We start from the raw sequence: 72089 nt of genomic DNA on the forward strand, positions 1-72089 counted from the left end.
TCTATGTGGATCACTCTGAAAGTTTCCGGTCTAAAGAAAAATATTTAACTTCTATTTAAATTTTTTATTACGTTTTTTCAAAACACTCTCCACGATTGTCTGTACATAAGTGCATTCAATGAAACTATTTACTGAAACAGTTTTTCGAGCTTTCTTTTGGTATTTCGTGTATTTCTCCCATAAATGCAGATACGGCTTTTTCGGGCGACTGAAATTTGCTTCCACTCATCTTTTTCTTAACTTTTAGAAACAAAAAAAAGGCATATGGAGTAGCAATATCAAAAACGTGTTTAGACTTTCGGCCCTTAAATTTATCAATCCTTAATGGCATCAATCTATCTTTACCGGTGTCGATAAGTGTATGAAACACCCAGCACGCACAAACCTTCCTAAGACGTAAGGTATTTGTGCAAAATCTTTTCAACTGTACCCAATTCAATATCTAGGCTGCGCTGTAGCTCAATTTTTCTGCTTTCGCTACTGTTTCCTCCGTAACAACAGTTGCGGGGCGACCGCTTCTTCGTCACTCAGGCTGTTACGGCCTGTTATAAATTCTACATACCACCAGTTTACAATTGTTTCGGAAGTGCTTTTCTCGTGAAAAGCATTGCACAATCTCTGTAAACATTCCTGTCGTGACGAACCGCTTTTAAAGTCGTAGTAGATTATAGCACAGAAATGTTGACGCTGAAGCTCCATAGGTGACGATTGACTTCTTAATTTTATAATTTCCGAAAATGGAATGATGGAGCAGTGTGTCATGGCATATATTATGACTAGACTGCAGATGTTTATGCAAATTCAACATTTTAGACATTAATTTATGAATATGAAAATATGATAAAAATTTATTTCCTGTACTAGATGTCTTGTTATGTTGATAATAATATTTATATAAATATCATCTGGTTTTATTAGAGTTTTTATTTTACTGCAGTTGGCATGTTAACATTTACTATAAATGCATAAACTCCGGAATCTACTTATGACTCAGACTCTCCCTGTATTTCAACAAGGAGAGTATCCCAGGTGACTCAGAGATGGGCATTATCTAGACAAAAGATTATTTAAATAACTGTTCGAATAAAAGATACTTTATCTTTATTAGTTATTCGAAGCTGGAATAAAAAAGTATCTTTACACGACGAGAATTATCCCACGAATAAAAGATACTTTTGTTATTCGAAGCGTTTTATTCGTAGCGTCGAATAAAATTTTCATCTTTTATCTGTATCTTTTATTCGAAGGCTCGGCGACCGACCATCGGCATACAATATAAGCAGACGCAGATGAGATAAGGAATCACGCACGAATGAAAATTTAAAGTATTACAATTTTCAATAATTTAAGTATCACATCATTTTAATGAAAGTATCACAAATGAATTGTACAATGACGTTCGTCGAATAAAGATACTTTTTTTATTCGAGCTTCGAATAACGAATAAAATTGTTGTATCTTTTATTCATTATTCGAAATTTTTATTTCGATAAAAATTTTGCCCAACTCTGCCAGGTGTCCGTCTCCGATTGTTTTGGTTTTCAAATATGTTTCAGAGAACCGAAAAATAAGAGATACGTATTTTTTTTATATCGGCAGGGAGGGGTTGCTTGTGGGCTAAATAGGTTAGTCATCCAACAAAGTATTTGGATGATACTGCAAGAAATAACAGAAGAATCATTGCAGAATGTAGCTTCAGAGTAACTTTATATGTATAGCTGCTATCTTTAAGTGTATATCGATAACCTGAATGTCCTCACACCAGAACAAAGGTCAATTATTGGCAACATTTCGAATATTCTGAATAGGAAAATAAATTACAAAAACAAAGAAAATTTTATAAATTGACCATTATTACTACATATGTTCCGAAAACCAAAGCAGCGTCCATACTAATGGATTTGGAATGAAATGCTCGTCACTTTCTGTCATTATATAAATTTCAATAAGTTGTAAAATGAAGTTATAACAAATTTTTTTATTATAAACAAATTGTATTCTTGACAATTTGTTAGCATCATATTATTGTACATAAAAAACCATGAAACTCGCCTATTGAAAGTTTTCGTGTATCTCCTCTGGTTTCGAGATACTACTTCCGGGTCAAAACTGAGTGGTGGTTTCACCCCCTAAATATGAAAACGGGCTGATATACAAAAATACCTAACTCTTATTTTTCGGTCTTCTAAAACATGTCTCAAAACGAAAGCAATCGGAGGCGGCCACCTGGCATATTCTTCTTGTAAGTCAAAGTAAAGCTTACTCCGATTTTTTTGTTATCTTAGACCGAAAACTTTTCGAGTGACCTACGTATGAAGCTGTTTACGCATAAACTGTGTATGTTTACTATTATGGTTTCATAAATTAATAAGTAATTAATAGGCGTCAGTCTTATCAGCTTAAATAATAATATTGTTGGTTAGTAGGAACTTTAGGATAATTTTGAGCTCTTTCACGTAAGATTTAACGAGTAACATATCCAGTGTCAAATAATTTACGAATATTATTCGGCGTTTAAACGTTAGTGACTTAGAGCGCAATGTACTCCCGTCGCGTTCCATGTAATTCTCGCCAGAGAACGCTCGATGCCTAGTCTCTTGCATGTGCAATCAAAGCGATTGTCGCCACTACGTTTGAAATAGCGCAACATAGCTGACCAATACGCCGTGCGAGAAATGACGAGATACGCTTCGCCCATTCACCTCAACACACACGATTCCGTGATGGCAGTGCAATGATAAGCCGCGGCTGCGCACTGTCGGAAAGCGACTGTCGTCCATGATACGCTCGCGGAAAGCTTGCCTGAAGTTGGCCGCAGTTTTCCTTGCTACGTCCATTCCCACCTAACAAGTTTCGCAACGTATAAATGCTTTCCCCAAATGGAGAAACTAAAGAAAGTGAATACATACTCTTCCTTGTATAAGGTTAATTTTCATTTCCGCTATTCGCCATACTACTATTTGGTACCAATTAGTAACGAAAACATTGGTCGCCAAATTGTCTTATAACGAATTTCACAATTATCGACAATGGCAGATACTCTACAAAAATATAATGGGATTAAATACGCACGATCTATACACAAACGAGTTGCATTCCTACTGATTCTATATGTTCTTTTAAATTCGTTATAGTATTTTACTCTTCCATTAATCATGAAACCATGTCTCATACTTTTGACCAATGGTCCATAGGCGAGAGAAATTTTCCGGAGAACAGAGTCCGTGAATTTGCGGACCATTCCCTCAGACCCTCCCTTCTTTCAGGCCTTCGCCTGAATGTTACACTGTAATTTCACGAGTTAGTGATCGAAAATTGTGGAGTTTATGAAAACGGTTTTGTAAAGATAAAAGAATAATCGTATTTGCCGTGTTAAACCAATGACAAACTGAAATTTCTATGATATTCTCGAATGAAATAAAATTACAATTTCAAGAATAATACAATTCAAGTTATAAAATCATCAAGTTCCTTCCATTAAAAATTGTTTTTGAGAAGAGAACGAAGTAATTATATCCGGTAAATTAACTCTAGTGCCAAAATGAACCCGATGATTGGATTATTTACACTAGCGTTATTATTTTATTGTAATTCAGTGAAACTCTTTATACAAAACAAACGTTTTTGTGCGATCTATTAACGACTACCCTTTGTCAGAAACATTTCATTCGAAAGCCGAACGTTTTCGCACTACTCGAAACCACGCTACTTCACTATTCTCTAACTTCCTTCACATTAAATAAAGTCACGAAACCTGCTCCAAAAATTCAAAAACCATCAAGTGTTTATTAAAAAAAAATAAAACAATTCTACTCTAGCTAACAATTAAGAGAATTACACACCAAAGTTCTAAACGTTCGAAAGCAATTAAATCGGAGAACTGAACGTCGAATGTATACGGTACAGGATACATGTATATCTAGCTTCGAATCAGAGCATGCGTTCTCCCGCCTAGTTGTTCGCTCGATGCAACTTCAGGCAGTACAACGAACATTCCATTGCAAAACTGGTACGCAAGCGTCGTACACGGGTACATACGTAGGCTGACTCGGCTGATCGTTAAGTACGTCGACGATCGGTGTGAAAACCGCGAGTGGAATCGGGCTTTCGATAGTCGCAGTTTAAAGGGAAAGAAAAAGAAAAATGTGTCAATGTCGCTGGGAACAGTGGCACCCCGAACGAGTGAATACCACGCGTGCTGCCAACAGTCAGCAGGGACAGCCTCGAGGGAGCGAGAAGGATCGTTCGATCTGAACGTTGGAGCCAACAACGTGCCTCTGGGACGCAGCCGCGCAATTCGTACAATCGCCGCGTGACAACATACGTGGACGGTGTTACATGGCGAGTTACTCGCGGGGACGTTCATCCCGACAATCCGAGTGAGTGGCGACAAACAATTCGCAGCGCGACCCTCTATATCTGGGAACGGTGGAATCCGGATTCGGCGTTCCAGTGGACGTTCACTTCGATGATCGATCCCATTCCGAACGGTCGATTACATTGTACACTTTCGATGGGTCGTTCGTCGAATGGTAACTTAATATCATCACAGGTCTAAATGGGATTATGAGGATTATTTGTAAATTCGCCGGATAAATTGGATTTCGTTTTTATCTTTGTAACCTGCTCACACCTCAGGTGTATAACCGCGCGTGACACGCCGCACACACGATTCTACCCGTGGACGACCCATTGATGGATGTTTTATGATCGCATTTTATTTTACGGTCGTCTGTTGTGTTTTGCAGCAATTATGGCACGCGACTGCTTTCGATTTATGAGGCATACGGAATTCGATTACTATCGATTACCGGGATTTATGTAATCGACGGAGGTTTTAAAACGATTAGAATCCGAGCTGGCTAAGCAGAGAACGATATTAACGGCGCGCGATGCGGTGTCCGGTGATCTGGAGGATATATTTGAGATTGAATGATTTTGGGGAATAAGGTCGGGCTGTAGTTTATTCTGTATTATGAATTCTTCATTCTCCTTCGGCTAATTCTATTGTACACTATTTTGTATCTCTTCTAAATATAAATATCGAATCTGTTCTCCTTCGGTGTTTTACTTTTCATGAATCATAAGTTTGAAATCGTCTGAAAATTCCTGACGCTAAATTAACCGTTGGTGATTTGATTCATAAAATTTTCTCTCGTATGAATTACAAGATCAATTTCCTCTGTATAATTTTATTTATTTACTAATACATTTTATTCCTTTGTTATGTGACAATTATTTTGAATAATTATTGTCTTTTTTCTTCCCGTGATGTTTCAATTCAACCAATCTACTCGCTCGATACAGCACAAAAATATTTTTCCAGTTTTTATTCTTCCAATATACTTCTCACTTTTTTCCATATTTATACTTTGTGCGTTAAGTAATTTCAAAAAATTTATTGTTAGGAAAGACGCGACAGACAAAAATTCTCGTGATGAACGTCAGAAACACCATAGCCGCAGCCAATATTGATTGCCAAACATGTTACACAATAGGCGACTCATGGTATTGATTCGATCGTAATGCACGTGCTACTCTATGTCGGTGCAGACATTCATGGGGATTCAAATCATTGTCCCTGCCATCAGAAACAGGTTTCGGTTCGTGAAATTTTTTACGCTAAAACTATTTTCAGTCATTCTCGAGTCTTCTGTCTTTTGTAAAATTATTTATAGATTACTTTTTATCAAATTAAGGGATGTGCACCCAATCAAAAATCTACCCCCGAGAAAGTTCCAGATCAAGTTTTACGAATATCACTTTCTACGTAATTTCTTACTCGGAATTGTATAGTGCAAAAGTTTATTTCTTGGAAAAATATAATATCAGCTCCTGTGCATTCTTTCACGCCGAACTTTATCGTGCGCGAATCAACTCTGTAAGTAAAATATTTTCTGCAATTATTGTAAACAACATTTTTGGGAAAAATTAATCGGACTTTAGAATTTATATCTCTGTTTCTTAGGTATTTTGTAGACGATGTGCAGAAAAATTTTATCCGAGAAACTTCATTTTTGTCTGAGTCATTAAAGTTTCTGTCTTGGAACAGTGATTAAAACTACTTGATCAGCACTTGGATCTTTACCTTCCTGTGACCAAATAATATAGTGGATAAAGATATTTTTACACCGATTATGTTTCCTATGTGAACACATAAAATATTCTATACGTGATTCATGCTGAATTTCAAAAACAACTCCCACAAAATTCAATTCTTCGGTTCAATATTTATTGTACAACTTGCAAGAAGATATTAAATAAGCAAGGATATGTACTTTTTTTAAATCCGATCAGTGTTGGTAAAAATTGGTTCGTAATAATTGTAAACAAAATTGTACTACAATATTAATTCTTATACAACACAGCGTGAAAGATGATATAGATATTCATATTCGTAAATTTGTATCCGGAAAATAACTAGGAGTTGATTTTTAGGCGTGTGTACTCCCTTACATGAGGTTTTATTGAGAAACATTTAGTACATTATATGATAATAAGTATAATGAATTTATATTAAATAATGGGAATACAACACCAGAAAGTATTCAGTGAAACTGCTTAACATAATCATTGCTGAAATTATTTACGCACGTATTAAAAATGACAAATACATGCTGTGTATGTATTAAATATACAGAATAGAAAAGTTAAGTATATCCGAAGAAAATATTAACAAAATAATATTCACGTCTCTTTATAATACATACATATACATATAGAATAATGTAATATTTTCTGTAATGTAAAAATTATAGAAAGTTGTGTAAGAAGTATGACAAAGTTTTCAGACATTTATTATTCCTTGAAGACAAAGAATGATAATATGAGTCGTCGGAAGTTTTTTCCTACGACTGGAGATAATTGAACGCTTACTTCAATTACCGCTCAATTTTCCCATTCTGTATTTTGAAAATAAAGAATGACATCTATTTCCGTATTAATACTTTGTTTAAAGACGATGATTATTTTATGTTATTTTTTCCGCCATTAGCCAACAAATTTTTACATTCAATATTTAAATAAGATTAATAACAGTGCACTACAAAATTTCGTTTCTTAATCAAACACTTTTCGTCAGGTGTAGTGCCATGTAAAGTTACTAAACTATAATTATTTAATACTTGTTTTGAAAAAATCATTTAACAGTTTCTATTTATTGTTTGCAAAGTTATTAGGTTGGTGGGAAATAAATAACCGATTCAATATGTTGCGATTACTATTGTCCCTATTAAATTGAAGTCGATACGTATTATAAAAGTAGTGCAAATGACAAAAGCTTTAGTCTGAGAAAACCTTGGGTAATGTTATACTGTAATAGAAAAATCGGTATGCTTTCAAACATTAAAACAGATTATGTACTATCATTTGAAAACACTCGTAGCATTTTTTCTCTAGACAAATACTGATCTTATTGTTTCCTGTATTACTTGTCTCGTTTTTGGGAAAAAGGAATACTTATACCATTTTTCCACTGAGCCTCTCAATCGCAAACTATGTAGAATTTTTTCAATTATTTTTTACAGCACGATGAGCAGTAGACATTGTAAAGTTAAAATGAATCATACTGGATAATATTTTAATGTATCTGTGTATATGTGAAGTTTCAAGACTAATGCCGATGACGTGAACTGTAATCAACCATTCACACATATGAGCCACCAACCTAATACTTAAGTAACATAACCATCGTGTGTTCTATAAAACATTACTTTACATAACGCTTTCTATCCTTTTTCTTCTGACTTCGTCGAAAAGAAATTAACATTAAAAGAACACGTATAGAGAATTTATGATGTAGCAAGTTAACAGATTAATTTATGTTACCTTCTGATTTATTAACATACGAGTTTTACGTCCAGTGACACAATGGACGATGACATCGACGACAAGGATGACACGAAGCGGTGAGTACTTCATTAAACATCCTTCTTTTTATTGGCTATTTATTAAGTCAGATATCTTTAAGTTCATAATCTCTGATATTTTAGTAACTTCTACGTTTCTATTATTAGAAAATCGAGAAATTTAAGTGAAAAGAAACGCCGAGATCAATTCAACATGTTGGTGAATGAGCTGGGGAGCATGGTCGGTTCGAATACACGAAAAATGGACAAATCTACTGTACTAAAATCTACGATATTATTCCTAAAAAATCATAACGGTGAGCATAATTTAAATCGTAGACGGCTATCTTTCATTTGTTTTATATTTCATTTCCAAATCTTGCAGAAATAGCTGTAAGGTCTAGGGTTCACGAAATTCAGGAAGATTGGAAGCCGTCGTTTTTATCAAACGAAGAATTTACGCATCTCATACTAGAGGTAGGCATATCAACTCAAAGTAACCAATAATAATTCTACTATATACTTTTGACAATCAGTGTTTAGCGGTTATTAGAAGCGACTGAAATATCCTTTCTGATTCATATTTTCCATGCGGTTTTTCCAACGTTACCCGATTATCTCGAACGTTCAAGTATTCGAACATAAATAATACATGGGTGGTTAAATAGAAATAAATGTAAAATCGTCTGAAAAAGAATAATGTGCAGAAAGGCACAGAATCACGAAGGATTCAAAGCGATTAATAATTCGCATACTAAAAGTTTAAGACAAGTTTGTTTTTCAAGAAAAAATGTAGTTTGATCTATAAGACGTACGTATACATAAATAATTATAACTATTTATTTATAAATAAATATATAAGTAAAAATAATTATGGTCTCGAACTTATGGCATAACAAATAACATGCTTAATCAACCAATAAATTGCAGTGCAGACAGTACGAATTTCTTGATTGATAAAACCAGAAACAATTTTTTTAATGTAGGCTCTGGACGGTTTTATAATGGTATTTTCTTCAAGCGGGCGCATTTATTATGTGTCTGAAAGTGTTACATCCCTACTTGGCTACCTTCCAAAGGAGCTGGAAAACATGACTATCTACGATATAATTTACCAAGAGGACCAATCACCGCTTTATAACGTTCTGTTGAATCCTGCCAACTCGAGGGATCGACGAAACATTAAAAAAGGTGCTGTTTTCTATTAAAACCAAAATAAAAATCAACATACATTGACAATCCTATTGTCTTTTATAGAGGACCAAATGTCTTTCTCGTGTCACATAAAAAGGGGCGGTCTGAATGTTCAGGAAAATCCTGTATACGAGCTCGTGCAATTTGCCGGATATTTCCGTGAGTAATATACAAAATTTCACGTAATACATACCTACTTGATTCTAACGTTGACGATTCTATTTGCGAAAAATAAGTAAGAAACCGGGCATAACCATTTTTCGTTGAGAATTTAATTTTCCAGACAATACGTTATCAGACTTAAACATTCAAAACTGCCCTTAAGTATATACATACACCCGGTCTCGTTTGGCGATGAAATTAAATTTTCTGAAAAACAATGTCCCGATAAAAAAAAGTTTTCTTATTGAAGAAGACTTCTTATAGGGACAAGTCAAAGGAAAAGAATATTTACCATTCGCTTTACCAATTTTACCAAAACAGTCAGCATTACCTTGTAAGCAAGTCTTTTAATAACTAACTGAATCGTTTATGTAGTTGATATAAACATTAACGATTTTTTTGTTGTAATATATTACACTATAACTGTGTTATTCCTATAGCAAAGATTACTGAAAAAAATTGCTTAAACCCCAGATTAAATTAAAATTTGTTAGAAACAGATGTGGTGAATATGGTGAACGGTGAAGGACTCGACATTACACGTTTGCATCGTTTCTGCAACGCCATTTATCGAATGTGCGATGCGTAGCATAGTCATACAGAGTGATCAAACATTTCAGCTTTATTCACGTTGATTACGATTTTCTTTAATATTTTCTGAACATCTTGTTTCAAAACCAAAAAGTGCTATTGCCATTTAGTACAGATTTTAACCGTTTGCGCTCCGACTATCAGTGTGGTTGGCACAACGCTGGATTAAGAGGGGAAGAGGGGGGGGGGGGGCTATAGCCCCGGGCCCCACTTTCAAAGGGGACCCCGATCTAAGCCTTCCATTTATATACAAACATAATTGAATGAAATTTTGTTTACTGCTTCCCTTTTGAAATAATTAGAAATTGTACTAAATGTAGAAATAAATCGGATCAAAGTTGTTAAAATATAACGAAGCATTGTTGGTTGTAATCAAGCATTTATTAGGATTAAATGATATTTAATTTTATTTAGAATAGATTTCAATTTTTGAAGATTTATGTATTTGATTGTATGTTGAATTACAAAAATGTTGTGCCCCCCCCCCCCTCCCCCGTTCAACCAAGAGAACCCTCAAAGGTTTAATAGCCGTAGGCCACAAGAAATCTTAAACCGGGTCTCGGCTGACACAGCAAGTAAAGGCAATCTACTACAACTACCAGCTGTACTGTCAACACATTATTTTCTTTTGTTTTACCAAAAAATCCCTGGAGTGGACTAATACAAGCGCTAAAAATGCACGAGGCGCAAAGAGTTAATATTTCTTAACACAAGGTGTTTGATAACAGGTGTTAGAAATTTTAAGGGATGATTAAACATGCCAAACTAACAATAAGAAAAACTCATAAACAATGAAACTGGGTTGATGGTTGTTATTAATTGCCGAAAATATGGTTAACAAGCGTGTGACCCGACGGGTTAAGGCAAACTTTCCTGTAAGCTTCGGACACGTGTATCTGCGTTTAAGGGGTCTTCTGTGGTTGTGAAGAAAAGAAAGCGATTTTTTAGGAACTTTGCATAGGGAAAAGCGTGTACATTTACGTTCACGAAAATTTTTGGATTTAATAAAGACACATTTAAACAATATTTTTTTAAATTTACATGCAAAATTATCGATTTGTTTAAGAATTACGCAGGATTTCTCAGACGGCCTTTTTAACAAGGTGGTTAGCGGTGACCACTCCTGCTTGGAACTGGATCATTTAACATCAAAATTTCGGGAAATTTTACTCTTTAATCGAAACATTATAGAAAAAAGTCATTTGAGGGAAAGTGACGGACATTGAAAATTAAGTGATCGATTTTCATTTTACAAAAACGTTCATTTCTCTACCATAAAATAAAAACTAAACATTGAAAAAAGAAATCTTTCCATTAAAGATTAAATTTTTGTGCCTAAAATAAGCCCTCAAATCGGATCCGTTCAGAGGTTTTTGACTAATCGTGATCACCTACTTTGACAAGTTTCAAATTCAATTTACGTGTGTGAAAGAAAATTTTGTTTAACATACACACACTCATCTATTCCAGACCCATATAATAAAACTTCTGCTGCACTGTCCACCTTCAAGGAGTGCATTTAATGGAGCTGAATTTTTCAAAATTTCTATCCATAGAAAACTCCATAACACTTTGGCTGCCGCGTCACCCAAATATGGGTGACACGTGAATTGCAAAAAGGCTGAATTATTTGAATACCGTTACAAAATTTTTGCGTAAACTTAATATCGCAGAATAAATCAAAACAAGACCAACAGCCTCTATTAAATAAACGCATATATTTTCGACGATTTTTTACATAAGAAACGAAATAAAGTGTGTCTGGCTAAATAAGTACTGCCGTTTTCACTGTGGCAGTCAACGTGTTTAAAAAAATGCGACCCATATCTGTTTCTCATTTCATTTTGTTGTCATCGACATATAAACGTCCATAAACATAAAAATATAGACTGTGCATCAGGTTAGGCCGGCGCACAGTGGGACGAAGCGGGTAAATCTTTGAACATTGAATTTTCTTCTATACGACTAGTCGTATCAATTTTTTTTAAATTGTGTGTTTTTGAATGAGGCATTTAACCATTTAAATAATTTGTTTAAATCATTTGTTTAAACAATATATTAAAAAATTTATCTTTTTTCTGTACTTTTTTTTGTTAAATAATTGAACCTGAGATTATTCATTTTGTTACATATGTGGTAGCTCTAAAAAGAATTAATGTTATTGCTGGGGTAATATTTCTGAAATCAAAAGACTGATACATAAAATAAAAATTCGTGTAAATCATTCCATATAGTTTTTACAATAACGAAATTGTAAAAATTGTGTATAACATAAATTCCACAAGCGTTTTAAGTAAATGGGAAGGAAATCGAATTGCCAGACAAAAACGTTGATCGTACGCCAAACGCGTTACGTCCTCTCTATTTATTTAAACACCATTTATTCATAAGACCGTAGGTTAACGCAGAATATATTTACAGTTTCTTAAAGTAGAAACTTTGGGGATTAACGTGGTATAGATGGTTTTTTGAAACTTTTTAGATCTTTTACTATATGAACAAAAACGTAACGTTTTTTTTAAAAGGTAAAATATCCAAAACTATTCGTCGAATTCCAAATTTCTGAATGGTAGTCGGTAGTCAAATATATGTGCAATAGCCTGGTATGAATGAAAAAATTTTTGTTGGATTCATTTTAATTCAAAGAATAGGTGTCGCGAAAAGTGTATGCTCAAATCATTAAAAAATCAGATCGTTAAAAATGTCAAAATCCGAAATTGAAATTTTCGTCCATACCGCAGTTTTTACACAATTCGACCCATTATGCGGCGTCCCAAATTTAAAAAGAGACGGGTTACTTTCGGAGGACTTGCTATCTCTTTCTAATATAGCTCAATCAAACACTCAAATCAGGACTCCTAGAACCTCATCCCCCACTACTTAGAGTTAAAAAGAGATGCCAAGTCCTCCGAAAGCTAAACTCTTTCTGAATTTTTTGTCGTATCTTTATGTCTATGGTAACGCCTGACGAGCATCTGTTTCGAACATTGACACACGCGTTTGACGTTTATAGGAAATTCCACCTATAGACTGCTGTGAGCGGGCGTATAGTCCTCCGCAAGATATAGCGCGGTCGTAATTTAAGGAGTTATTTTACTTTGACGACCAAAAGTTAAGCTAACTTAGGGATTTTTTCCTCAGTAAATACAATGTATAATCGAAAGCATCTGGTTAGTATTTATTGAACTACTCATAAATATTATAAAAAGTAGCAATAATAATTTTATTATGTTTTCTTTTAAGTGTTTTCTTAGCATGAATGTAACATCTTAAGAAGAAGGTATCTCGATGGCGCAGGATGATTTGATTCTCTGACCTTAGACACATCCGAAACAAAAAATTCAACGAAATTCTTAATTAGTATGAGTATCGCTATTGCAGGAACCACAATAAATAATTTATCTTAAAAAATAACAAGATGGCGCGGCTCCAATAAAAAAAATAAAAGAAAAGCACTTTTTTCGGTGATTTTATTATGCAAAAAGCTTGATAAATTACGAATATAAACATAACTATGGTTCCTGCAACAGCGATACTCATAGTAATTAAGCATATTCTTATATTTTTTATTACAGATGATTCTAAACTGAGAAATCACCTGCGCCATGGAGATACCTTTTTTTGGGATGTCACTTTCATGCTAAGAAAAAACTTAAAACAAAACATAATAAAATTATTTTTACAATTTGTTTGTATTATTTATAAGTAGTTCAACAAATACTAACAACGTGTATTCGATTACATATTATATTTACTTAGGAAAAAATCCCTAAAAGTAGCGTAACATTTTCAGCCGTCAAAGTAGAATGACTCCTTAAAGTGTTGAGCGGCGACAACGATTGATACCGGCGTACTCAAGGCTGTATATGCGGCTTGCAACTGTAGGTTGGCACACAGTAAAATGAAAAGTACTGTCGATTAACTGCAGTTCGTTCACTACCAGGGTAACTGTAAATTATGTTTAATATTTGGAATATTCGAAGGAACTTCAACATTTCGTTGGTAGTTGTCAACAGTTATTTCGGAACTGAATTGACATTGTACGGCACTGAACGTTACTTAAGCTCCTTATTTCCCCTTTCATAGTTGAAATAGCTGTATTTACGACCACGCTAAATCTCGATGGAATCCATAACTGGGTCAGTCATGAGCATAGACAATACCGTATCCACGAATAATACTAGTTCGTAGTCGAAGATGGTCACATACGACGCCAAGCAATACTGCAATCGTTGTTCTTCTTTTTACAATGTTATAAAGAAACTTGAAATTTATCGTTATGTTACATAAACCCTTGTGTAGGTAACCAAAATATTCACGGTTATTGAGCAAGCCCAATACTTATATTCTGACAGATTGTATAAACATAGATAATTTTACTTTCATAGTTTTCCGAAATTGTTAGTTTTTCTTTCCAATAATATACCAAATGCTATTTTAGACAAGAACATAAAAAATTGTGAAAGGAAATTTAGAAATGGGTACCTGGGTAACTGGGTACCCGGTTGCCTAGACAAGGGCTAAAGCTGTTGTTCCGTCATTAAGTCCTCAGTGCAATTGCCTTACAAAGAGAGGTCCCCAGATGTATAATAACACTGACTTTTTAGTGCGGTTGAGCACAGTGATAGGACCTAGAATTCTAAAGCTAATGACATTTCTTTTAGCCACATATGGCCTAAAGAAAGAGTTGAAGAAGAAATTTATCAAATATTTAATGTTAAAGTTGTAGTCTGTGTACAAGGTGTTTGCGATCTGGTGGTACAACCCGAAAGGATGTAATTCTATATGTAAAAGTAGGTCGAAAATATAAAATAAAATTTTCTCGTACAATGCTTCGTTCTCAAAATAATCAATTTTCGAAATTCATTTAACGCGTTTGTATAATTCGTATTGACATTAAGTAGAAACGGAATCTAATGAACAGACACCTAAACCATGTCCTATTCAATTGCACGCGCATTCACTAGACTTTCAAATTTGATTATTTGAAAATGGTGCATCAGACGTAAAATTTTATTCTACATTTTCGGTTTATTTTTCCATGTAAAATCACATCCTCTCGGGTTGTACCACCAGATCGCAAACACCCTGCATACAAACTACAATTTTAACGTTAAACATATCATAAACTAATGGCCATATGCGTCTAAAATAAATATCATTGATTTCAGAATTCCAACCTCGATCTCTGTGTTAAACCTCATTAATAAAGTTAGCGTTACACCTGGGGACCTCTCCATGTTAGAACTTCGTGATCTCACACGCAGACTTAAATTTGTGGGTGGTTAGGACGTTGGAACAGATGAGAACAAACAACGATATATTAAAAAGTAAAGTAGTAACAAACGGAGGTAACAGGAATGACATAGATCTATATACAGAGATGGACTGTTTCATGGTTAAATTTTGACTAACAATTCTGGCTGGATGTGACAATGAGACAAAATGCGAGGAAGGAAGACTATTCACTACTGGCTGAACTCTAACAAAAACGATGATGATCCCCCTTACGGGTAATTGATAACCTCGTCATTGTATGTGTATCACATCCAAACAAGACAGAAAAATGGAGAACAAACCTTCCTTTCTTGTCCTTAAGCATTGTTGCTGGATTGTTATAATCAGCCTTTGTTAAAAATTAGAAAAGGATTTCTGTAACGCCTTAAGCACCTACGGTTTACGGCTGTCCAGAAATCCAGGTTTGGTAAGGTCGACGGCAATGAAACAATTTAGACTGTCGAGATCCTGGAGGCACTATAGTATATCCTCGAGTAATGTTTCGAGGCTTTTTGGCAATGAACATTAACACATTCGGTACGGGTGGGATCTGTAGTTCCCAACATGGGCGAATCTCACGGCCGCTAGGAAATAGTGATCAGACCTTTTCAATCAAATTCCCGCCTTTGGGGTATTGCAGAGGGGATTTATACATCATGTATAAACACAAGTGAATTTATCAACATCGGTGATATCTAAAGAAACAATTTGGTACTAGTCATCCATGGTAGGTGCCAAATATTTTAAGGTAAGTATCCACTAGTTGCGTATCACCGTATCGTATCACCGTTGTACACCAATGTGGACAGGTTAGCGTTCGATCGTTGCGTACAAAAATGTATCGTATGGTGATACAATACAATGATACAATACGAGGATACGCAACAAATGGATATGCACCTTTAAAGTGTTACCTAAACGACAAATCCCAGGCCGGATGGGAGCTATAGTTTCCATTAAAAAAATGTGATAAAAAAACACTTCCTATTATGTATTAAATATCTTTTAGAATACTTATAATAACATGTTGACACTAAAAACATAAAAAAGGAAAAGTTCATTCCTCCAAGCCATGGGGTCGGAAAAACGATTATAGCCTTCCTGAATGTATAAATATTTCATAAACTAATGGTCATATACAGCTGAAACAAATATAATTTGCTTCAGAATTCCCAGCTCTATCGTTGTTCTAAACCTCATTAAAAAGTTTGCGTTACATCAGAGGATCTCTTCTTGTCAGTGCCGAGGAGCCTTCGAACACTCACCGAGGATTTACTGTACTTCGCGAACGCAACAGCTGTCTAGTCGCTAAAATCCAAAAGTGACCTCCCAAAATCGCATAGACCGGATTATCGAACCCCCAGTTTATACCCTCGCGACACATTCGTTCGTGTAGAATCATTAACTTCAGCTCGATAATACAAATCCATGCCATGAAAATCTGTTTACTGATTCATGTTGTTTCAGGTTCTGACATCGATACAGAACTAGACAACCTTCTCCCGAACACGAAATTCGGTACCACCGGTGGAATGGACACAAAGTAATTGTCTTTGTGTATGACGATAAACGTTTTCTATCGATTCCTACAGATATATTCCGTACTTCTCTCTTTAGATTAGTTTTCGTGGGTACAGGACGGCTCCAGACGCCCCAGCTGATCCGCGAGTTGTCCGTGATGGATAATACAAAGTCGGAGTTCACGTCCAGACACAGTCTTGAATGGAAGTTCCTCTTTCTGGACCATCGAGCGCCACCCATTATCGGATACCTGCCATTCGAGGTTCTTGGCACCTCTGGATATGATTATTACCACGTGGATGATTTGGATAAAGTCGTCACATGCCACGAGTCCTGTAAGTTGTCGAGCAACGAAATCAACATTGAATTCGAAAATAATTTAAGATCGGTTTCCAGTGATGCAGAAGGGAGAAGGGACTTCTTGCTATTACAGATTCCTAACGAAGGGCCAACAATGGATATGGTTGCAGACCAGATTCTATATTACCTACAATCAGTGGAACTCGAAGCCCGAGTTCATCGTGTGCACCCATTACGTGGTCAGCTATATCGATGTGATTAAAGAGTTGCGTAAGGAATCCGAGAGTTTTGCAAAGGATCAGAGTCAGGACCTGTTAATGACGGTGAAACAGCAACAGGTATCACGAATTTATGTGTATTTACTGCGTTTGTTCTGCTACCTTTGTGGTAATGATTGTTCGCGTGTTGAGCGTAAAGAACGTTTTCGTTAATGGTGGAAGACATAATAATGAAGGAATTGTTATCTATTTAAGTGGAATATATTAACATTGAAAGTACATATCTTTGTTTAGTTTCAAAATATAAAATAACAAGGTGAAACAGTACCTAGTGAAGGTGTTCCGACCATTACTATTCTTATTTCTTTCGTTTAGAAGATAAAAAATGTTCAGTGCAACGTTATATATCTACACTTTTCTATAATTTTTATACATCAGTAAACATTATACTATTCTATATGTAGTAAATAGTATCTTTTTTAAATACACTCATCTCTTATACTGTGTTTTCTTTAATATAATACAGTAAATCAAAAATGTTTCCGTACATCTCGTATAGAATTATTCCGAAGATTTGTTTATCGTTCTTTTTGATAATTAATGTTGAAATTCAATTTATTAGAGGAATAAAGATATTACTACCACTTTTGTATTCATTAAAAAAATTATGTGTCTCAAACTGAAAAATGCTTGGTCCACCTTCATGATCACCTATAACTATAACCTACACAAACGTATTAAACGTAATAAAATTTGACACAGAAATCGTTGATTTATTTGATTGATCCCCCTGATTTGTGAATATCATGACGAATCGAAAATTATGAGCAGTCTTCCATAGTTCTGGACATTCTGAAATTTCATTTATTCTTGTTTCCATTGTCAGAATAATGAATATACAGTAAAGTGTCCATAAATGCCTGTTCAATTCTACAGGTGACGACGTCTTGCCCGGTTCCACCGACCCAATGGCCACCAAAATCCTCGAAGACATCAAAATCAGTAGCTTCGAACACCAGACCAAGGCATCACATCGAAAGTTCGGACAGTTCCTCGATCTCGGCATCAATGCAAAGCTCGCCACACTCGCAGCTGACGCACGTGTCGCGATCGAAAAGCACCACCGCGAACAGCTTGAAAACACAACAGATGCCACAAATCGACAATAGACAGCAGCAACAACAGCAGTCTCAACAACAAGCTCAATTAGAGATTGATCAGAGTTGTATAAATTTCATGGAACAGGCGCAGTATGCAACGGTTAATCTGCAACCTGTGGTTAGCACCGGCTTCGCTGCACCTGCTGGACCGATTCTGTCGACCGTACCTACCCACGAGGTAATAAAATCAACTGAAACAATCAGTTTTTGTTTAAGCATGTACGCAATGATGTCAGGTTTAATCAAAAAGGATAAAAGAGTAGCACTTTTGGAGTTTTGATTAACGAGAAAATTCTGATAAATTTCTTGTATTAGAGGTATCAATAAATAGTCCATTATTTTGTTTTCATAAACATGTAATTACCGTTTAAATTTAAAATATCTTCCTACTCTTTTCTTCGTTCAAAATAACGGCGAATACTGTAGAACGATACGAAATATAATTGAAATAGCATAGGCCTCTAATTTACTTGATAATAAGTACTGACTTTGACAAAATATAGTCGAGTATTGGTGCACTTAATAATTCCTAAGACTTTTGAGATAAGTCTATGCAGGTCATTATTTCGAACAAAATTATTATTATTCGTTAGAAAGTTTCGAAATAGATTATAGAATTCTATTCATGTTTTAAAGATTTAACGATAATTTACGAGCGCTTGTAGAAAACATTGTAAGTGGTACAAATCAAATTTTTCAGGGGGAAAAAAGTTACCTGTCTTTGAACTATTTACAAAATTTTATTCCTTTTTATTGTTAATTGTGACTAAGACTAGAATAACCCAAATACATCATAAAATTTTGTATTCTTTGAACGAATGTAGTGCAAGTTTATGAAAAAGATAATTGTATGAGAAAACTCAATGTGCCATGCATTTAAATTTGCTCACACTGTAAGTACCGGATCTGTTTATTCAGATTATTTCTACAGAAAACCAAAACTATAACGCTTGAATTGGTACTTACAGTGTTTTTTACACAGGCAACGTTGGACGTACCAGTGATGCCATTTTTTAGCACTATCAGTAACTATTTAAAAAATATATAAAAAATATCAAAAAAAACAGAATTTTTCAATTTTGGCACTTGCAGTGTTTTCTACAATAACTGTTCAGTTATTTAATTTAAAGAATTATTGAGTAGCCTTTGTTTCAACTCAATTCATTTTACCTAACGGCACCCACCGGCTTTAATAAAACTTACATGAGAGCTAGTTCTCTAAAAAAATATCTGACACGTATTTTTATCGGTCATTGTCCAGGTTAAGCGGGTGATAACAGCCCCTAAAGTTGAGGGATGAAAATATATTTTTTGGAATATCTCAAACACTAGAGGGAGTAGGACAAATTTGTTTTCAAATTGTATGCTTTTGATTGGGGAATTTATTGCCATAACAAAATTAAACCAAAAGTTCAAATTTTTAATATATCATTTAAACAAATAATTTTTTCTGAAATTTTCTTATGTGACTAAATTCCCCGCTCAAAAATTCACAATTTGAAAAAAATGTTTCCTATTCTGTAATGTCTCTACCTAAAAGTAGTTCCCGTGATATTCTAAAAAATATATTTTCATTCGATATGTTTCCTTGTAAGATGTATAAAAATGGAATGAATGATTATGTTAGCTACCATAACTTTCGTGAGAAATTTTTTTTTATTATAATCTGAAGATCCGGGGATATGTTTAGATGTTGCATCAGCAAGGTATTGTGATGACATCGGCACAGAATCAAATTCAGGACGAACTGCAACGCAAGCACGAGGAACTGCAACAGCTGATTGTACACCAGCAAGAAGAACTTAGGAGAGTGTCAGAACAACTGTTTATCGCCAGATATGGAATTCTGTCGCCGTTACTCAATGCAAGTATCTGATTACGTAAGAAGTTTTGAAGTTTCACAAAAGCTTCCGATGGAACTTCCTAATACCTATGGAAACTACAAAAAAATTATATAATATATATATACATATATAAATACAATTTCGATGTATTTCAGGTACATGACAAATTTTATAAAAATTTAGGGATATACGTTCGAGTCTCTTTAATAGAATCATTGCGTAGGGAAGTTAAGTAGTTTGGTATGCTCAAATATTCCTCGACCTACTATCGAAATAGAATTAAACATAGAAGTAATATAAGTCACTCGTTTTTTGGTTAAAATTCGTTTAAAGGTTCAAATTTGATTAACATGTAATAAATTTGTTTTAACTTACACAGAGTAATCTCTTCCAGGCCCATATATTAGACCTTTTGCTGCACGGACCACCTCAAAAAAGTCAAATTGATGCAACCGAATTTTTCAAAATTTCTAAGCACAGAAGATTCCTTAAACACGTTTGAACGATTTGATTACCAAACACTACCCATACGCCTCGATTCTTGCCGCTAGTTCGCGAAACAATCCGGCCACGACTTGAGGTCGATCGACTCAATCGGCCGACCAAAAATACCCCCAATGTAAACGCCGTTGTTAACCCTACGATGCATAACTCTGGCGTTTACCAAATTTAAATATCGTGGGTGAAAAAGACCTATAGCAGCTTACACAGTATAAAACAAATTTTTGTATTTATAAATTAGCACTATTATAAACATACAGATAATATTAGTATGAAAACTTGCTAATTACATTTTTTATACATATAAATTATACGTTCTTTAGATATCGCATTTTTACAGTTGATACAAACTCTATCACACTTTCTGTCCTTTTTGGTTGGGCACATTTAAGCAATGTTTTTTTTTATTGGAATTTTGGTCGGCATCTCTTCTTTTTCTGGTACATCCATGAATTATCTAATATCTTCCACAATACTTCTGTATAAATGAATATTTCTAGATCTTCTTTTCATATATGGCATAATAAGCTGCGTAGACAAAAACAGTCTTCCTTCGTCACTTCTCTCTTTCTTATAACCAGAATTTTCGTTCATAAATAAAATATAAGCATTTAATGTAGCTACATCCATTATATTACTCCAAACTACATACTCATTAACAAAGTCTGCAACTAACGCACGGAGTGTTCTGTGACACAGGGCAGATCTAATCGTAACATTCTGAATATGTTTAGTCTATTCAAAATTGCATCACTATAAATTAAGCTAAAATATCTAATAATGTCAAATAATAAACATTAGACTGGACGTGTAAACCAAATCTGTACAGAACTATGTGTGCATATCCAATTGATGGGTATAAAACACCCACCATATGAAAATTACGATGAAATTTGAATTCCCACTTTTTTTTCTCTTAATTATTCTGTTATTAAGTCATTGTTAATGTTGAAGTCATTATTACATATAGGGGAAGGTTGCCGAATTTAGATCACAGCCCAGATTAGACCATTACTGGAACTTGTCATGTGTAAGCAATTTGCGCCGTATGATAGACAATATGCGTTGCTTATACACTAAGTTAGTTAATGGAATCACCACCATCATACACATATTGTCTATAATACGGTGCAAATTGCTTGCATATGACAAGTTGTAGTAGTGGTCCAACCTAGACGATAGTCCAAATTCGGCTATATTCCGGTATGAATTCGCAAGGAAGGAATACACAAAGCCAGATGCAATTATTTCATTATACAAGACAGAAATCTAAGAATAAATATTCAAGTGGCTATAAAATACCCACGCTATGCGTCCTAGGGTTAACTATTCTAATGATTAGACTGCGGATTTTATGCATTTTATAGCCTATAGGTCTCTGTGAAAAACAATGAGGGACAGACTTTCGTCAGATATGAGTTGTCTATTTTCTTTTGAACCCCATAAGATACTTAAGGGAAGACCGAAATGTCTACCTTTGTTTTTGTCTTTATGAACAACCTTCTGAAATGTAATTTTGCATAAAAATCCGCAGTCTACTAATAATAGTCTTATTGCGAAATTCTATTCTTATCCATGTCAAAACTGCAATCGAGCGCATTATACCTAACTCAAACCTACGTTGTTCCACATTTCAGGCGGGCATGCCGTACAACACAACGAACGCTTGTCAGCCAATGAACCGATGCAACACGAACAATTCGAACGTGCAGCTGCCCCCATCGAACAACGTGCAAGGTGTGAACGTGCTCCCTTTGCCGATCACGGTTCCAGTTCCACTGGTACCCACCGAATTATTCTCTCACCCGTTACCAGTCAGCCCAGTGCCAACGGTGTCGACCACCGCGCAAGGGAACGTCGGCACGATGATCCAAACGCAACAGCAACAGCATCAGCAGCTGCAGCATCAGTCCCAGACACAGCAGCAATCACAGCAACAGGGTCCAACGCAGCAAAACGGCAACCCTCCTGATCTCGTGCCTTTCCAGATCTGCCCACATCAAGCCAACATGTTATACAATGACATAGAACCGCCGTCGAACCAACAACACAGACCACCACCGAATTGAACTGTTCTCCTTTTCACATCGTCGTTCCGCCTTTAGACTGAGACTCCTTGATTTCCGACTTATTCCACGACGAGGGGATAATTCATCGAGCAATCGAAAGAAAAAAACTTCACGAACGAAGCCCACATGGTTTTGTGGATTCCGCTATTGTTTTTTAAAAGACACGCGACGGATTTAATATAGTTGATATTTTTATACGTGAGATGTACAGAAACGATATTTCGTAACGGAACAACGGACGGGTTCCGTGACTCTTCTCGATGAAGAAAGGTACACTTGCTCTGTATACCCGTCCAATTAGATCAGTGTTGTCAAACGTAAACTCAGGAGCTTGGGATATCTTCCCAATTTTTTTATTATCGTCAATTCTCCCGTTGCACCACGATTATCACGGTTGGAATGTCCTCTGACGTTATGATTTATCAAATGACCAGTTCGTACGTCGGATCTGTAACGGTTGAATGTACGGACACGAGGTACGCTCCGTTTTGCTCACTCGCGTAACGATCTGTTAAAACTTTTGCTTCAACACTGAAGTCGTATGGAAAATCGTTATTTATCGTGATCCAACTTGTAACAAGAGAGATTTTATACAAGAACCATGCGATTGTTGCGCACATAGCTACGATCATCGATCAAACAGTCGCATCGATGTTGGCCAACTAATCGTACGTTAAATAATAACGTTCTGTGTCCTCTTGTTTTGTTCCTATGATAGATGGACAACTCAATCTGTGGCGGAGTAAAAGCTGGAATACTTTGGAGCACGGTTGTGAATAAGAACAAGAGCGAAAGATTTCGAGTAAAAGTCCGTTATAGAGGGTGTCGATCGTAGTACAACAGAGAAACATATCGAAAATGTAAAATTAAAATTTTTTTACATGGAATTTGCTTTATGAGAAAATTGAATTTGAACATTTATTGTACACGCACCTTTTTGACAACCAATAGCTAATATGTGCTATAATATTATTTATTTTTGTGAAAAATTAATAATATTTCGACACTGAATATTTGTAAACATTAATACAAGTATTAGTAATCAGTGATAAGTGTATACAAATGTATATCAGTACACGTATCAGAAGAAATCCTGAACTCGATTTCCTCGAAAAGAAAGCTCATTTAAAATGAAATGTTATTCAATATTTTAGTTTTAATTTTAGTTTTTAGTTAAAAACATCTCCGTTTCAGTTGTACCACGATTTACTGGACACACTGTGTATCGTCAGTAAAACAAGTATAATGACTTTCTTAGGGACTACCTCAAGTGACTCTGCAAAAAAGAAATATTGTAGATATGGTTGATGGATAAGATACAGCGAACTTATAAGATCTTTTTGTCCGACATGTTTTCACACCTTGGGACGATACTCTTGACAAAAATTCGAAATGGAAATGTTTTTAATGCTTGTCCAGAATCGCAAAAAGTATCTCAGCTCAAATCCAACTCCCCATTATGTACTATCCCTGTAAAAACCAGCCTGATTCCGAAATTGGAACGCGTGTTGACAATAAGACTTGTTCAATACCAGTGCAAGACCTGCTTAGGAGTTAACACTTCACGAGTTCGCTATATTTTGTCTATGAACTGTAAGAATCGCCAAAATAGTTTTATCATGCGGGTAAGACAAAATCTATCGATAGCATGGCTTCAAGTATTGAATTGGCCAAAAAGTAGGTGCAGTTTTTAAGCCGGGTAACATAACCAATGTTGATGCAAACGGTTTTCTACGTTTGATTTCGATACTTGGAGAATTTACGCAATTTCCCGCGTTCTGTGACGAAGATTATTGTCGATTAAACACTTTACTTGTAAATCTCTTGTGGACAGCTCGAGTGTGGTGCATCTTGGAGTGAAAAGAAAACGAAATTTCACTAACCACTTCTAACACAGGCGCTCTTCGGTAGAATTCTATCCGTACACCTTGCATGACTTTTTACAAGTTTGTGTGGTGTTTTTTTCCTTTTTGAGATAGAACAGAAAAATATGCTAAAAATGCTTCTTTTGGATGTCCGTCTTTATAATTATACCAAAATTATAGAATAAACCCTGTCTTCAAACTTTTTGGTTAAAATGTACGGTTAAAGTTAGCTATCAATTAATCGTGTGCCTTCAAAATTTGAACTAAAATTAATTATGTTTAAAATTAATTATTGCCTAAAGGCAACTATGACCAGAAAACCGCACGAACTTTGCGGCCAACCAAATTAGTAAGCCCATGGACATTGTTACCAATTTCTCAATCCGGCCTTCTAACTGTATTGTTTGACCGCTAGAGGTACCCTGACTGAAGGACTTGCCGTTCGTCGGCACCAACTTTATTACTCTTCTAAAAAAAGTTACAGAATAACTTGATCTAAAACGTATTCCTCATTACTAAGTACAACTTTTTCCCCATTTATTTAACGGCTCATCAATCCCCGGAGGAAAAAAAGTTAAGTAGCTTTGAGAAAAAGAACTTGTCAATGAACATCCATATCTCCAAAACGAAATTTTGGCGAACCAATTCCGTACTATACGTTCTGATAGTACACCTTGACCAATAACATCACATATTTTGTTCGTGGTACTAGTATGCTGTTTTGACTTCTCCATATCAACTACACCAGAAATTGTACTAGTACACGATCTACATTTGCTAACTGTTGTTTTTAGACTGTTTTATCGTTAGACATAGAGTAACCACCATGGCGGCAAGGGACTGCAGGTCATTTGAAATACTTGACAAAAATTTATCACCCAGCACCTGCACGAGCAATTACTCATGACTCAATCCAATATTTTCCCATTGACAATACACCAACGCACTCGTGTGCATACTCAATACATACTCCACCTTAGGACCACTGCTCAAGCAGGCAAGGTTTCGTCCTTGCGGCTAGCTATCTGCGGATGCTAGAAGAAAGGCTCTTTCTATGCGTAATAAGTTGCGTCTATGTCTGCCGTGGATACCGCCAACCAAATACACATCCAATAGAAGACTTCGGTAAAAGTGAATGAAAAAAAGTAAATTCCGCCGAAAGTAGTAGCGTTTTTTCATTCATTAGTATCTGTCATTAGCCACTACAACCATCAGCCTGGTACAACAGAATAAGCCACGTGAGTTTTTACGCATGCGCGTTACGAAACCGATCTTGGTCAAGCTGTGCGCACAATCGTACTGTATATGTATAAACAGCACGCGGCATATGCAGCCGTGGCGATAGAAATATATAAGTGGCCGAAACCGTGGACAGCACTGAACTAGACGATGAAACAACTTAAAATCACTGAGAACTGCTTCCATTAGATACATATGTATTTGTAACCATGTATTTATTCCCCCTCGTATAGAAACCTTTGACATGCTGATGTTGTTTACCGAAACCCTTGAAAAGGGTTGCTGAATGTCTACCGTGCGTACATACATATATACGTGTAAATTGTGTATTTTAAACGTGCGAAACTGGACGAAACACTTCACGGGACCGGACGAGGATAGCTTGTTTCATTTACGAAAGTACAAAAACGCATGTGGAATCGCTTGGAAAGGTGGTCTGAACAGGAACATTCTGTTTCCAGATAGCCTAATTACTTTTATGGTGTTCAAGAGCTGATGGAAAACGAAGACCCGCATTTTGTTCGGGAACAGGGTATATATATATATATGATAAATGTATATGTATATGGCGAAAAAAGGAAGAAAGTAATATATTTTGTTGTAAATGTATATTGATAAACTTTTCATATGTATCTGTAATGTAGAGAATGATGTGTATTATTGAATGTCGAAATCGATATATTTTATAATTGTTATTGAATGGATTATATATATACTGATGGAAATTCGTACACATTCCAAGGGAGCAACGCGAGGAACATGTCTGACTATTTTATGTTAAGGCCATAACATCCCCGTTTAATTGTACATGATACAAAGATTGGGAACAAATACATACAACATCGAAATAAAGGAATCTTCCTTGACCGCTGAAATCAAAATTTCATTCTTTTGTAATTACAACGGTTCTGTGCATGTGAAATCAAGAAACATTTGGACAGTGAGGAGAGAGCTTAATCTAGAAATTCCTCACTCTCCAGCATGATCTCGAATAGGTACATCTAATGCTCCAAAAGTGATAGTAACAAATTTGCGTAACCCCCTTTCCTTTGTTATTATATGAAAAATACGATGTGAAATATTTGTTTGAAACCACTAGGATCTCTTTATAGATACTTGAGATCAATGTCGTGTCTGTGAAAGTAAATGTTACACACACTGTTGCTCGACCAGGTTTGGTTATGCCCACCATAACTTGTCATGGAACAGATTGTGGGAAATATTTCCTTATCGAGTTGAGTGTAAATGTAGTCAAAAGGACATAAATTATTAATAGCAGAAAAAGAACGATTCAATATAGTATAAAAATTTTATTGATTCAATATAATGTTGACATCGCCAATCTTGTTCTCGTGTGTTCAATATCTGAATGTGACTTTAAAATAGTATATTATACAAAAACTTGCGCAGGGACTGGCTGCAAGCGTACGTTTAAGGATTTATGCTACTTAGTTAATAATTACACTAATTGTTACACGGTGTCGACGAAGAATGTAGTTCTACTGTTTCAGTTTCCTTAATGCGTCCATTAAAATTTGTACTTCTTGATTCACGTTATAAACCAGATCTTCAATCTGATGCTTGCTGTCAATTATATTGATGCTCTGAGTGTACGGATCGTATCGGACTCCGAACTTTCTTGGGATACTCTCAGCGAATTTGCTGAAATTATAAAAACAATAGACCATTAGCGAACACAACATTTTTCCGATTACGTATACTTTCATCCCAATTCTTTATTTTCACGACTCGACCATTAATTAAATGGAAAAATTAATCTTCCTAAAAGAACTCATAAAAATATGTCTATGATTATTGATTTTCAATGATGTTTTTTTTCTTAACAGAATACTATATTTGTGAACAGATATCTCTCGAGAGTAGAACTGGCCTTCAGAGTTCTCGATCGACCATTTCCATTCATTATGACGATACGTATGTAAGTAGCTTTTTGCGATCTTTTTCCATTCGGGGAATTATATTATCAAAAAATTAATTCAATCTCATTTACACATTTCGTTCGGTGATATTCAGCTCGAAAGTATCAACATTATTCTTCGTACGAAGCAAACGAGAGATGATTCGCCGCGGTTCGCAGATAAGATAATCGCGACGCGTAATACAGCACCGAAGCCTGATTTACTCACATCATTTTCTGTTTTGCATCCTCAAAATCCTCAGCGACGAAGTAGACAGGTTGATATTCCGTTATCGGATATTTTTGCAACGCTGTCTTCGACGGTTCAAAAGGTCGCAGTTCTGGTTTGCCACTTAAACAATATTCCAGCTCCCCGAACGAGGAGAGCAGGCCAGCACCGTATGCTTTCAATTCGCCATTTTGCCGACATATACCGTATTCCACCGTAAACCAAAAGCACTGAAATATATTTAAAATCCACGCCTGTTAGTCTAACGAAAGGAAAACAACCAACAAGGGAACTTCGATAATCTGAAAATTCTAATTTTTCTAAAAGTTTCCAGGTTTTTAGGAGACCTCGACAGAAATAGAATCAAGCAATTTGTTCTTCGCTGGTTTTTTGTCCCTTCAGAGTGAAAACAGCCCTTATAGATTAACGCGTGTTTCTCTATTGTTCTGTATACCTTGAAAACTATTATTATAGATACGAAAGAAACTGTTAGAATGACTATTTTAATGGTTTTTCCTAATCTGTAAAAGTGTGCGACAAAATTATTAAAAACTTCTTGTTTAGGTAAATGACAAAAAGAAAATAAATTTTGTTTTTAAAAAGAACAAAATTTGCTTTCAGGAAAACCATAAAATGTTCATTGTTTTTATATCTACTATACATATAGTTTTCAAGATATACTGAAAAATAGGAAACATGCATCTTGACATCTAAGGGGTCTTTCATCCGGAAATCCAAGAAGTAACCAAAAAAATATTGCCCGATACTTCCATGGAGGATCCTGCAAACTTGCAAAATTTGAGAAAAAAAATCGGAATTTTCGGGTTACCGAAGTTCCCTTGTAAGTAATCGCGATATAGTGTGTCGAAACAAGTTAATTCACCGTGGCAAGTTTCTCAATATATTCGTCCGGGGCGCCAAGAGACCCCATGCCGACAACTTGACAAAACTGAGCGAACGAAGGATCGGCGAACAGCGGTACGTGGCCAAGTACTTCGTGACATACGTCCGGTTCCGGTGTGTATAATGGTTTACTGCCGTGTCTAATATACTGCGTGCAATGGAACACTCTGAACGCTAGACCGGCCAGAAAGTCTCGCGAGGACAACAAACCGGCCACTGGACGAAGCGTGAAACCCGTGCAATCTGTGAACAATTCGGTGAATTTATTAAAATCAGTTTGAAATCGAAGACATTGAGGGTGCAAGAACCGGTCATCCCCAGAAATGAACGATTTTTCAGAAAGTAAACTTCCCCGACAATTGGATTGAACATTTTGCCTGTTTATTTATTATAGTTTCTTTGAAATCACTCTTTTTAAAACATTTATTGTCTTATGGAGGTGATTGATATTTGCCCCAAACAAGTAATGATGTACGCCAATGACTTTTTTAACGTTTATAATGATATACAAAAAATTAATTAATGAGGATACAGAAACATAGTAGTTTCGTAGTATAAACATTATTCGAAATTTATTTGAGCACTAGTGACACATCTGAAGCATCCGATTTACTTACTTCGCTAATTCCTGATTATTATCGTCTTTATCGTTACAATAATATACTATATTCGAACTATAAATAAACAAAAAAAAAGCAAAATTTCGAACTTTTGAGGAAGTCTCTTGAGGAATACTCTTTATAGTAAATATAGTATTTGTGGCATTTAATTGTTTCTTGCACCAAACCATAAAGTTCTTTTTTTTATTAGTAGAACACGTTCTAATCTAAAAATGGCCAAACATGGAGATGACCGGTTTTTGCACCGAAGTCTTGAATTATTCTTTAATGTTCAATACTATTTTAGTAACACCCAATAACTATTCACTTTAGAATCGTCCGAGTAACTATTTAATTTATCATCTTTAGAATTCTTCGAATAATTGTTGAGTTGAAAATCATTAAGCTTTCAAAGTTTTCATATTGCCTTAGCTTTAATTGCTTGGCAATAGTTTAAAATACGCTTGGAATTTTCTTAATAATTGTTTACCTTTCGTGGACCTAGAACCTACCTAATGACCATTTAGTATCTTTATCAGAATGATTATCATCATTCGGTTTAGAATTTTTGCATAGTATTTCCTCTCTACAATCGCGCTTTGTCAACCCACCCCTTTATCTACATATGCCAAACGAGTTATTTACTAATGAAACAATTCTAAAATCTCATCAACTGCTCCTTATAAATGTGTTTTCAGTTCCAAACGAAACGACTATACCATAGGGAAGAATACCATACGCAAGATTTATCCTACAGTGTTTTATAGAATTTTGTTCAAATAATACATAGTAAAAATAAATAATCTGCAATATTCGTTTAAAAAAAGGGTTACCTTAACTTCTAGAACTGAAATTCCCATATTTCTTCAATGAAGAATAACAATTGATGTCTTATCGTTTATTCGTTACTCAATATGTATATCTATGTATATCTGCTTTCCAGTAATGATTCACATTCGTCCAGAAAATGGGGTACCTTTCAAAAAGCTCGATATATCCTGGAGCTGAGGAATGTTGTCCTCCCTATAACCGCAGTTCTCGATAAGCAAAGGGAAGACGTGATTGTGCTCCTTGCACGCATATTTTGGGTATAGTTTCGTCAAATTTCGAAAAACTACACCCCACGTATCAGTTTCCTCTTTGGTGTATTCCACCCTAGGAATGGGTTGACCACTAGAAACGTCAAATTAATGTCAGTTTTAGTGAACTAGTTGGAAATGTACTACTTGAAACAGGTAAATTATTATTTAATACAGAACCAAATTAAATATCATAAATGACATATTTAGCGAGTATACTTTATTATGTATAAATATAGATTATACATAGCTTACGTCCATAATTTTTACTTTATTTTCATTGACGTTTATGAAACATCCCTCGAAAAATGTTGAATGACGTAATCTAAGAATAGTTTAACAGGCACTTTTAACCCCGCTAACTGCATTCGCTCACTACAGTGGACACCTACTTCATCACTTTATTTGTGAACATTTCTTGACAAATGGCAGTACGAACCTTCTTTGAATGACATTCAAACATTAGAAAAACAATGTTACTGTAACTACTAATGCCGTTATTTATCGTGAGCAAATACATTGTTTATTAAAAAATTTGTTTAATGCGTTAAGCAGTTTTAAAACGACTATTGGTTCTTGACTTTATGAAACCAAAATTTTTGTACAAGATAACAAAAAGATGCGGTAAGCGGGTTATAACATTATTTCTGACTATCGCGGTTAACCTTTGTGTAGGCAATCGGGTACCCGGGTACCCAGATAACCATTTCTAAATTTCCATTCCCAGTTTTGTATACTCTTGTCTATGGTAAAATAGTACTTTATATATTACAGGAAGAGAAAACTAAGAGTTTCGGACAAGTATGAAAGTAAAATTTATCTATGTTTATCTAATCTGTTAAAATAGAGGTATTCCGATTGCTCAGTAACCGTAAATATTTTGGTTGCCCATACAATGGTAAAAGTTGTATAAAACTTACTCTCTGTAGTTGTAAGCCAAGTCAGCGAAGTATTTCCGTCTCTGTCTGTATACAGAATCCGTGAAGCCAGGATGATCGCTGTCCAGTTCTGCCCCGTACGACAGAATTTGATTAGCGAATTTGTCCAAATCTCTAATCCTCCTTGGGAACCACGGCACGGTTCCCATATTGTCCTTATGATTTCTGCGAAAGAGGAATAAAAATTGGCATTCGCACGGGAACCGATGTAACGTTTAAACGATAATAAATTCGTATCTATATTAGTCACCTGGAAATGATCGAGAAATAACTGCATTGGTCGCGTAAATTCTCGATCATAGCACCGAGGTTTCCACCCGGCGCACACTCCACCATGAATTCGTAGACGTTCGCATGGCGAAGGGAGCTTCTCGATTCGATATGCAACAGATTAACTTCGTGTCGCTGAAAACGAAATCGTTCGAATGAGATTTTATGTAGAGACACACGGACAATATTCAAAATACAACATAATGTCTGCATTACGAAAAGTGACAGCTTTCGTTTATCTTACGAAAAACAACACCTTTGTCTTTGCTGTCACGAAAAATATTACGTTTCGTTTCTCACCGCGTAAAGTAACAGGTCTGAATGGTTTGGCTGCGAAAACAATCTTTTTTCAAGCATCGTCTTTCGGGGTCAAGGGGTCATGCTCAGTCAGGAGGCCGAAAAAAGAGTGTTCTTTGGGAATTTTTTTCTCGAAAACTATAAGGCCTTCTTCAAAAAATGTGTTTGTGTTTCAAAGATTGCAGTTTCTAGATTATAAGGTAATTTTTTTATTTAAAAATATTTATTTGCAAATAAATGGTGAGCGATCTCCCGGATGTCTCTTCACAAAAAGTGGTCTGCCGTGATCACTGTAACTTCGTAACGATTCATCTGAAATTAAAAATTCAGTAATATTTATGTAGAATAGATTCATCTATTCGTCTTGTTCCTCACTGTTATTACGTTGAGGGAACAAAATATAACGTTAAAAAAAATAATAGTGTTGATATTGACAACATCGAAGAAAACAATCGTTAAACATATTTTCTACTATAACGTGTTTACTCCTTGTAACCATCGATTTCTCGTTAACACACACTTATATAATATCGATATAACAAAAGTTATTAAGGTTGCCTGTTTCTAAGAGACCATCCTGTATAGGTTCTTATTATGGATCTAAATGGTTACAAATTAATTCGCGAGGCAAAGAAATGCTTTTTCATTTCTTCTGTGAGAATTTTCAATTTTTCGTTTGTCGACCATATTTTGTAATGAAATTAATTGTACTTACAGCGAATAATTGTAGATATTTTCCCAGTGCTCCAACAGAGTCATCTTCTTTCGGAGAGAAAATCAGACAGGTACTTCTCACGGAGTCCCTGCCTTCTTTGATGTAGTTCCCACCGAATACGAGTCTTGGCTTTTAAAAGATAACAAAATATTTTCATATTTATTTACATATTATAAGTTACGAAGTATTAAAGATCTGTTAGTTAATTTTCAATCTGTATTCACTTCATCTTAAATCGAAATCATTTAACACATATTAAATCTACCTGCAACTTCTCCAATAGGCTTTAATCTCAGCCCACATGTAAGAACCTCTTTCATACCCATATATTATGAAATGAAAAAATTAGAATGCATTTTAAAATTTATTATTCTTTAAAGCAGAATGTATCATTTCTTTGTGTTCTGTTCATTAATCACCGTGTTATGCCCTATTTGATCTTGTTTTAGCTGCCCAGTGACATAAGTTGTGCAGTCTCAATAACGTAAGTATTGTGTTTCCTCATTTTCTTGTTTATTTCGATGGTCGCTCAGAACGTGAAAAGTTTGTATGCATTAGAATTACAGTCAAGTTTAATTCAAGTAGTGTCATAAATTGTAATTTAAACATTGAATTTAAGTTATCTTAAGTTTGAATTTAAATTAAGTTTAACTTGAATCTTTATTAAATGAAACAAATTTCATCTGAATCAATCAAATTCCACTGGGGAAATTATCGAAACCGTTATTAAATAAAATTAATGAAAAATTCTTACATCTGGCGTCATTACCGTAGCCTCGTTCATCGCACAGAAACTGATAATCTACGAGACCGTCTTATGCCCGGTGCGACAGGTATACAGAAACTACACTACATTAACTCGTCACACGTCTATTTTATACAGACAGAAGCGATCCCCTCTTTCATCTTCGGTTTGTTTTTCATAACATTAAGAAAGGAAAATTGGACTTTTTGGAGCTACGTTATTCCAGCAATTGAGATTACTATTTCCCACGATACATCGACGTGAAATTGCACGCAATTCACGCGTCATTAATCTGTGATTTTTTCCACGAAAATGCAATAAGGACTGTTAACAACAGGGACTTCACGAACGTCAAGTGTAATTTCTGCCGGTTTTGCATCATACTAATTACGACCGTGAGTTTGGTTGCCAAGGTCGATTTCACTGTTCAAAAGTGACTTTTGGATGGACACACGGTGAACGTAAAGCGGCCGCACTGAAACAACTCGTAGAGATACCTGGAGATTTCTTCGGGACCGATCGATTAAACGTTCGACAAGTGTTATTATAAAAGACATTCACTGAAAAAGTGTCATAGAAACCGTAATTGCCTCAATTGCATTCTTTCAGAGCTACTGACTCTTGAAAGTTGCTGATTGTCGGCTGAAATCGTTTCTCTGTACACCTGGCCGACCAGAGCTATTAATTGATTTTGATTTTATGGTTCCGTTATAATATCATTAGGTATAAATGGATCATGATGTTGCTTTCATTTTATAATACACCCACAAATTCTTTTACAGTAACCAAAGAGAATGTAACATTCTTTTCTTGTATTAGGTAATTTATTAAAGTAAAAATGAAGACTGTAGTTGACTTTAACATTTATACTTTCATTATGCTTTTTTCATCTCCATATGACACAGATAAAGATTATAAAAGAAATATCGATATGCAACCACTATTATAAAATAGTTTTATAGATTTCCCAATGATGTTATAAAAATTTGAATTGCTTTAATCCGACGTAGTGTGTGTTTTTAATCATTGCATATTATACATAAGCGTGCAAGTACTTCTTTTATACATTGAAAAAAATTATTGAACCACGTACAGGTAAGGAAAAAGACTTTAAAATATCACATCGTTTAGTATTTTACACGTAATTGAGTAATGTCTTAAATTAATAGAATTTACGTTTCTATCACAAACTGTTTTCGATAATCGAATTGTTTCGACAGAAGGGAACGCACATTGTGTCTGAATCATATATTTCACAGCAAACTGTTTCCATTAGAATAGTAATTTTAATTTAACATCAGTAAACAATACCTTCCATAAAACAAACGCTAAACTTGCAGTTTTGAAAACGAAACATAACGGTTGATGGGTGTTCTCGTACACAAGGATGTCGGAAAATGGGAATTCACCGATTTATTAAAACTTTGAGATTATTCCCGGTATTGCAACTGAAAACAAAAACAATTATATACACAGACAATTATGCATAGGAAAGTATATCGATAAAGTTTGATTTGAGCAATTCATGAACACTCAGTAGATGGAAAAACGAACAATCCTTCTCCTTCCATTTATAAAAAAAAACATCGTTGTGAGTCGGTGATTAACGTGACACAAAAAAATTACATACTTCACGCACGATCGACTTCTATATAGATCACGATGAACGACAGATAGACGCTGTCGAAACATCATTATCTTTTCCTTTAACTGGAATCTTGAATCATAAATTCCTTGATGATCGCACAGCAGTCGAAATAACGAAACGTTTCTTTTTTCACGAACGCAGCAGTATATTCTTTTTACTTTTAACATTCAATGTCTGAAAATTTGTTTTATCTTCACAAATTCAAATAACTTACAAAGGAACATCCCCAGAGCGGAATTTTTTTCGTTCAAACTGGCATAAATTTGTAGAGAAGTACAAACTATTGAACACGTATTATATTGTTTGTGCAGAAAATTGGTTTCAAGAGATGAACAGCACCTCTCAAAATTCGACGCTTGAAACATACTTTTTACAATTATGTGCAAACTAATCGTCGTATCGGAATAATGCTTGAAACGAAAGTTGCTCGATTTTTAACGTAGAATTATATTGGTGCATAAAAACATGTGTCAACTGCGGTGTTAAAAAAAATTCTCCTCCACCAAGAATTTGTTAATATAACAAGGAAATACGTGTTGTATAGTTTTTTATTCTCTACAGATTGATGCCAGTTTGAATAAAAAAAAAATGTTCGCTCTGGAAATGTTCCCTTGTTAGTCGGAAGGAGTAAAATTTGCTCAAGATCAAGCAAAACATTCTAGAATATCCTTGAGTTACTTCGAGGATATTATTGTTCAGCAAATGATAATTTGTTTAAACCGATACTGACATAATTAATAAGTACAGTGGGTCAAAAAACTATTCGTACACCCTTTAGAACAGAAGACCTCTTTCAAAATTGGACCACGTGACTTGAGTTTCTTTATGAAGTTAGAAGGATTGGTTTATTAAATGATGTGTTAAAAACATTTTGAAAAATTTGCGACTTTTCAGAATGACGAAGAAAATAGTAAATGTTTTTTTACAACTTTTTTGTCTGAGACTGTAATGAAAATTTAATAAATACATTTCGAAGATTTATATTAATTATATACATCGATTAATACAGAAACGAATAAAAGGCATCGAAAGATGTAAGAATCTTTAGATATACTACAGTTGTAGGTCAAAAGTCGCGAGAAACTGCGATTTTCAACATTTTTAACCGTTTTCATTTTTAAAATTTTCAGCATGCATATAACTAACATAAATCTCAGCAATGTATTTATTAAATTTTCATTACAATCTTAGATAAAAAAGTTACAAAAAGCGACCTTTACTATTTTCTTCGCGATTCCGACCAATTGTAACTTTTTCAACGTTTTGTTACCACATCATTTAGTACACTAATCCTTCTAACTTCACAAGAAGCTCAAGTCACTTGGTCGAATTTTGAAACAGTTGTTCTGTTTTAAAGGGAGTACAAATACTTTTTTGACCCACTATATATTCAAGGTAAATTTCTTGTTCACGAATATTATTGACCCTATTCTTGACCAAATTGCAAAACTGTTTTCCTTGGTCAAATTGCGAAATATTCAGTACTATTGAAAATTATCAAATTCAGTTAACTATCGAAGGCGTCTGCGTAAGTAAATTACAAATATTATGATCCATCGTACAAGGTCACATTTTTATAATACGCGTTTATCAGTGCACTCAATTATAATGTAATCGTTTATACGCGTATTCAATTGCATTGACATTCGGGACCATTGAAAGATTATGCGTATTTAATAATTTTGTAATCATTGCGTCCACATGTTATCTAGAAAGTCATATGTAATCACGATCTATAGGACTAATATACAATGTATAAACATTAAGAATATTTCTTCACAATCTCTCGAGGGATACTAGAATATGTGTGTAAATATGTACGTTTAACCCTCCGAGCACGGTCCCTGGGTCACGCGTTTGCGAGAGAGACATGCACACAGTGACAGAGTCAGGAGTGGGGACACGCGGTCTCGAGAGCAACACGCACGCAGTGACGGAGCTGCGTGTAAATCGCATAGCGACCGATGTTTGTTTACATGCGAACGACCGGGCCAAGACGCCGCAGAAGTATTAACTAATAAATATAATTTGTTTTATAATTCACGAGATTTTTATTCTAGTTAGTGTAATAAGATCCTATTGCAGGGCTGTGAGATAGCTACCGGCGTTTTGAGCCACAGCTGCGGCCTTGGGGGGGAAATCGCACTTCCCCTCTCCCGGGAGAACTTGGCATAAACTAAACTAAAAACTAGTGTAATAAGAACCACGAAAATCCAAATGTAATGTGGAACCAGCTAATCATTACATTGTATACATGGTGACGGTGGCTCGAGCTTGAGCCAGACTGACACTGTGTTGTACAGTGTCGGTGAGGGCCTCGAGCTCGAGCCTCGCCGTCGCTGTGTAGTAGTAGAACATCGGTGTGGGGTCAGAAATGACATAGGGACCGGCTACCATGTTTCCGTGCTCGTAGGTTTAAACATGGATTCAATATCCGAGACTTAATGAAATAATGCGAAATATTTAGAAGTGGTGTGAAGAGAGATAAATTTGGTTATTTGCGTCCGATATTGCATTCTAAAGAGAATGTCGAAGCAGATAGGGATTCGCCTGTCAGAAATATTGATACAGAAATATTGATGACAGGGAATTGTCAAATACTGCATTTTCACAAATAGTCAAAGCTTTTGGTACCCCGTCCACAGACTTGTTTGCGTCAATATGTAATTCCAAATGCCACGATTACTGTTCTTGGCATCGAGACCCAGAGGCGTTAGCGGTAGATGCGTTTACATTAAATTGGAAACACCTTAATTTTTGTGCACTTCCCCTGTTTTCGATGATTGTTAAAGTGTTACGAAGGATCATACAAGACCAGGCACAAGGAATTTTAGTATTTCCAAAATGGTGCGCATAGCCATGATTTCCATTACTAAAGTCATCACTACTTATTGAGCCTTTGATTATGTTCGAAACTTCACCTGCTTTGCTACTTTCGCCCTGCAGATCCTGTCAACATCCGTTAGCCAGATCGTTGATATTGATGGCAGGGAGAGTATCAGGGAGGCTTTCCGTAGAAGGAATACTCTAGATCAATCTATAGATATTATGATGGCATTGCTGGCTGAGGCAACGATTAAACAATACACGAGTGCTGTTAGACATTGGATTAATTTTTGTTCCAGGTCAGAAATAGACCCGTACCTAGCTAATAAGAGTCAAACACTGACATGGTTAACGGAATGATTTAAAGCGGGAGCATCGTATGGTACTCTTAATAATTGTCGAACAGCCTTGGGATTGTTAATCGGGGAAAAAATATCTCAAGGGTCCATGGTTACGCGGTTTTTCAAAGGTGGTTTTCGGATGAGACCGACTAAGCCAAGATACGAAGATACTTGGGATGTGTCTCGTGTTTTAGAAGCAGTGGCTGCATTATTCCCGTTAAATGTCCTTTCATTACCACAGCTTACGGATCGTTTAGTTGTGCTTTTAGCATTGGCTACAGTGCAGAAAATACAAATTCTTGTTAATCAAATTAATAAATATAACGGAAGGTGAAAGAGGTTTTCCAATCAAAATTAACAGTTTCATAAAAACTTCGCGCTCAAGAACATGCCAGTCACTCCTGTTCTTACATAGGTTTCCTGAAAATCCAGAATTATGTGTAGCGTGTACGTTGCAAGCCTACCTTGAAAGAACGAAGGAGCTTAGAGGTAACATCCATAGTTTGATAATAACCACTAGGAAACCTCACAAGCCAGCGACCAGCCAGACGATTGCTAGATGAATTAAAACCTCTTTGGCTCATAGCGGTATCAATAATAAATATAAGGCTCCTAGTACAAGGCATGCAGTGACTCAGCAGCATTAAAAAAAGGGCGTTGATTTAAATATCATAAAGAGTACGGCGGGATGGTCGAAGGAGTCATTGGTATTTGTGAAATATTATAATAGACCTATCGTTAAAGACAAAAAACAATTTCGCAGAGGCTGTTATGTTAAATAATTGAGCGTTACTTATTGGTTCGATTATTGTCTCCTATGAATAATGTTAGGAATCCCATGTTATAAGCCTCTATGTATAAGTTTATACGTTTCAGGTCTTTAAATTAACAACGGTCTTGTAAATAAAAGGGATATAATCAATGCAGCTCCGAATACTACATAGTTAAATGTCGAGAACGAAACTGTACATATAATTATAATCGAACTTCACAACAGGTAAGTTCGTTTGATCGATTAATTTTTCTTTCACTCAACCTTGATTCCAAAAGGTAAAATGAATATCATCGCGAAGAAATATTCACTACGAAATTCCTCACCACAAAAGAAGAGATATCCTATCAATCGATTCACATTACTATTTATAAACATATTTTAAATGAATACAGTGAAAAAATAAAAGAAAATTACATTTTCTAGTCTTAATGATTTCGTCCCAGAGGAGTGTAAATGTAGTAAGCGTACAAAATTTCAATTTAAATGTATGTTAATTTCGCAAAATTTTTCCAAGACAAGAAAATATACTTACTATACAGGGTGGGGCAATAACTATGTCCACTTTGTATATTGCCATTATTTGTAATAATATGGAACAATGTTATAATACAAAACTTACAAGGTATAGAGGGGGACATATTGTGACACAAACATTTTCTGCATGGGTGAAGGCATAGAAGATATTTCAAGGTCATCTCTATTTTTGTTTAATGGAATGCTATGTTTTTTTTATCGTGATATGATAGCCGGTGTTGAGATGACTTCAGCGAGCCATCATTGAAGGTCATGCAAGGTCAAATGTCGTAGTAAAATAAATTTTCTTACATTACAGGAGATGCACGAAGTGGTGACCGTTTGCGTAAATGCAAAGTTGCAATCTTCGTATCGCTGCATCACGTGCATATATTATCGTTTCTGAACTTATTCTAGCACATGTTGCAATTATCCGTTGTATTCATATTTTCTGGTGTAGTGGGTACTTCTTGATAAACAGCATTTTTCAATGCTCCCCAGAGAAAAAAATCTAACGGGGTTAAATCTGGAGAACGAGGTGGCCAAGAAACTAATCCTCCACGTCCTCTCCATTTATTTGGGTAAAGTTCGTTCAGTGCATCTCTTACTCTCCGAGCATAATGTGCTGGACACTCGTCGTGCTGTAACCGCATCATTTGGCGAACGTTTAGTGGTACATTTTCTAATAAAGTCCCCTATGAAATAATACAGCATGTGCTAGAATAAGTTCAGAAACGGTAAGACATGCACGTGATGCAGCGATACGAAGATTGCAACTTTGCATTGACGCAAACCGTCACCACTCTTCGAGCATCTCCTGTAATGTAACAAAGTTTATTTTACTACCACATTTGACCTTGCATGACCTTCAATGATAGCTCGCTGAAGTCGTCTCAACGCCGGCTATCACATCGCGATAAGAAAAACATAGCATTCCATTAAAAAAAATAGAGATGACCGTGAAATCTCCTCTATACCTTCACCCACGCAGAAAATCTTTGTGTCACAATATGCCCCCCTCTATACCGTGTAAGTTTTGTATATAACATTTTTTCATATTATTACAAATAACGGCAATATTCAAAGTGGACATAGTTATTGCCCCACCCTGTATATGTATAATACTCTCGCATTATGTGATTACATGCTACTTGAATTCTTTCTCTGTTAACTTGTATTCATTTCTACGAACATATTCAATTTTATATTGTAATTTATTCATTGACAGTAGGTACCATTCATAATAGAAAAATTTCACGAAGTCGTCTTTAACGATCCCCCTTACCAATCAGCTTCGAAACAGGTTTTCCGAATTGTTTGGAAGAAACACGATCACCGATAAAATGTCATTTTGAATTGACTTGTTTTGACCGGTATCCTCGCCCATATTAATAAAACGTACTGAAAAACAATGTGACTGAATAGCAATAATCGGAATAGTAATAATAAAAATAAGAAAGTCCATCCAGTTCTACGCTCTCCGCTAGAATCAATTGAATAGTCAACGGAATCCGATGAAATATCGATCCAAACTAATGTATAATCTATCGAGGAAGCGTTCGATGCTACAAACGGTGTATTGAACAAAAAAATACGATAACCAATACCGCAAGTGTCGCCAGTTATCGTGCGGTACACCAGAATTATCGCATTTTGCGTGGAATGTATGTGTATTAACTTTCACCATTTGACGTCATGAAATTCATATTCTGATTCTGAGCCGAACGTAATAATAGACTTATCGATAAAATAAAGGCAAAAGGAAGCGGCTGGAAAACAATTTGCTTAATCGCCAAGACATCCAACATTAGGCAACAGTGTTGCTGAAGTATGTATTTCTCTGAATAATAACAACTAAACCAATACCATCTGACAAATATATAAGGTGGACCATGTAATTATAAATTACCAAACTGTTTCAACCCCATGATAAACAATTGAAGACGTTGAAATGCGTTTTATTGAATTTTACATTTTTACCCGAAATAAGATCGAAACAAATGATTTCTGGAAGATGTATACGAATAAATAAAATCATCCTTATGCACGGTACATTATACAGAGCGTCCTACGCAAAACAGGCCCGACTCAAAATGATTAATCTTTATGTTTTAGACAAAAACAACTTGAATGTGATTTCACCGGCGAAAAGAGTGCATAGAGACACAAGGAGGTGATTTGCAACATCTTTTGCAACGGTTTCTGAATAAAATCAAGTTTCCACAGGGTGTCATTCACTGAACTTTAATTTGCCACATAAGTAAAGTTTTTCTCCAATATATAGATTTGTACATACAGTTAACCAATGAATGGAGCCGGTTTTACGTGGGGACGCTCTGTAGTGTCAAAATATGTCCGACAGTGCTCGAAGTAATGCTTCGAGTAAAGATTCGATGAATGGTTGCCTGCTCGGGCAATAATTTCAAAATATCATCTATACACAAAAAAAAATGGACACACAACACAAGCAACATAAACAAATCTGGTTATTTTTAGATTTATAAATATGTTAATACGTGAAATGTGAGAGGACAAAAATGTCAATGCAAATTTAATTTTATTTTTCTTTCTTAAGAAATCCGTTTCCATTTAATTCCTTCCCTGGTACGAGTGAAATTAATTTATATAAATAAAATGTACATCTTTCCAATGTATAAAATGTGTCACATAGTTTCATTATAATTTAATATTCTTACATAAGTGGGCATGTGTCAATCTGTCGTGCGAAATTACATCAGAATTTAGAGAGATTTTGTTCTTATATGTCTATCTCACCTTGTCAGGGGGCGATCCATTAAACGTGTTGCTCTTCTCCGACGTGGTGTGCGGTATTGGTATCGTTTTGGCATACATTTCACCGTGTTATCGTCGACGAATCGAAGGGGTTGGACGTATTCGGAACTTGTTCTTACGATTTTCACGAGACGAGCGTCTTGGTGTGACTGGTTCTTACCGCGTCGCGCCGGCCCATTTTAAAGAGATGCCGCTACAGGTTTCGAGAAAACGTTCCTGCCTTCACGGCCGTACAGAAGTGCATTTCCAAAAATGGTTACCAACCACATTTTCGATTTCAACCTGATCATTCGATGAAAAATGTCGTTTCTTGGTATTTTTTGTTTTCTTTTACATTAAGCGTGATAAAATAATTGTTCAACATCAGTTCAGAAACTGAATATGAAGATATACTTAATGGAACATAAAGCGAAAGAGAATAGGAATAATACGATAATTCTGATTTGATACTCAAATGGCTAAATTTCCTTGGTTAAACGATCTTCTGTATAAACAATAATTGATATTTAAAGTGATAATGTATCACTTTGCATCTGGTTTGGAAAATTTAAATCTTGTAAATTTGTTTTTGAATTTTTCATTTCAAGTGGTTTGAACTCGAAACATGAGAATAGGGATAAAATTAATTTTTTTTTTGTAATTACTTCCTTATTATTGAATATATGATTAAAAGAAACAACAGAAATAACAAATACACATAAAAGTGGTAATAAAATGTATTCATCCCAGCGGCCATTACGTCAATTATTAGAATGCTGAACCCTTGAAGTGTTAATTTCGTTTAAAGTGTATTAGAATGTTAAATATCACCAAAAGAAAACAGTACGCTTTTGGATGTTACTTCATTAATTCTGATTTCTTCAACTCATCGCACGTGTTCATATCAACATATCACGAATCATCGTTAGAGCATGCTTTCCTTGAAAAAAATCTATATCTATATCGACGATGAGAAACTTCGGTCAGTAACTATATTACGACTTACGGTAATGAATAACACGAGTAGAATTTTCGTTCATAAATATATCTAGTCCCGTATACAGGTATATCTATGGGTCATTCGATATTTCATAATGTTATGCGTTTTTACAAAGATAAAGCATCCAGGGTCAACTCTTAACTCTTTGCTTCAACCGTTTCTGCTGCTCAAAGAAATATTTATGTAAATGCATAAAAGCGCAGAATCCTGATCCCTGCAATAAAACGTATTTCTTAAACAATATCATAACCATCGCTCTGTTAATAATTATTATTTATTCGTATTCGACCGTACCGTTCGCAAAAACAAAAATCATCTCGGAGTTCGTTCACTATTTACTCACGTTTCAAAATTAAAAAGCAAAAATTCGCACGATACCATGATCGTGAATTTACACAAATCATAGTCAGAAATTTAAAAAAAAAAAAAGGAAGATCGTTCGTAACGAAATTGATCAAAATTCGTGGCGGGATTTCGACAGCGAAGCAATGTATTATCTACTATGTGTATAATCTTACGAACGTCCTGAGATCTACCAAGAATATCAATATATCATAGTACTTATACAAAACACCGTGTTATGTAAATGAATAAAATTATTAATGAGATTCTTAATTCGTTCTCCGTTGAGCGTGAAATGATGCTTTTCCAATTCAGCGTTTCGGAGTATTTCATTGAAGCGGTTCTTTTTCGACGCCCGTACTTCTCGCCGTTTCCCAACGCAATTACGATGACATTTCTGCCGTCGTAATCGTCTGAGAACAGCTGTTTATCGTCTATCAACGCGAATGAACGGCGAAATAGTGCTGATTGGACGGCATAAAAACTGGCGTCTTATCAGAGGTTGACCCTCACACCGCTTCTTCGTCGCGATAGGTCCGTCGAATGTTATTAACATTATTGTCGTAATAGCTGGACGGATAATGTTTGTGTTGGTGCGCCAATAACACGCCGATAATGGAAGAAGCGATCTTTCCTTCGGGAACGAAACGGTTCGTTTTCAGTAAGAAGTTTTATACGACCGCTGGTACACGCGGTCCGTGAGCATTAGCTTGTCCGTGTGATCATTTGAGGAGGAATCAACGGGACTGGAAAATTTTGTGAGCAAACAGAAAAAGGGATGAAAGCGTTCGTTGGGGTACCATTTGAGATGTAGCGATGACTTACCACTTGGTAAGTATTGAACGGTTATTACATTGAATTGTGTGTGTGTGTGTGTGTTGATTTGGCCGAAAACTTCCTGAGATGTTTTGGCGATAGAGTTGTATCTTCGGGCGCTCCGAAACACAACTGACTTTAGTTCAAATCTTAAAAGCACATGTGGTCATTTCATAGCCTAACCGAAAAGTTTGAGGAATCGATAGTTTGTTTTATAATTTCGAAGTAATTTTTAAAGATGGACATCCAAGAGGAGCATTTCTCGGCATATATTTTTCTGTTTTCTTTCAAAAAGAGAAAAAACGCAACGCAAACCTGTACAAAAGTTATGCAAGGTGTACGGATAGAATGCCATCAAAGTGTGCCAAAAGAAGTTCGCGAAATTTCATTCTCTAGGGGAGGGGGGGGGGGGGTTGCCCCAAGATGCATCATGCTCTAGCCTCTAACCGATCATAAGAGATTGATAACGACCGAATAAAGTGTTTAATCAGCAATAATCCTCATTACGCAACGAGGGAAATTACACAAAGTTTCCGAGTATCGAAATGAAACGTAAAAAAACCATTTGCATCAATATTGGCTAAGTCGACCGGCTGAAAAATCGCAACGAACTTTTCGGCGAACCCGATATTTTTGCTCCGATCAGAAGCTAGAAAATCTTTTTTATATCGTACTAAAGAATTATTTACGAGATCGTTCTTCGTTTGCATTCGTATCGTAGACAGGAGCAAGAGAACAGAGCGAGGATCAATCTTTCATGGATTCCACTTCTCTCTCTGTGGAAACAAATCGATCCACTACGTGTTTATACATCGACGCGCCCTTAAACGCTACCAAAAGAATAAACGAAAGTGATAGTTCTCAAAACGGCCAACCCGTGTACGGGTGGAGGAAACGCGTGGGAATTGCAGCAAGGAGAAAATGGCCCTTGACTTCTTCGCCGGATGTGTGGGAGGTAAACCATGACTATTAGTGAAATATCATTAATCACTCGTATCAATAATGATATCCAAAGATTTAACAATTAAATTGAATACAAAAGGAAAACTTTACAATTAAAATTGTAACACGGAAAAGGTAAAGATGAATTTTAAGTCCCCCCAAGAAAACGAAAATTCATCGGTCTACCTATATTTCAGTCACGAGATATGAATTCCTTACTTCGAAAGATTGTTATAAATAATTATTTTCCAGGGTGCGCCGGTATTGTGGTGGGATATCCTCTGGACACAATCAAAGTTCACATGCAAACACAAGACTACCGGAACCCGAGATACAAGGGCAATTGGGATTGCTTCCGCGCGATCTTTGCGAAAGAATCGGTAATTTAATAGAAAATCCATAATCTAAAAATCACTTTCTTATCTGTCTTTAATATAATTCAAAATGATCATGTATACGTTTGTATGATTTAACAATCGATTGAATGGCCCTGCAATGATCGGTAAAATTTATTAAGACTGTACACTAGTCATCGAACTGATATGATACATATCGATGATACTCAAACAATTCGATACCTAAGTAAGTACTCAGTGGGAAGTATCGAAAGGCATTGAAATCTCGTATACTAGGTATCAACTTTCAGTACCGATGCCTCTTGGACCGATACCAATGAATATCAATTCTATAGCAACCAAGTACGTATCAACGCCACGAAAAATATAATCGAATTTTTCAAATACTTTATGAATGCAGGAATCCCTAATTCGTTAATATGGTATTGGTATCGATACTTTCGTGAAGTATCAAACGTAGGGGAGACCAAGCACAAACGTAACAATTTTTCTTTTTCAGTTTGTAACTTTTAAATACGGTAGAATTTTTAAAAACTTCTTATATGACGAGAAACCTGGATTAACGGACAACATACTGAGATTTTAAAACTTAGAATATATTACACCAGTTTTTTGACACAAGACTTTATTTAAAATCACTCATTTGTTACTTTTGTCCCTGCCACTAGGGATAATTGTAACACCGTATCTAAATTGAATAAAACCAATTAAAAGGAAATGTGCTTTTAAATGATATTTTTATTTAGTCTATAGATAGACATAAATATAAATACAAAGATGAGAATAAACTTAAAAGTAACAAACTTTTTTGCCAGGCAACAGGAATACATTTTAATACTTCATTAAGCCAATTTTTTTATTTCTTTTGTTGTCATACCATAATTGATAGCAGATAAATAACAACAAATAATGTTGGAAAACTATTTCTTCTTTCTTTGAAAACATCCTGTTTGTCAATGTATAACAAACAGAAGGTAGACCAGCTTGACCCTCTACAATTGTATTTTTCTGCCTTTTAATATGTTGCAATAATGTTATGTATTACATACATACATAGTTTAACTGATTTTGAGGCGAGTCTGGAAGACACTTTTTTGTTTGCAACCGCTTTAAAAGCCAGCCCATGGTCTATCTTCTTTTTACGAACAGTTTTGGTATTCTGGAAGGAATCTTAATTCCTTAATTGTTAAAATAGCATACCCGGAAAAACAAAGGACGTAAAAGAAAGTCGACAGCTTAAATCGGGACAAAAATAATAGCTCGTTGCTTATGTCCCTATTAGCCGTATCTCTCATAAACACGTTATTATGCAAACCTAATTTATTATCATGAAAAATGTTATATCTACCTGAAAATGTATAAATTATTTCATATAACACAGACTTTCAGAGAATTTTACGGAACTGAAACAAAAAGATACACAATTGAAAGAGATAGGTAATGCAAACTTACTTTTGGTATATCAGTTCAATAGGGTAGTCGTATTAGGAAAACCGCTTACTGCTGCGTGTTAGCGACAACTGAGACCCCTACTTTCGTAGAAGTATCAAATCGATACCCATACTTATTTTCGTAGAAGTATCAAACAGGTATCGATGCTTTCGTATCGACGAGATATCGATTCTTTTGGTGTCTATATCTTTGATATTACACGATACCAGATAAATTTCCCGATCAGGTATCGCTAGTATCGACGCAGTGTCAGTTCGAACATTAGTGCACTCCACGCATTGAAATCATCGAAGTGCAATGCATAGTAATTGCATACTGTGATTTATTACGTGAGAACAACATAGGTACTGTTCACATGATATACGAGAGGTGTTTCCAAATTTCTGGGCATTGTGTAATAAAATGTTTATTTTTATTGATTTACGTCCATAATACATTGTAATTTTTCAATATGATTTCCGCTTAACTGTATGCACTTATCCCAGCGCGAAACTAGTTTTTTTAGGCCATGTGAAAGAACTTTTTAGGGGTCTCTTCATTAAGTCATTTAAATTCTGAAATCGTCCAGCATGTAAAGGTTTTTCAAGTTTGGCAACAGTTAATAGTTGCTGGGTGTCTGATCAGGCCAATAAGGTGGGTGTGGGAGTAATTCCCAGCGCAATTCGTTTAAAACTAATTTTTAAGGAAATAATGGCTCTTTGAGAAGTTACAACGTCTTCCATAGTTGCAAAATTAACACTTAAAAACACACATACGTTCGTCAAGCGGCTAAAGCATTCTTATCGGTATTAACTAACATCGTTAGGAGAACCTGTGAGGATTTGTCTGTACCTGAAATCATTACTCATTACCCATGCAGTATTTAGCAAGATCGCAATTCCCAGAACATTGGAAACACCCCTCTTATATATACAGGGTGTTACAAAAATGTTGTTCGACCCGGAAATGGGGCACTCGGGGGGTGAATTGGAACACGTTTTTCCTTAGCAACAATGTAATCTGAGGCTTCGTTACCGAGATATTAATGAAAAAGAGTTGCCAGCCGAGTTCCCGTGGTAGCGTTGACTACAAATCGCAGCGCATAGCCACCGCTACTTTTTCATTTTTATAGATTTCATTCCCGTAAAACCAACCACTTTGATTACTTTGTCAGTTCTATAATTAATGCAACCATTCTAATGACCATTAAATATGTATACATTCCCCCTATGCCAGAACCATGAACTTGAAAATTTTCACTTTTTGAGTAAAGGTAGTCTGTATTGAACGTCTTGTTCTGTTCCTAACTTTATCCCACAAACAACAAATGTGTACGTTGCATAACAACGGTGATTATAATTTATCATTTATTTCTACCGTTGTTATACTAAAATCATATACGTGATTTATGTTTCTAAACCAGAAACTCAAGGAGAAGTGTATAATCAAATATTAAAATTTCAAAAATGTTGATCCCCAAAATTATCGGATTACACTTAACCGTGAATTTCCAGAATTGATCGAATCTCACATCAATGGTTCTGGAAAAATCAACGTTCATTCCAATTATCATATTCTCCTCCGTTTAACGGTAAACAATTTCCATTTGATTAGGTAGGAGGCCTTTACCGAGGGATGACATCGCCGATGGCAGGCGTAGCAGTGGTGAACGCCATCATCTTTGGTGTATACGGGCAAACCCAAAGGCACATACCCGATCCGGATTCTCTCACCTCGCACTTCGTCGCTGGTACCGTGGCTGGAATCGCCCAGAGTCCCATCTGCAGTCCGATGGAATTAGTTAAAACTCGTATCCAACTACAAGCCAACTCGACCAGTCGATTCACCGGGCCTTTACAGTGTCTCGCGCACACGTACAAGCACGAGGGCTATCGAGGAATGTTCAAAGGTCTTGGGATCACGCTGCTCAGGGAAGCGCCCAGCTTCGGTGTCTACTTCTTTACGTACGAGGCGATCACGAAAACATCGGAAACCGAACCAGTCTCGACGCCGTGGATGCTACTAGCGGGCGGTGTTGCCGGGACCGCCTCCTGGGCGCTGACATACCCCATAGACGTGATCAAGTCCCGAATCCAAGCGAATGGCGATCGTTACACGGGAATGATCGATTGCTTCAGAAGATCGGTGAGAACCGAGGGCTATTCTTGTCTGTACAAGGGCCTGAGTTCAACGATCCTTCGTGCGTTCCCCACTAACGCCGTGACATTCACCGTGGTCACGTGGACCTTTCGAATGTTCGGGCGTGACCAGGCCCGTGAAACGTCCAAACGAAAAGAGCCCGAAACGATCAAGACCGTCATCAAAGCGTCCGACGCGAATGAACCTTTCGTCGGCAAGTGGAACACCTTTCCGACAGGTGCTGCCTTGCAGACGGCGATCATACCGAAATTCAGATACACGGCGTTCTCGATTATGTCCACCAGCGACACGGTGCTCGGGCAGCCAGTCGCGTTGCAGCTCAACGGAGGATCGCAAACGGACGTAATGTACAGCGCGGCCGAACAGGTTCGCGGTGATAAATGCCACGATGTTGCGGAGAGGTTAAGAGGAAACGAGGATGAAGAAAGTGGTGAGAGGAAAGTGGATTCGCCAGATGGAACGGAGCATCGGTGAACGGATTTTCGCTACATAGATGCTACTTCTGGTCTTTGCGAACCGTTCGCGACGATAGGATAAATATACAGTCGCGCTGGGTTGTTCACAATTATTTATTTCTAGTCGCGATGAACTTGTATCCTTTCAGCGGAACGGAATACGAGTTGACGTTAGAGCGTTTTATTTATTTCAAATTGAAACGTGTAACTGAAACAGAGCGTGGCACCAAGTGCATGAAACATTAGATTCGATAATTTGTTTTGTTTTAGTTTCTCCCTGTTCACCTGGACATTTTCGACGGGACCGTATAGAAATGAAAATGAAATGTTGTATGGTCTACGAGGGTGATTACGAACCAACATCTTGAACATCATTTTACTAAGAAAATAACATAGGAGAGACTGTTTCAAGTGTATTTTTAGATTTTTCTTTTCATATCTTCTTTGTGTACGATAAGTCGAGTACGAACAGCAAAACGTTTTAAATTTGAAAATTAAACGTTTTTAATATAATTAACGCGGTATTGGTGAAGAGGGCTCGAAAGGCCAGGAGTACCCGAAATTGTAGAGGAGGGTTCAGGTGGATAAGTAGTTGAAAAATAATAAAAAAAAAATTACGTGTGAATACGATAGAATAGAAAGAACCGTCGAGCCCAAAGGTTCAACGGAAAGTGAGTTCTTTTCATGAAAACAGCGCATTGTGGTTCCCCCACTTGAAGTCGATTGCGCGAGCAACTTGGGAAAATTGGCAGGAAATTGGATGTAATTAACATATTCCATTGGGTATTGTACGATGCAAATTCATGTGAGAGATTATTGTTGGAAACAGAAACGTACAGTAACTAACGGAAGTATTCAGACTACCGGTTCCTATATCCACATTGTTATTGCAAACATTTTTTTATATCTGGTGAATATATTGTTTCATTTCTCCGCAAGTTTTATAATATACTTTTATCATTTCGGCTGCTTTATCGTTTGAGTATACTTCGTTAGTCACTGCAAAATTAAACATAACATTTAGATATTATGATGAATTATTCTTCGAGATTGAATAAATCTTGTATTAAATACCGAAAAGATACAGTGAGGAAAAAAGCATTTGTACCTACCGACTATTTGCGAACAATTTTATTGTTTCCTAGATTATATTGCAAAAATAACTATTATATATTATTCATTGTGTTCATTATATGTATTTATTACAAAAGACCTGAATATACAAATACTCTTTTTTTTTAATTGAGGAGGTAATCGAAGACCAAAATAATAGATTACATATAAAATTTTATTACAATGAAACCTTGATACGTACAAGAAGCAGCTTACAAATATTCCATTTTGAAAAAACAGATACATATGAATGCTTTTCGACGCAACAGAGTTTCATTACTTTGAACATTGACTCAGTCACATAAATATTATTTACAAATCAATCGTTCTTGCTTGTTATTAACTACGTGAAAAGAAAATAACTTCATAAAGAAAACTTATTACTAGTAATGTGTTCAAGTTTACAAGTTTCATTGCATGAGATTCGGTTACAAGAAGTAATGTTTCATTTTCGGTTTTAACAAGCTGGTTTCGAACGTCAAGAACAAGTACTTGTAGGGTTCGAGAATGCACTTACAAGAACTTTGACATTTAAAAGAATCGGATCTTGTAAAAGTAATGATCGCACCCTGAAAAACAACTTGTTTTTATTTTTCACCAAAAACAGATCGATCCGACGATATATAAGGAAATTTAAAAAAAAAAGAAAATCACTCGATTGCACGTACTAAAAATCTTCTGATTGAAGTACTCGCAAAAGGTTCGAATCTACTTATGTACATCTCAAAGTTCAATTATACTTGAAAGTGCCGCTTACATTCGTCATAATATTTGGAAAGAGTTCGAATCTATCACGTCTAGGTTCGTGTCTATTTAAAAGTATCGTTTTCTTTTCTCTCGAAGTACTCATGAGGTATTCGAAACTGTACAGAGAAATTCAAACCTACTTGTAACATGCTTGATCTCATCGCTACTTATTACCATACAGATTCTACAATTATCGTGTAACGTAACTACGTTCACCAATCAATTTGCATCAGAATAAATCTACAGACTTGTTGAAATACTTTCGAAATAAAATCTACTCTCACTAATTACATTAATCCCCTTTCGGTATTTTTGCTACCTACATATATACAGGTTGTTCCGCTTAAAAGAGCGATCATACGAGAAATATTTTTTACGTAATTTAAATAGTTTCAAAAGGCGAATCGGATAACGGCAAACATTTTTTATAAGTGTCATTTGTTTAATGGTTTTTCAAGGTCACCCATGTGTTATTACGTATATGCAAATATTTTTTCCTTTTGTGCTTGTTATACGCAACATTATTATGCATTTATCCATGTATAATAGTATGACCTTAAAATGACCTTAAACTCTACAAATTTTTAATTTACTTATAAAAAATTTACTCTAAAAATTTTAAATTCAATTATATAATTTTTACCACCATCTAATTCGTCTCTTTAAACCATTTAAATTACGTAAGAAATATTTCCCGTATGATCACAGATGGAGTAAATATTTAGGTGGCCCGTTTTAAGCTGAACACCCTGTATATCTATCATCCTCTTACTCAACGCTAATATGAAGTGTAAAATAAATAAATAAATTATGAATGAAGTGTAATATAATAAATAAATATGTGATATTAAAGTATACATATATTACCTATACTTGAATACGATCGACGCAGGAATGACGAGAGATTTAACAAATTATTATTAAAAAATGGTCACGGTAGCATCCACGTGCCCGGTATTTCGACCGAAATTATGACAAATAACGGTACAGGGGTGATTCAAACGAGTCCCCTCTGTGATAGTGTCATTTTAGGACGAAACAGTATTGAATGCAAAACCACGATTCGAATCGATCACGCTCATTTGTATTCCTAAAGGATTTGGTCATCGTTCATTATTGGCGACACCAATGCCGCCATACTGGAACATACAAATCTATAAAAAGAATCATTCATTTCGTTCTTTGCAAAATTCATCTGTATGTATCCAACATTCGACAATTTTTCTTGTCGTTAAATATGATAATAATTTAACCCCTTAACCACGTAAACTGCCTATAGATATTACATTGTACTCGACGTTTCGGTTAGCTAACTGTAAAAATCGTGATAGAGTAATTCCTTGGCTGTCATTTCACTGCTTCTTCGCTAATGAAAGTAAAAAGTTTCTACACATTTCACTATGTCGCCGTGAAAGTGTTAATAGATTGTTGAGAATCCATGAGGAAAACAAATCCAAACACGACATCATACGATTATATTTATTATATAATTCGAATATTGCAAAGTAATTTTACACATACAAAGGACATCGTGTTTGGGCTTATTCTTATCGACAAAATCATACTAATCCGCTGATAAAAATTTCCGGAATGAATACATTAATGATCGATCGATATGAAACAAAAAAATCTAAATTTCACACATACTATTGTGGCTCTCTTAGCTAGATTGTACAGAGTTTCGATCAACACTTTCGTCATCGCTGCTGTTACGCACAACTGCTTTAACAGCGTCGAGACAGAAATACGTCTGTATAATTCGTCAGTGTTGGTAATCAGATGTTGAATTACTGACAACTATGGTTAATTATTTTCCAGATAGCACATAGACGGCTTAAGACGGCTTAATGACGGCTCAAAGGCGCCTCAGACCTAAAATAGCCGTAAAATAGGCGTCTTAAAGATGCCATGTGCTATCTGGGTTATATAATTTTCGGTCTTCCACGACAATCATAGTTATATAGTTGCATGAAGTATAGTTATGTCGCACAAAGAACAACTACAACATCGACTACCACTGGCCTACATGTCGAAGAATGTGTTACGGGGTTAAATAAATAGTAGGTGGACGCGCATCAGCGTTAAAACAAGCCGGATGCATAGTCATCGTCGCCATAATCGTAGTCGTCGGCTCCAGGTGGCACGAAAATCCCTCCAAGAACGCCCGAAAGATTTTCACCAAGACCCATCGCCGAGGCCACACCGAAAACTAGTCTCATGACCAGCAGTCTCATGAAGTTCACGACGTTAGTCTCTTTACTTTGAAGAGACAATTGCGTTGTCTTCTTCGCCTTGCCCTCAACACAGTGAATCTGTCGACAATGTTGATTTTTTTGTTAACACAATCGCAGTGCAGTAACTGCATCTAATATCGCCTAGCACGTAATATCACTGTTCGTAATGTCTTGCGAAGAAACTACTAAAATCTATTTGTAATAATAATAACCATAGACATAACTATGGTTCCAACGTCATATGAGCAACGTGTAGCGAACGAAAAGTATTCGATGGAATCTTGATAGTGTAAACATTCATTGAACCGTGAGAATCCTGCGTCGCATTGGGAAAAGGCAAGTTTAAAAATTTTATAAATACATGAATATTTACTGGGAATATCTAATTAATGGCAATTTAATTGGTTCTAATAGTTTTGTTAATGGAACAGTTTGTTTTATGTCTTGGCCAGCGTGCCCTAAATACCGCCTACCTTTCGGTCTAGTATTTGCTACAGATAGGGACACGAGACCTGAAAAGCTACGAAGCTGAACTTTCTGTGCCGAGCATGTAAACGTGATCAGCTCAAAGGAATATGTAACAATATAAATACTTTGAAAATGTATTTCTTTATTTTTCTGATAAAGATATTTTTTAAATATAATCCGATTAAAAGAAAGTTTCGGAAAATGCCTCCAAAATATTCATATGGTTCAAAATAATGAGCAAATATATAAATATATATTTAAGAGCTCATAAATACATGAATTAATCAATATTTTTCAGGTAGGCGATATTATGTGCAGTTTTTCATAATCCTGATTTTTGCATGTCTTGTTTCTTTTTTCAATCACGATTGAAAATCTCTAGATTTTAACAATTCTAACCCACTGAAAAACAATTTCTTTTTATCTGTGATTAATTAGACAGAAACATAGCAATTATCCTTTGATTGAGAACAATTTGAATTTGGGTACCCGATATTAGGAGCGCTTACCTTATATCATGACGGATTCTAGATTTTCTGTTTTATGATTATTGAATCTTAGAGATACTTTCATCAGAATTTATGTTAACCTCTAATATCTGATACACTTTACACTATTACTATAATAGTGGTATAAAGTATACTAAACTATATTGCATTATACATTACACTTATTAATATATATTATGTATTTCACAATTTACCTTAGCATACATTCAATGCTGGTAGTTCCAGTGTGAAAAGCAGAAATAAAAAAAAATTAACCTTTCTCACAGGGAATTTTTTTGAGAAATTATAGAGGCGTGTTCATTTTTACCAGCGTGTTCATTCCGTTGTGTTTTATATTTAGCATGTGTTCTGAACGCTCAATGTATCGCATGGTAGTATTTTCATTAAAAATTGAAAACACTGTATGCCAATTTTTCCCTTTGATTTTACATTAGTAAACGACAAAATATGTATAATATTTATCAATTCATTAATTTGAATTTTTAATTCTTCTTATATTATAATGAAGGGCCTTCCATCACATAAAAGTTCATTCGTTGTAGTAAGAATATTAAGAGTTCCGAACTTCCATTCCTAAACGTTTTAACCGTTACGTGACACAAAACGTTTAAAAGAATTTTATTACCCATTGCGTACCTCCCGCACGTATTTACATACAGAACGTAAACAGTTTACAAACTGTAAAATGATCCAAATATTATCAAATTTGTCGGACATTATAACAATGAACATAAACATAGTTCACGAGGTGTGACAACAAAGTTTCGAGACTAATGGATTTAAAAAAGTTTATTTTGAAAGTTAAACATATCTAAGGTGTTCGCCTTTAAAATATTAGTTCCTCTGGAGAGTGTGCGCACGTGATCCAGCGTTGGAAGAATTAATCGTATCATTTCCGAATTCCATCGAATAACACAAATTTATTAATTTAAAATTTGCTTTAAAGAAACCATTACTACATTCAAGGGTAAAATTACACTAATGGTCATAGGCGTAAAAATAAAATAATTACGCACATATACTACTCGAGATATATGTATATTCTATCTGTTGGCCTATAACAAACGAGCCCCGATTTCTAAATTTTAATTTTTCGAGTTTCGAAAATTTACACATCTTCGTGATTTCGAACCACTGCACAGTGTTTCGAGCATATGGGCGTTCGGTAAAAAAAACATAACTTTTGAACTAATCAATTGTCGTCCTAAGTACCCTAATATTTTTTTTAAAAAAATGCGAAGTTGCATAATAAAATATACAATTCCATTCAAAGAAATTGAGGTGGTCTTGAGTTTTTGTTGAATTAAGTGTCTCTTGTCAATATTTACAGTTGCAATTTGTAGCTAACTGAATACTAATTAACTCTTGTTCAGAACATTTGTTATTAAATTAATTGTACCTACTATAATCAAGTATTAAAATAAGTTTTAATTACTATGCATATTTAATCATGACTGATATAAACAATTATTAAAATACATTTGAATTACTATATTTACTTACAACTATAATATTTTAATAAGTAATTATAACTACTGCGCTAAAGGCCTAGAATCTGAGCTGTGTACGTGAACGTACTAATAATGATTTCGACTATTTTTTCCATTTTGAGCAAACTTGAACAGTTGAATTCGACGTTAATTTCAAGTTTAATATGTCCTAAATGAATATATAAAAAATCACAGAGGTACATTTTAGTACTTTTTTTGAAAGTCTCTCTAAAGATAAACATTTTACACAAAAACTTGGGCAATTTATTATTATTCTATAGAAATGATTCAGCAATTATAATGGTATTACAGTATCAAACACAACTCACAAAAGATCAAATTGAATATAGAAAGTATGTGAAAAACTACTAGAAAGAAAATAGGAATAAATATTAATAGTATTTGAAAAGATGCACAGATTCTTCCTGCAAACAGTCACGCTGTAATCTCAATAACAAATTGATACCTTCAGTCAACGATACAGGTAATACTAAAAAAAAACTACGTTTTCTTATTAATCCGCTAATTGCATTTGTCCACTACAGTGGTCGCCCACTTTATCACTTTAGTAACAATATTTAGAACATTTCTTGACGATGAGCAATATGAATCTTCTTCAAATGAATCCAAACATTAGACAAACGGCGAGCAAATACATTGTTTATAAAAAAACATTTCTTTAAATATTTTAAATAGGCTTAAAATGACTATTGGCCCTTGATTTGATGAAAAAACAACATTTTGTACAAGATACCAAAAAGATGCAGTTAGCGGGTTAACATTGGTAAGACAAAAAAATTCGTCGATCTTACGCTTCGAATTTATTATTTTTCCATTAGTCGAAACACTATGCACCGGTGGACCTTCACAGCAAGACCGGTTAACACTAGAACTACCAGCATTGACTGTATGGTAATTTAAATTGTGTAATATTTTACTACGTGTAACAGATAATGCAGTATAACTTAGTATACGATAATATAAAGTGTACAAGAAATTAGAGGTTAACATAAATCCCGATGAAAGTATCTCTAGAGTAATTGCAAAATAAAGAATTGTGACGAGTTCGGTAGTTCTGGTGTTAATTGTAACTTACATTAACGCAGGCGACAATGACCACCGTCAGTGCGAGCGCAGCCTTCATCTTCGTCGGCGTCGTACGCATATCCGGTGCACGGGATCCGGAGTAGTCGCTCTCCCGCTCGCGTGGTTCTTCGATAATTTCGTCCGGCTTAATCTGCTGACCACGATCGGCACGGTTGCATCGGCCGTCTGCGCCCGTTACGAACGAGCACGCAACGAGAACTGAACGAGACAAGAGGTCCGTGTTCCGTCGTAGAGAAACTACACCCGAGAGCCCCGGGTACCTCTTCTATCGGGCCCTGTCCCTGATAGAGCACACACACGGGTAGCTACGTACGTACATGTATAACGATCGAACAGGTGAACGATGGGGACAAAGTGAAATAAATGGCGGTCCCCGTGATCGCGGATACCTAAGTTATTCTACGGTTAACGGTACACGACGAAAAAAGGCATCCAGGCCGTCTCTTCAGGTTACGCGATATACGTGCCCGAGGCCGGTGTACAGTCACGGACCGCGGAGGATCTCTAGTCGTGATTGAGCGCGTGAAAAAAGAAAGAAAAAGAGGCACGGCTCGCTCGTGAAAGTGTCAACACAGTTCGTTTAAAGACGTACGTGATTATCGAAGATTATCGATAATCGTACGCCTATGAATCTTTGCTTTTTGTTCTCCGTGTTTTTTTTTTTTTTTTTTTACCAAAAGTACGGCGATCTACATACCTATGATTATTAATTTGCCACGTATCGGAGTCAGTTTCACCACTTTCCTGGCTCTATGCGTCGGAGTGATCCATTTCTGGTTTGGATTCCTCGGGGTACAATAAGACCACGCTTGTACGAACTGGTGCGGCGACATGGTATTCGATCGAATAGATTTTTTCGGATATAATTAAACAAGGATATTTTGACGCACGGATAACGATTCGTTGGAAAATTTCGCGTATGTAGGGTAAACTTTGCTTAGTCCGTGATACTTTCTCGTTGGTCGCCAACAAGATGTTGCCAGGTCGAATTTAGTATAGTAACATAAACTATGAACATTAACATGGCCTGTTAGTGAACGTTACGGCAACAAAAAAATCAGTCGGTTGAAGTTAATGTGATTGAGCCGATGGAACGAGGAGTTTTTCATTCTAGGAGAGCATTGTGCCTGTAAGTTTTCGTACTAATTGCGAACGATTGCTTTTTTATACAGGATATTTCAAAATATGTGTAAGTCCTTGAAAAGAGTGATTCCTGTGGTGATCTGAAACAACTTTGCGAAAAAGTTCTCCGAGTCTTTGTTAACGAGATATTAACGAAAAACCTCGACCAATCAAAGCGCGTAGCCAACGTTACCGCAGGAGCACAGTCGGCAAACTCACGCTCTTATTGGTCAGCGTTTTTCGTTAATATCACGTTAACAAAACCTCGGAGAAATTTTTCGCTAAGGAAAAAGTTGTTTCAAATCACCCCAGGAATGACCCCTTTTAAGGATTTACAACTATTTGGGGACACCCTATACATATATTAAATCTGCTTCGGCAGATAAATGGTACATTAAAAATACAAGAAAGTAGTACGGTAAAATATCACATTAACAAGACTTGATCTGAAAATTATCATACAGAAAAGCGCCAGTGCTATTTTTGCTTATAAAATGTAAGCAAATTCTTTTTTTATTTTGTGCCGAGCTGCGTTTCTTATGGCGTTGTTTGAGAGAAACTGAAGACATACAACAGAAACAATAATGATAAAACTAAAATAATAAACCTAAAATAATCACTTAATGGTAATGTAAACAATAAGAAATAAGTAACTGGTGGGTAAAGTATCACGACCTAACAAGAACGATCACGGAGTAAATAGAGTGCTGTCATGGAATAACCAAAGTGTTTCATGAAAATACAATTTTGTATATTTTAAATTAAATACACTTGGTATAATTCTGTTAACTTGTTATTTGTTTATATGATGTCTGACCTATTATTACAACCTTGACTTACTTTCGGAACATCAGCAGTTTATAGAAAAATTTTAAAACTATCACGGACTTACCAGAGTTTACCCCATACAGTATTTATACAAATTTCATTATTCAATTTTGTTTTCTTACTGTAACACCTATAGACCAACTTTCAATTTTTTATACGTATCATTTAAAACGTATTTCTAAGATGTTATTTTGATGACACTGCTTGAATAATCCTAGTACTGGATGTAGTAATGTACCTACGGATTAACAAGTTTCATAATCGAGGTTCTAATACTTAGGTTCAGGAACAAATATTATTGATGAATCAGCGACACTATCTTGCGAAACTTGAATGAAAATGCATCCAAACACGTCCTAATTTAGTTATAAGTACAGTAAAACATTGATTATCAAAACTAATCGCGACACCTTGTATTTGAATAAGAAAATTTTTCAGATAATAGAACAACTTTGTTTTCGCATAAAATGCGACAATTTTGTTTCAACTATTTTATTATGTTTCAAATTCTGCATGAAAATTAGTAAGTACCTTTCATTAAATACACAATATACAAACTAACATACTGCGAAAATTTCTACAAATTTCGTAATTCTAAACAGAAATTGTATAAAAATGAAAAACAGCCAACGTTTATTTCCCCGCGCTAATTATTTTGTTCTTAACATAATTTATGTCACACTGTTGACACGATATTACAGTGAAATTTATTATTCACGTTGAATTCTCATTAGTGTGTACGGAAATTTACTTGTTTACCATTAAGTTTCCTTACAAAATGAAACGCCTACTAAAACCCATCACTAAATTGCGTCATTCCATTATATTTATACTGTAAGTATTTTTATGAACCATGCTTGTATACGTTCATTTTCCCTGTTCATAGTAAACCAAAAGTTCAGGATTCGGTACGTTAAACAATCTAAATTCCATTAATCGGTGAAACATTTTCAACATAAAAAAATGCCTTTAGATTCATAATGAAATTATTTTACATAATGAAGCGGATGCAGAGAAATTTGATATGCACCTGTGTACATCATTTTCACCTTATTGTAACGATATGGACGAACATCGAGTTGTTTATGGTCAATGACTGGGGGTTCTACACCATTAAAGCGGCGGGGCCATTAGCCTGAATTTCAAGAAACAATAATGACACGGATCGATGCTTTTTAACTGCACTTGCAACCGGTATTAAACTTGTGTTAGTATTAGAAACGTTCTCCTACCTCCTTTTTGTAATAACGAGTGTATCATGAGGTTAAAATGAGTTTCGTTTAAAGGCTTGATAGGTTCGATACACATTAAACTACAAATGGAACAGACACGTGAAATTATTCGTGCTTTTTATTCCATATCAGTAGAAATTGGTAACTAGCGTCCATTTTATGGTTCACTGTCGTCACTACACCATTACCGATTGCATTCGAAATGGCAGTTCATTACCATTCAATCGTTTACCATTGTCGAATTCATCATCAATCGTTTGTCGTCGTAATGAATTTTACTAATGTGTATACTACTTAAGTTTATTAACCACCGATTAACGTTGTAATAATTAATCATTTTATAGTTAGATATACAGGGTGTCCCATGTAAATCGATCCCCTCGAATATCTCTGAAATTATTTGTGATATTGAAAAGTGTTTCACACAAAAGTTGAATGGTATTGAGGGGGATATAATTTGATGTCAATAGTTTTTATTGTAGTTGTAGGCGTAGAGGACATATGAAGGTCAGCTTTATTCTTTTAAATGGCACCATATTTTTTTAATGCATTGGTCGATGAAGCTCATCATTCCCTGTAAAAAATGATTAATCTATTTACGTCGAGAAACCATTAATTTAGGGGATATTTTAATTTCAAAACTACATGCAACGTCTATGGACATACTTGTGAACTTTATAACGGTAAACATCGTATCACTAGTCACTACATAGTACCACTGCGTCAATTTTTGAACTCAAATATCTCCTAAATTAATAGTCTCTCGGTATAAATAGTTAATAACTTTTTATATTAAATTAACATTAAAAAATATATGGTGCCATTTCAAAGAATAAAGCTAACCTTCATATGTCCTCTACATCTCCACCTACAAAGAAACCATTGACATCAAATTATGTCCCCCTCGATAGCATTCAACTTTTGCGTGAAACACTTCCCGGTATCACAAATAATTTCAGAGATATTCGAGGGGATCAGTTTAAATAGAATACCCTGTATATGCTTGGTCCTACAGTTATTAGAATACATTTTTTTCGTCGCTTCCATGAATATTCACATTCTTATAGACAAATTTCATAAACCAGGAATGAAACTAAAATTTCTTTATCAGGGATCATACTCGATTAACCCTCATATCCTGTTCAGTAAATTGTCGCATTACTATTTCTTGAATTCAACTTGGTCTAAGCTAAAATTGAATGACAGTAATACATTTACCCATCGTTTGATCGTCTATATGTACACCAATGGCGTCGAATTAATTTACAAGTTTCTCTGACAAAGAATACAATTAAAAATTAAAATCTGAGTTTGGGTCCAGTTGATCCGAACAATGCACGAGGCTTAAAAATATAACAAAGGTTTCTGTAAAATTTTAGTTAGAATGTGATAATTAGCGGCGAAACGGTGTAATGGTGTTCTTTATGGATTAAACAGAACCGACTCGAATCGATTAAGACAAGATGAAATTGAATGGCAGCCGCGCCATCGATCACAGACGATTGAATGGAAATGAAAATCGTTCGGAAGCATTCCGACAATGACCGTCAAACGATCGTTCGCCACGGATGACAATGCTAATGACGACGTGTCGATTTGTCGTGTGGTCGAAAGACAGACCCCGAAGATTCACCCGGCACGAGGGTTTCCTTTCGAATCGGCGATCTGGCAGACCAGTGGTGGTTCTAATGAAAGGCAGGATGCGGCCGGGACCGGACGTGATGTTCACCGCATACAGAAACAGTTACAGAAACGAAGGAAACACCGTCGCTAGACTATGATGATCGTATACCCCTCCCATCAAGATAACCATGACCCTAAGTATGGTCAGACAAAAAGACGTCATCGACAAGGTTTTCTTTTCTTTTTTTTTCTTTTTACGCCTTGACAACAGTCTCTGTATGACATCTATGGTCCGGCAATGTTTCTTCCTTGTTATTAATCGTATTTCACATTAGTTTCGCGCATACGAAAATGTTTTTACGAATGTAACGTTAACCCATGCCGCCATGCGTAATGTCCTCGGCGCTATTCCTGTGACTGTAAAGAAAAACGCCGCATGTCACGATTGCAGTAAATTTGAGTTTATGCATTAATTGAGCTGTTGAATATAGAATCTATGTATTTATCAGAAAGAAGTACATGAAAATAAACTTTATACGATAAAAAAAAAAATAATGCAATTTAACCGTAAGTCTTTCACTACTAATTTGTCTACTAAATGTACATATATCTACTAATTTGTAGAATACGTCGATTACTCGTACCTTTCTGTTGTGAACGCTTTTTATATTCTATCTCTATTAATCTGCTTATACTACCAAGTTATCCTTATAATATAAAACGGAGAAAATTATATTCCATAGTTTTGTTTTACCAGAAATAGTATTACATACGAGTAAACATGTAATAGTCTGCTACTTCTGGTAAAATAACGTTTATTACACGTGTTACATGTGTGACTTGTATCGCACGAAAAACAACGCAATGCACAAAAGAATATTATGCAAAGTGAAAGGAATATACATTTATTTATGTCGTAAAATAAAACAAGGAAACATTGCTAATAAGAAGAATTGGTGTTCAGAACGTTAAATGGCAATACAAAATCGACATTGAAAACATGTGACATACGGTGTTTTTCTTGACAATCAGATTTAAATGGTATTTCTCTTGTTGTTTGTCGTGGATTATTTGTCAATGATATCTTTTAAAATATTCTTGTTGATAGCATTTTCTGGCCTTCCTATTGATTCATTTTCCGATCGTAGACAGTTCGGATAATTATGCTTAATAATTTTTGAAACTATTCGGGTACAAATTATTTCCACTGACAGATTATAATAATATTTATTTTTAAACAAATAAGTTTAAGTTATTTATTTACGTTAAAGTGACAGGGTGCCTTCTAAATATTCAATCAGGCAGATGACAAAGATTTTCGTTTGAAAACGAGATTCAATGAAACGAGGCGATCAATACCTGTCAATGGGACTTTCTGTTGCAAACGAAGGTGTGCACTTGTGCAGAGAATGAAGTAAACGTACGTCGACAGTTCATAGACCTAGTCAAGCTACTAATTAAGTTGCTACATTTCAATGCGCGTACACTGGGCTTCAATGAGTTTTCGCCACGCAGCATGATAGCAAATTAGAAATTGTAAAAAAAGTAGTTTTAAATTTCACAACATTCTTTTATATACGATTATTTTTTAAACGTAGATATATCTATTTCTCTCGAATCGATAAGTACAACAAACGTTCGAAAATATTCAAATTTATGAATTAACTAATTTCTTCATTTTCATATTTGCAATGAAAGTTGTGAAAACTCGGAGAAAATCTATTGTAACATTTTAATCATCACTATAAAAGTGTATTAACCAGACATTTTGACAGCGTCTATATAGTTCTAGCGTAAATATGATCGTAGAAATACAATTTACCGTAATACTGAAATAAGTTTCCGTTTGTCTTTTTAAGCATTTATACGGTATATGAGGAAAACCGTCATCGTATATCGAAGTTTTCTATTGAGAAATCAGTATTTCACGAAATACATTAAAATAAAAACAATGGAACTTCAAAGAGGAGGGAAGGATTTAATTAATGAACTATTCTTGATTAGTATTTCAATTCAAATTGAATGCGTACAAAATTCTTGTGATTGTACAAATTCTGCATGGTTCACAGAAGAAATTTATACTTTATTTCTATTTCTGAAAATTGGTTTACAAAGATGTAGGAAAAAGTCGCCTATAGCTTAACCGGTCTACTCAATCGTACCTGATCAATGTATTTATAATTAATAAGTATAAGCAACAGGTAATGGTGAAAAATATGAAATAAATGATCAATTAGAAGTATAAATAAGAAGTTACAAAATGACATCTTATTGTGTGCGTGCTACAGACATTAAAAAATATCAGCTAAGACTGATGTAACTTATGACTAATTTATTTTAGCTGATAATAATCCAACGATACAGCTTTATTATGCAATTTTATATTTTAATATTGTTGTAGTACTATTCATTGAATAGTATTCCGTATTTGTTACAATGATTAAAAACTTTTTTAATATTGACGAACAAAACATCTATTCCCGTTATAGAAACATTTTTATTTTCATATTTTGTAAGTTATATTCAAATAAAAATTTTTATTTACAAGAACTTGTGTTTATCTGTTTTCATAGGAACATATAATGTGCGTAAAAAAGTTCCATGATTCATGTTTTAAATAGAATCTATTAAGAAGTTCCAGAACTTTTGCGATTCCTGCTATAATGTGCATTGAAATCTTTCCGTACTCCCACTCTGATTCACCCCCGGAAGCGCGGACTCGGTCGGTCCGTGTTTCGCAGAACTAAAGGATTCACGTTACGTCGATTTAAAAATCGATTATCATTGACAGAAGAACGTTTTCTCGTGACGTGGGTGCGTTAATGGGATACGTGTCGTCAACCGTGAAACAATAGCACCGGCGACTGTCCTCGTTGGTTCCAGCGCCGCCAGGAATCGGTTCCTCTTTTCGAAGCTGTCCCCCGACAGATAGAAGACTCTTCCTCTCTGTTAGTGCATGCTACACCCTCACCGATGACACTTTGTCCGGGCTCCGCGAGAACAAGTTTTACTCGACACGGTGAATTTCCCATTGATTTCTGACGCCTCGACACGAACCTACTCTGATTTTCATTTTTGTAAAGAAATAATCTTGAAAAATCGTTTGATGTCGATGTAAATGAATAATGATTTTTTAAAGAATATCGAATTGAATCCGTTTCACCGCGATTCTTAAACAGTGCTTTCGAATACAAATGGATGAGTGGATTAATGTGAGTGCATCGAAAGTTTCAACGTCCATCTTCATTTTGCTTTCCTGGACGGATTTTTGGATGTTTAACCGTGAATTATTTTGGTGTTGATTAACAATCGTGACGACGGTCTGTTTTTTTTTTGCTTGCACTGTGTGTTAATTATTCATATCACGAGAAATGAATGATGCTATGAGCCATGCATTACCGGTCTTTCATAATTACACGCCGAAATTTTATTGCCAGGTGAGACTTTCAACCCCTAAACCGTGAGTATTAGTTTAATAAAGAAAAGATACTGACTAAAGGGCTCTGTTTGAAACTGTCGTTTGTAATAGCTCCAGACTTTGTTATTAACAAAATTTAAATGTTCCTTCGAAAGACATATTTACAAACAAAAAATAATATTAATGCAACGTTTTAATCATTTTTACACGTCCCTTCTCCGTAATTACATTCGTTCTGATATGTTTTCATACTTATTCCACATAAGTACATTTTGTTCCTTACGAAAGTTCATTAAATTCAATATATTATTATTTTTCGTAATGTCCTATGTACATGTCCCATTCAAAAAGTCTATTAAATCGTATCATTACATTCCTATAAAAAAGAAGTTCAACGAAAGTTATCGTTATAATACTTTAACCCTCATCCGTCTCTCACTTTCTCCAATTGATTTGTCTTTCCGTGTCAAATTGATACAGTGATAAACAAATTAATATAATGAAGAGATAAATAGTTAAATTCGCAAATTCTTGAAAATAAAAATCAAAGAGCCTCAGCTAAATTTACCTACACATGACAGAATAACGTCATATCTGAGGAGAAAAATGTGTCGAAATGACACAAGGTACAGGATGAGAGTTAATTACAAAATCAGAAGAAATATATTCGTGTTCGAAAACATGTAAAAATGATCTGAAATCACCTTGAAAAGAGTACAATTTTCGTGACACGTCACTTACATATACATACATATAGTATTCTCAGTTTCTTACGTGTGTGAGAAGAAGTCAATGAACGAAAATGTGTTATTTCCACAAATTAGAGATCAGTCTCGCTGTTTCAGGAAAGAAATGGAACGAAACGAACGTACGGATGCCAGGAACTGGCCAATGTGACCCTCACGAGCAACGTGACTTCCGGTCTCGAGGACTATTCCGACTCGGACCTGTGTTTCGGCGATTATCAATTCGCCACCGAGTTCGGAGAGAACAGCGTGGTGACGGAGTGGGGTTTAATTTGTGAAAAAAAATATTTGACATTTCTCGGACCGACGGTTTATTACGTAGGAGTTTTAATGGGCGCCTGGATCGCCGGACTTTTGGCTGATCGTATAGGCAGACTTCCAGTTCAAGCGATTTGCCTGTACACACAGGGGACTATGGCCGTTGCACTGTATGTCGTACAGGTAAAATGATGTTCACATTTTCAAACTACGAATTTCAAGAACAATGCGTGTATGTGTTGCGAATAAAAAATGTTAATGAAGCAGCGTTTAAGATTAAATTAATTAAATAACAAATACAGCATATAAATGAAATAATTATACTATTTCTTAATTAAGAAAATAAAGAAAGACGAGAGTAGTTGGTAAAAATAGCAGTAAAGTAGTGGAAAGTATCGTATTATTTAAATAGTGTCAAATATAATCTAATACTTGACTATATGTATATAAATGATAGTATTGAATAATCAATTTAATAACTAATCGTTATGTTCATTAGACCTTTCATATTATCTAGCTTCTCAAAAATATATTGAAGGAATTAAAAACATTATTATAGAATTTTTGTCTCATCACTTCCGTTACTATCAGTTTTAATATGAAAAGAGACTGTATTTCTGCGAATAACAGTGGTAGTTTACTGTATATGCACATTCCAAACTAATATTTGTATTGGCGTGCAAAATTGAGAAAAAAAGAATGGAGAATAAATAATGCTACAAGTTGTTCCTTCTTTTCTGTAACGGTATATTCATTTTAGAATTACCCCACGTTCTTGGCCCTTCGAGGACTGCAAGGGGTCTTTGTCCAGGGTCTACAAAATTCTACATACATTCTTTCTTTGGAATTGTTCCCGGCAAAAGCACGGACATTCGTTGCATTAGTTATGCAAATTGCGTGGGCCATCGGTTTACTACTTCTGGCTGCGCTCAGTTATGCGATACCAGATTGGAGAATCCTGCAGCTGGCAGTTTCAGTTCCCACTGCCATTACTGTTCTTTACATTTGGTAATTAATTTTAACCATATTTTAAAAATAACAAAGTAATCACGAAGTACGTAAACTCGTGCATGTAGAAACATTTTTTTTTTCATACGTTCCGTTTATATTCATCTGCGGTACAATGATAACTTTCATTTATTAATTTGTCTTCCTTTGGTCACGCTCCTTATTATTGCCAGTTTATAGTTCGATTTCTTTAAATGAAATGTTATTAAATCCTATACCCAGATAGCACACAGACGGCTTCACGACGACTTAAAGACGCCTGTTTCAGTCGTTCCAGTCGCCTTTCAGGCGTCGTGAATAGCTTACGAACAGCTTAGACACAGCTTCTGACCGTCTAATGTGACAAATCAAGGCGTCTTAAACAGGCCTGGATTACGACTGAAGCAGTCGTTTGAAATACGTAATTCGTCGTATTTATCGAATTTAAATTAAGTCAAATGCATCTCTTTAAAAAACGCCATTAGCACATATTAAAAATGGTTATCGATACCGATTAATTGCAATATAAATTTAATCAAGGAAAGCATTATCAAAATGAAATCAAACTTAATAACAATTCATTTCGATTTACTATATTTATACAATATTTAAATATTATTTGTGTTATACGGGCACATACATACATGTATATAATATATTTCTATTATAAGATTAAATTATGCACGAAATGAATATAGACTACACTTACAAGAAATATGCAATAAACATGTAGTTAGTACACAACCGAATATATAGAGTATACGAAGTTCACAGAACACACCGAATATATGCACGTCAAATATACATATATAATATCATATAAAGAATACAAATACCATACGTTAGAGTATTACAAATTTTACAAAATATACAGAACAAAATAGTATACAGAATATGAGAAATATACATATAGAGTATATGTCAGTGCTTCTTAACGCTAGTGTTCCTCAAACTTATTAAAGGTGTTTCATGAAATTATTAAAGCACAACACACTAACTTGGAATCTGTATATGAGTTGTAATCTATAATTTTCTGGAAAATCATATAAATTTTTGTTCTTAGTTTTTTAACCTCCGTGAAATTATGTTCTGCACATTTTAATTACAATTAAAGATGTTATATAATTTCGAAAATGTTATGGATTACTTATAAATGTATGTGCTTACAATAAGTGTAATATATTTAATGTAATCTATATAGATTAAAAGAAGTTCCAAACATGATTTAATTTAACTTCTCTTTTGCGTTAAAATGCATATAATCATATCATTATATGTACTTTGTTAAGCACCGCGCTTGTTTATTGCACTGCCTTTATTAGAAGTCAAACAGCTTTTCTAGAATTCATAGAAGTAACAAGACGGTAGTTATAATCAAGTTGTACTTGATCTGATTAAGAGGAACCACGCTACCATAATTTCACGGTTTTTATTACCGACAAGGGTAATTGTTAATTTTGATTTTCAGGATCATACCGGAGTCGCCAAGATGGCTGTTAGCAAAGGGTAAAACGACGGAAGCGGATATGGCGTTGGAACGTATCGCAAAGTACAATGTCTGTTGCACGAGATCGCGACGGGAAAATGCTAAAACCGAGGCGATCGTGACTGAAAACACGACACCGATTAAACCGGAGAGGAAGTCACGCGTTTCATCCTCCGAATTGAAGAAATCGAAAACGGACAGCGACATGAAAGATGAGGCTGTCAATTTGCTGACTAATAACATGGAAAGTAGTCAGCAGAAAGTTCGAAGTAAGGAAGTTAATACGAAATCCAATATAAAATACGCTTACTTTCAATATAATCGATAAATCAAAGTTTATCTTAATAATGATGTCTAACAATTTAATTCATTGAACATAATTACTCACTAATATTAACTAAAATTCTGCGTACAAGAAAACAAGGTAAAAAGGGAGAATGAAAAATTTGTATCAAAGAAAAGTACGTAACATCGAATCTACATCAAATTCGATAGACACCCCCTGATTGCATGTACATATTGGGTCGAGTGTAAAAATTCTGATGAATTTTGCTGCAAAAGAGTAGCTCTATGTCATTTTACAAGAATTATTTATTTAATGAATCTGATAGTCGCCATTGCTTGTTATGATTTTCAACTGTTGTTTTGGTAATATACGGATCATTTCATCGTAAATACCGGGTTACTCTATAAAACAAAAAAGACAGAACATCTGGTTTCTTGAAACCTCTAATGCCTAGAATTTTGTTTCTTCTTAAATCTTTAAATTTACAGTTTATCCCCGATTGGGAGCAACCTAGCAGTTTCACCAAACAGATCACAAATAACTTTCACGATTTTTGCAACATTTATTCGTCTAGAAAACTCGTATGCATATCACTACGACTGATAAACAAAGCCTATGTAGTGTCGTTTTTAATTTTATTTTAAAACACTATACCTACTCATTGAATCGCGTCAATTTGTGTTCTGAATAATAATTTATGGTGTTGCATTTCCATCCATGTATAATAAATACATCAACAATTTGTTTATTGTTTCTAGAATAACCATGACAGTCACATAAATCATAACAAACCTTTGCACTGACCCGATAGATAGTTGATTTCTATAGAGATTATACTCGTTGATAAAAATAATTTATACATATCTTTCAGAAACTAGTCTAAGAGCAATTTCTGAAAATCTTGAAAACAAACTTCCAAAAACGGAATCAGCGTCAGACTCCCCAACATGTGAAAATGGTGAAACGGAGAAGAAGAATATTCCCACGAGCTCGAAGAGTCACCGGAAGTCGAAATCCATATCCCAGCCGGCCGGTAGTCAACGACTCTCCATGAAAAATGCGTACGATATCGTCGAGCTGCGAACTCCCGCGAAGAATGAAATATTAACTAAAGATGAAGAGAAGATAGAGAATAAAATCGATGACAAGTCCAGTGACACTCAAACAAAACAGGAATTGAAGGATCTGTTCAAATCCTCTCTGCTGAGGAAATATGGCGTAGTATTGTTTTGCCAATGGTAAGCATTTTGACATTTATTCCTCGTGCAAAAAAGTATCAAATGAATTAACACACGATACCTGTATAATATAGATTTGTTCATATACGGTTAGAATGCAAATCGAATGTTATTCTTTCGTAAAAAGGATGAACAAAATGAATAATGTGATTATTATTGTAATCCTAAATGATATGTTACAAATTATATAATAAATCATGAGTTCAGATCTAGCAATTAATGAAAGAAGAAAATATTCTATACAATGATTCAAAGGAACCGATACATTAAAACTGAACACACAAGTTGACGCAGCAAACTACAGTAGTTTTATTAAGTCACTGAAAAATAGTGTTTCGCTATTTAATTGAGTGTAAAATTTTCTTTCATATTTTCATCGACAGCGTATGTTGAGAATATTTCACCATTTTCTTAATTATTATTACCCGATGCGACGTGACATCTTTCATTCATTCACTTAACCTGAATAATATGATCAGGCTGGAAGTAAGGAAATTTGATAGCATACCGCAGATAGCACATGGCGCCTTGAAGACGCCCATTTTACGGCTGTTTTAGGTCTAACGCGCCTTTAAGACGTCTTCAAGGCGTCGTTGGACGTCATGTAGAACAATGTATGAAAAAATTGAATATTTTCAAATAGATTTATATATTATGTATGTACTGGATATGGCTGGCACCTGATATTATCGTTTTGACTTACGTCAATATTATTATCTGAAGGTAGAGAAAAATAGATAAAAACAAAGTTACATGGTTTCAAGTTTCAAGGGGGACATATGATATGCGAAACGAAATTTTTTTAGGTGAAGATATTTTGGATATTTAAAGTTAACCTTCGATTTTTTAAATGGGAACATATATTTTTTATAGATCATTTCGAACATCTCTCATGAAAGTAAGCGGATAGTGTTTGTTAAAAATTAAAATTCGCTGTAACTCGAAAACAAAATCAAACAGGACATATGTTTATATGCACTTTTTTTTATTGTTTCGATGTGCTGAAGTCACCCCTAAAATATTTCCCACTTATTCTGGAACACGCTGTACATATTTGTATAATATTATGCTCCTTTCTTGCTTGTTCAAGGTTAACATCTTCCATGGCGTGTTGCGTGTTCATGGCACTGATACCAAATTTCCCCGTGAATCGGCACGTCACGTTTGCGCTCGGGGGCGCATTAGAAATTGCAAGTTACGTGTTCGTCTATTTCGTATTGTCCAGATACGGTAGACGAACGCCTATGTCTGCGTATCAGTCTTTCAGCGGCGTTATTTGCATCTTAATGGCAGCTATAATCATTCTGACGAAGCCTGCGATTGGGATCGGTACGTAATC

At 35.2% G+C, this 72089-nt stretch overlaps 5 protein-coding genes across 5 annotated transcripts in view; 3 read left to right on the forward strand and 2 right to left on the reverse strand.

Annotated features, from left to right (window-relative positions):
• Nucleotides 1-7869: 7869 nt before the first annotated feature.
• Nucleotides 7870-22896, forward strand: LOC107189125 (circadian locomoter output cycles protein kaput). Its single transcript, XM_015577599.1, has 11 exons — nt 7870-7907; nt 7992-8164; nt 8233-8324; nt 8834-9038; nt 9105-9200; nt 16539-16614; nt 16689-16927; nt 16989-17230; nt 18047-18448; nt 19961-20134; nt 22253-22896. The coding sequence occupies exons 1-11, from the start codon at nt 7870-7872 to the stop codon at nt 22682-22684; spliced, it is 2169 nt and encodes a 722-aa protein (XP_015433085.1). The 3' UTR covers nt 22685-22896.
• Nucleotides 22897-27083: 4187 nt separating this feature from the next.
• Nucleotides 27084-42483, reverse strand: LOC107189135 (protein henna). The gene is made up of 8 exons (XM_015577608.1): nt 42360-42483; nt 32737-32865; nt 31705-31859; nt 31437-31619; nt 30414-30610; nt 28819-29081; nt 27936-28165; nt 27084-27450 (listed from the first exon to the last, which is right to left on the reverse strand). Exons 1-8 carry the CDS (start codon nt 42435-42437, stop codon nt 27288-27290), a joined length of 1398 nt encoding a protein of 465 aa, XP_015433094.1. The 5' UTR covers nt 42438-42483; the 3' UTR covers nt 27084-27287.
• A 2952-nt stretch (nt 42484-45435) lies between these two features.
• Nucleotides 45436-49877, forward strand: LOC107189126 (mitochondrial basic amino acids transporter-like). The gene is made up of 3 exons (XM_015577600.1): nt 45436-45469; nt 45709-45836; nt 48858-49877. Exons 1-3 carry the CDS (start codon nt 45436-45438, stop codon nt 49875-49877), a joined length of 1182 nt encoding a protein of 393 aa, XP_015433086.1.
• Nucleotides 49878-53799: 3922 nt separating this feature from the next.
• On the reverse strand, nt 53800-57563 carry LOC107189141. Its single transcript, XM_015577616.1, has 2 exons — nt 57516-57563; nt 53800-54030 (listed from the first exon to the last, which is right to left on the reverse strand). The coding sequence occupies exons 1-2, from the start codon at nt 57561-57563 to the stop codon at nt 53800-53802; spliced, it is 279 nt and encodes a 92-aa protein (XP_015433102.1).
• Nucleotides 57564-65702: 8139 nt separating this feature from the next.
• The window catches only part of LOC107189128 (organic cation transporter protein), a 10452-nt gene continuing 4065 nt past the window's right edge, over nt 65703-72089 (forward strand). Inside the window, exons 1-6 of the mRNA XM_015577601.1 lie at nt 65703-65768; nt 66595-66936; nt 67514-67761; nt 69209-69495; nt 70384-70750; nt 71841-72079. Coding sequence (XP_015433087.1) covers nt 65703-65768; nt 66595-66936; nt 67514-67761; nt 69209-69495; nt 70384-70750; nt 71841-72079 — 1549 coding nt within the window. The remainder of the gene's footprint in view (nt 65769-66594; nt 66937-67513; nt 67762-69208; nt 69496-70383; nt 70751-71840; nt 72080-72089) is intronic.

Source organism: Dufourea novaeangliae, unplaced genomic scaffold (genome assembly GCF_001272555.1).
Source record: "Dufourea novaeangliae isolate 0120121106 unplaced genomic scaffold, ASM127255v1 scaffold144, whole genome shotgun sequence".
In the NCBI taxonomy this organism is placed as follows: domain Eukaryota; kingdom Metazoa; phylum Arthropoda; class Insecta; order Hymenoptera; family Halictidae; genus Dufourea; species Dufourea novaeangliae.

Coding starts and splice junctions, on each gene's coding strand:
- LOC107189126 (XM_015577600.1), top strand. CDS start 45,436: ATGGCCCTTGACTTCTTCGCCGGATGTGTGGGAG. Junction 45,470..45,708: donor CTTCGCCGGATGTGTGGGAG/GTAAACCATGAC, acceptor ATTATTTTCCAG/GGTGCGCCGGTATTGTGGTG. Junction 45,837..48,857: donor CGATCTTTGCGAAAGAATCG/GTAATTTAATAG, acceptor CCATTTGATTAG/GTAGGAGGCCTTTACCGAGG.
- LOC107189125 (XM_015577599.1), top strand. CDS start 7,870: ATGGACGATGACATCGACGACAAGGATGACACGAAGCG. Junction 9,039..9,104: donor TCGACGAAACATTAAAAAAG/GTGCTGTTTTCT, acceptor TGTCTTTTATAG/AGGACCAAATGTCTTTCTCG. Junction 20,135..22,252: donor TTCTGTCGCCGTTACTCAAT/GCAAGTATCTGA, acceptor TCCACATTTCAG/GCGGGCATGCCGTACAACAC.
- LOC107189135 (XM_015577608.1), bottom strand. CDS start 42,437: ATGTATGCCAAAACGATACCAATACCGCACACCACGTCGGAGAAGAGC. Junction 28,166..28,818: donor ATATTGAGAAACTTGCCACG/GTGAATTAACTT, acceptor AATATATTTCAG/TGCTTTTGGTTTACGGTGGA. Junction 27,451..27,935: donor GATGCAAAACAGAAAATGAT/GTGAGTAAATCA, acceptor TTATAATTTCAG/CAAATTCGCTGAGAGTATCC.
- LOC107189141 (XM_015577616.1), bottom strand. CDS start 57,563: ATGAAGGCTGCGCTCGCACTGACGGTGGTCATTGTCGCCTGCGTTAAT. Junction 54,031..57,515: donor TCATTGTCGCCTGCGTTAAT/GTAAGTTACAAT, acceptor CATTGTCGACAG/ATTCACTGTGTTGAGGGCAA.